The following is a 65016-nucleotide window of genomic DNA, read 5'->3' as shown; positions in this document are numbered from 1 at the left end:
TTCACCATGTCATAGTATCCAATCAAATTTCAGACAAGGCTTCCCCTAAAAAACCCATGCTGTGTCTGAACTATAACTGCAGTCTTGCCTAGATGATCCTGTATTGCTTCTTTGACCAGTGACTTATTTTCACTGGAACAGAATTAAAACTAAGAGATCTGTAATTACTCGTGTCGCTCTAATCCCCTTTGTGAATTGGGGACATATTTGTAGATATCGAGTCCATGGGGACCTCCCCTGAGTCTAAGGAAGCTTTCATAATTATGGTTAAGGGTTTTCTTACTTCCTCTGCTGTTTCCTTTCATATAACTGGATAGATCCCATCCACTCCAGGTGTCTTTCTTATGTTCAATTTCAACAATTTCTCCTCCTTTTTTGCTCTGTTATTACAAAATCATTTAATTCCTTGTCAGAGTTTGATAATCTTCTGGTCTCCAATTCCCTACAGTCTTCCTCATGTGTGAATGTAGATGAAAAATACTCATTCAGTTTGCAACTACCCCAGCAGGTTCGTTAATAATCGAACCGTCGATGTCAAGTGGGTCATCTGATTCATTCCCTTCCTTCTTGAGTTTACATAAGTAAAGAACTATTTATTGTTTTTGTTTGCATCTTTTGGCAAAGATTTCTCGTAATCTGCCTTTGCTTGCCTAACGTCCTTTGTGACTTGATTACAGACTATCTTATATTTACCATTTGCATCTGTGTCTCCTGATAATTTATATGCGTCTCATGCATTTTTCTTCTTTACCACCAGTCTCATTAGTTCATCTGGCATCAATTTAGGCCTAAACGTTGGAGAAATTTCTTGGTAAGAAAAGCCTCGTAGCTTCCAAGATTAATTTCTTGAATGCTTCCCATTTAGAATTTGCTTTTGGTAACATCGTCAGTTGGTCCCACTGTATAGAATTTAATAAATCTCTGAGACCATTATAGTCACCTTTACGAAAACAAAATCCCTTCCCCCTGATGGTAGTTACATCTTTAAGTAAATCCCACATCAGTACACTGTGATCACTGCCACCTAGTGGATCCTTTATCTGCAGATTCTTAATGCATGAAGAATCACTGCTTATAATCAGATCAAGAGTGTTACTCCCTCTGGTTTCCTCTCGCACATGCTTCTGTAGAAAACAATAACCCAATAAATCCACAAAATTCTTGCTAGTGTGTGAGTGACTAATATACAAGTTCAAGTCTATATCTGGGAAGTTAAAATCTCCCATTATAAGACAATCTGATTTACTGCCCTACTCTATTTCTCTGTACAGTAGTTCGTTGTACCCATCAGAGTAATTAGGCCTATAACACACTTCTACTCTCAACTTGGGTTTCCCAGTGCTTATGTCACACCACTCTGACTTAAGACGGCACTGTCCACCAATAATGTCAACCGGATGCACTTCTTTAGATTTTATGTGTTTCTTAACTAACAGCGTCACTCTCCTCCTTCTATCCTGGCTGTCCTTTCTGTACACAGTGTACTCCCCAAATTCCAATTCTGCATTCCTTATCTCTATGTGACACCATGTTTCTGATGTCCCAACATCATCAGCCTTTGATATCTTCACCATCACCTCAAATTCATCAAATTTATTTACTATACTCCTAGCATTGGTGTACATGCACGTGTTCTTACTCTTAGTTACCCTAACGCAACGTATGTATTTACTCGTTCCATGATGACTCCCAGCAGTCCTTGAAATCTCCAGTACCTCACTTTCCAGGCTGCTGCTCATTCCAATAGAAACAGTGCAAGTATCAGTTTTACCTCTGCCTGTGATCACGTAGTTGTGACTACATCACTGTTCTCTGAAGATAAAATTTAAAAATGTTTAATTTTATCTGTCTATTCTGCAGATTCAAATGTCTAGAATTAAACTATACAATTAATGTCCTTAGTATAACGAAGCAAATTCTTTTTCTATTGTGCTCATACAGTAGGATAAGGAAGATTAGAAATAACTGCTTCACTCCTATTGATCCCGATTCTAGCGGATCTTGAGATAATCACATTTTTAATTAAATTTTCTCACTTAGGAAGATGCCTTGTACCACTCAACTTAACATTCCCAAACCATTCCCTTATCAAAACCAGTTATCCAAGGATCAAGTACCATCTTTTACAAGAGAAGCCCTTTCATTTGATTTTTTTCCTTTTATTTTACATCGTGATCGAGTTAGTCGGTCTCGGTTTTTCATTCCGCAAAGACGACAAACTAACGATAGCATACATGCAGTCTAAAGACTTGACTTGAGTATAGAGGTGACTAGTTGTCGAGCTTTGTAGCTCACATAATCGGAATCTTTCCTCGTACGGTCACCCTTTACACTATACGAGTTGCTGTCTTTGGATCTTTTAAAGCTGTCTTTTTCAGATGAGGTCTCCATACTTGGACACAGTATTTCAAATGAGATCGTACAATTTCCTTATACAGTGGATTTATGACCTCTCTATCTCTATTTTCGATAACTCATCGATAGAACACCGTGCACTTTCCTGGCGGCCTGTTTACACTGTTCAGAAACTTCATATCTGCTAATATTGTAACTCCCAGATCCCTTTCTTCCTCACTCTATTGCTTATAATTTAACCCAACTAGTGCATAAGTTAATTTGGGGGTTGCTATTCCCCAAGTGTGAGCGCTTGCATTTTGCTGCCCGACAATCTCGTCTCGAATAAGATGAATATGTCTGTCTTGACTGGTGTTCATTAACTTTAAAACTTCTACTAAAAAACCGGTACGTTTCCCTTGTTTTTAACAGCCGACATTGGAAAAATGCAGGCCTCAAGTTTCTCATTACTGCTTTTTTTTTTTTTTTCAATTATTAATAGAGATTCTAAAGATAACAATAATAAATAACCATTTTGGAAAGGTATAACAAGCATAAACTTAAAGTTTGTCGTGTCAGAGTCACCTTAAGCTAAGGATTTTGGGCCTTATAGTGAATGATGATTTAACATGGTAATAAATGTTTTTGAAAGGTCGACAGCATTCAAAGATATTTGAGAATGCATGTTATAAATGTTAAGAGTTAGTACATACTATAATGATACATTTAGGCTACAATGAGTAGATAGAAATCATGCGATACCTACTTAGTAATGGGTAGGCCCACCTTTCGCCGGATAAGGGAAGTCACGCTGCGAGGTATTGTGTCTACTAGTTCACGAAAGCGTTTCACATGTATTTCCATCCATGCTTGCTGCACCGCTGTCTAGAATTCCATCACATTACTGGGTGGTGGATCCAAAGCTCGAACGGACCTTTCCACAACATCCAAAGATGCTCCACAGGGTTCGTGTCCAGTGAACAGGGAGGCCATTCCATAGTGGTAAAATCCGTGGAATGCTCTTCGAACCATGTTCTAGTCACCATGGCTGTGTGGGGAGGCACATTGTGCTGCTGGAAGAGTCCATTGCCCTGTGGGTGCACGATGACCATGAAGGAATGCATATGGCCTGCAAGGAGGGACATGTAACCTGGACCGTTCAGAGATGCGTCTAGACGTACCAGAGGTCCCAACGTATGCCAGTCGAACATACCCCAGACCATTACCGACCGTCCACCTGTCTGAACAATTCCTTGTTTACATGATGGGTGCATAGCTTCGTTTTGTTTCTGCCAGATACGCACCCTCCTCTTATCGAAATAACTGGAAACGGGACTCATCAGGACTTGGATGATTAGAGCAACAATGGGGGAAAATATATATCCTTAGTAAAGGGCGCCCAAAAATCTTTCAAAAATCTCAGGTCGCCGAAATACCTTGGGTTGGTCCTGCCGATTCATAATAGGTGCCGAAAGGATTTGAAAACATACTACTTAGAAAAACTGAACTTATACTTTATTTTAAACATATGAAAACTTTTATTATCTATATCAATTATTATAAGCACTTCTCTCTCTCTCTCTCTCTCTCTTTAAAAGTAGTGGCATCTCATGCCACTACTTTTAATACCTTAATAATTATTATTTTTATAATTTAATTTATATTATAATTAATTCAAAATATTAATTCATTAATTAATTAAACTCTCTCTAGGCCGAGAGTCAATAAATCTTGGTCCTATTAGGGTTTGCTACCACAGTTGTTAATTGTACTATATATTATAAGCCTATGGTCATAAAAATACGCTTAAATATTGTTAAGATTTTTAGAGGATAATATTTGATTAATGAACTGGAAGAATACCACTGCAAAATCACCGAATAGGGGTATGCTCAAACATTTATAATGTAATTTACAATTATTTTATTTCTATTAAAAAAAAGAAAGAAAAAAAAGCACGACTTTATATTAATGCCTTATATTAAATTCCCCCCCCCCCAATAAATAGAAGTTTTTCTCTTCTTCAGTAAAATTACTGTAAGCTATATTTGTCCTAATAATTATTACATTCGTAAAATATATACATTTTGTCAATTATGGTAATTTAAAAAAAAAAAGGTATATTTTCCTTACTTTGAATTTTCCTTTCGGCCGCTTCTTTTTCTTGCCAATCAGGATATAATGCTGATGCCACTTCTTCCCATGCCTTATTTTTAGCATTCTTATTGTTGAATGTTTCACCGGTCAGATCCCATAAACATGGACGAATTTTGATCTGAAGAATGAATCTTTCAATGTCTTTAGCGGGTATTGGCATTTCCTCTCAGAGTGAGTTCTACCCCCAATTCCAAACACCAGGTTAGACGTTTGCGCAGTTTCCAGACCTGCGGTAAAAACGCTGCCGTTTGCAGGCCTTCACGGTGTGTCACACCACACTAAAAAAAAAAAAAAAAAAAAAAAAAAGACTACTTTTATAGCTTTCAAATTTCGAACGAATATCCAGTTGAGGAAAAAAGGAATGTATGTTGTCAGCCATCTTGGACTTACTTCAGATTGACCAAGAGTAGTGAGCGATTAATTCAGCAAATTTGGCGTTTAGAGGGGTTTCGGAAGAACGATAATTTTCCGTGCGGAGGGTAGTCGCCGCCTCAAGGCCAATTACGCTTCTCTCTCGCGCTCTCTGTCTTGCTCTGGCAGTGGCAACGCGAGCGGAGCGTGAAAGTCTAGTGAATGACCTTCAGTCGCCGACTGCAGTTTATGGCCCGTTTCACAGGGACGCGTTGTTATTGCACGCTTTTCTACTGCATCGTGATAAAACCGCATGGCAATACGACGCCACCATATGTAATGGTAGTCGATTCCATAGCCGCACCAGGGAACAGGGAGATAAATCCTCAGGAGCATTTTGTTTTCTTTTATATAAGTGTACTGTTGACGCTTGTAAAAGCTACCAATGTGGAAAATACGAGCGATCCTTGCTGCCATTTTACATAGGTCTATACAGGGCCGAATTTCCCGTTAGGCACCGTACGCACAGTGCATAAGGCTTACGAAGGAAAGGAAAAATTAAATTCGTTCATAAATTCATTCCTCCATTCGTTCATAAATCTATTACTTTTTCCTGATTTTTATTACCCTTTTATTTCCCAAAATATATATATAAAAAAAAAACTTCTGCAAGGTTCACTTCTCTCGTGTGAAACGGGTCTTAATAGGAAAGGATTCAGAAACTGTCCCATTACGGTTTTATTAGCTGGAAATTAAAAAAAGTTGTAAAATTCGGGTCCTTCATTTTCCTCAATTAATGATGGAATATAATAAGTCGGAAAAAAAATCGAGTAAAATTAATAGATTTCGCTTTAGACTTTTCACATAAAACATAAAGACACTTAAACATAAAAAGCGTAAATACCTGTTTTTTTTTCTGTTAACTAAAAGAAATTCTCCAATCTTCTGGATTGTAGATATTTTAAGTGGAGCAAGAGTTGCACGATCTTCCGGAATTATTAACAGCAATAATCAAGGATTAAAAGGCTTTCAAAATGAATATTCAGTTGATTTTAAGTTTTTTTTTTGTTTTGCACAGTTTCAATTCAATTCTCTTTCAATTCACTGTATTTTATATTTTCACTACTATTGTCGTTTAATTACTTTTTTTCCCCTGAAAGTGGGTGATCAGTGGCAACATACAAAGAATGAAACGTGGATACCTGATATAGTGATTAACAATAGGAAAAATATAGAATTTTAGTGCCGTCTTTGTTTTGAAAACGTTCGATCAGAAATCCTGGGCGGTTCCAGGATTTTCTACGACGGGAGAGGGGCCGGGGTTAAAGCAGTATTTGCGAAAAACCAGAGTTCATGGGAAATAATCTATAGCCTCCATGATCAAAATCACATTATTTTAATCATAGAGGCTATAGCTCTTTTAGTTTATCTAGAATCACTCCTGTCTGCAATTATTTAGGACAAAGGCGCAGTATCTCTAGCTTTAAGGTCCTGATCAACGCAATTAATGAAACAGTTTTTTAGGTTTTAATTGAATTTCATTTCTATAATTATTGGTCTTTTTGTTTATTACGTTTTAAACCTATTTATTTCTATCCTCCATTCGTTCATAACTCAGCCATACTCTCTGGGCTTGTGCATATCACAAACATTAGAAAGGGACCTGTAAATATCTGCGCCAAGGTCCCCTTACTACATAAATCGGGAATTGATCACCAGACGACACATTTCCTCCGTTAAAAAAGCCATTTTTAGGTTATAACAGTTTTCCGTTAACTTACCATGTCACACACAGTAAGTTATTACATATACCCATGTGTGTTCTGTCTGTAAATTGCATGTGTTCTCTGGTCGATTTGCCTGTTTTGCTGGACGAAAAAACTTGTCTATGGGGGTAAAAACCTTGCTATCTACGCCTGAAACCGACTACTCAGCGACGGAGGAAAAAAATCTCATTAAACTACCTCGCGTCATAGTTGGGATTCGAACCCTGGCCTTTTCTACCCGATGTGGGAAGAACGGTACCACTGTGCTACAGCTCAGACACATAGCTGTTAAGATAATTACCATCACCGTCTTCCATTACCATTACCGTCTTCCACACCGAGTGGAAAATACCCGAGTTCGAATTCCGTCGTTGACGGGAAGAATTTTTATAGGTCTTTTTCACAAAGTGGCTGAGTTAGTCGGTCTCAGGCGTGGTAGTATGGTTTTTTTCTCCAGGAAACTAGGGTCTTTCGTCAAACAAACAGAAAATCGACATCAAAACACACATAATTTAGAGATATACAAGGAGCAACATGGCCTTATTCTCTTAAAAACCAAAAACAACCAATTCCCATCATCATCTTCAGAATCAAAATTACCTTCCAGAAAGTGTGCTTGGTGTGAAAGAAATTGGATTCCATCATAGAAGTACTGCTCTTTGGTGCATTTGATGTGATGTGCCTTGTATGGATTGCCACCTAGATATGGCTGAACTGTGATCAGCATTCGATGCTGTTCTTGCCTACTCCTTCATGTTCTCAGTTGACCACCAAACTTCAGCTGTCTCCAGTCTTTTTGAAGCAATTGCTGTCACTTTGAGTTGTCTGAATGGATGGCTGCAACATCAATAAGTTGTCTGAATTGACAACTTATTGATGTTGCAGCCATTTATATCCTAATCTCAACATCAACATTGATGCTGTGAATTGGTTTCTTAACAATTTGTACTTGTCTGCCATTCGAATTATTTACTGACTTCAATCCATCCCTTCACCTCAACACCAAGTTCATTGTCTCGCATGATTCTTCACTTCAATTTCCATATACTGTACTGCATCATGAACTGCTTTTCCAGGAAAAACAGTCATCTTGATCTGATGTTTGCTTCGATTCCCAGTGAGCTCCTAGGCAACTCGGTCAGGTTATTCAACTGGCCATGATCCTATTCTTTTCGTTTTCAGCATTTCGAAGAGCTAATTTAATATTCCAATGAAGTTAACTGCAAGAAGAATCATGACTCTGAGGCTCCTCTGCCTGAATCACTACATTACATGGCTCCTGTTATTCCATCGGGTGTTCTTTTTAATTGTAATTTATTATTGGCTGTATCTTTTCATCAGACGGCTTGTCTGAATTTCAGATTATGCTATTTCTAAAACCATCGGATCCATTTCCTAGTCTAAGAGCTGGTGGTCCCCTGCACTCAATGCTTCTTTCTAGGTGAAAGAAGAGCATTTTAAGAAGTGAAAACTCTGTAGATCTGGTGGATACTATTGCATTTTCTATTTCAAGAGCGACCTTCCATCGATTGAAAGGCATCTGGGAGACGATACGGAAAGATATCAACTTTTCTGAACAGTATAAACAACAAACCAGAAATGCCCATGGTGTCCTATGGATGATTTATTGAATGCTACCTTGTAGAGATAGGAGGATCATAATTTCACTGTATATGGCAATTGTAAGACCACATTTGGAATACTGTATTCAAGTACGGAGACCTCATCTGAAAAAAAGACTGAGCATCTTAAAAGGGTCAAAAGATGGGCTCGCATGGTGAGATCAGCAAAAGAATGACCGTATGAGGAAAAACTGATTATGTGGGCTACAGAACTTGGCAACCAGGCACCTCAGAAGTGACTTGATTTTGAGGTTTATAAAGCTCTGAGAGGGATTGGTAAAATAAATGAAGGAATTTTCATTGTAAAGAAGACTTCTAGAACCACCGGCCATAAATTCAAATTACAGGGGCTGAGGTTTAGATTAGACTGCAGGAAGTTTTCTTTTAGCCAACGAGTCACTGATTGTTGGAACATGTTGTCCTCGCAGGTAGCTGAGGCTTAGAGTTTGAGTAAATTCAAGGGTCAAATGATTAGCTACTTATATGAGGAGAGAAGCATATAATTTGTACAGCAATACTTTGCTTAGCACGGCTTCAAACAGCATGGGTTTCACTATAACATGATTTTCAATTCAGTTTAAGTACAGTGTACATAAACTGAAAGTTTAAGTACAGTGTACATTTCAATTCAGTCAAAAATTTACTGTACATATTAAAACTCATTCTATATTCTAGACACGTACTCTACATATATGCTGCATTGTCATAGCCCAGGTACACATACATATATGCTGCAGTGCCAACTATTGTCTCACATGCACAGGTGCCAATAGCTCTCCTTGCGAAGTCAGCAGCAATGTGCAAGTGTTCAGTATTCTTAATTCAGTATTCCATCCTGACGAGATGACATGATAGCTTTTCATTTCACAAATACAATCGAAAATATATTTGCATGTTGGCTAGAAATCACTGCCAACAACATGCGTTCTGTTTGGCACCATGTTTTGCCCATTTTGGCAAATGATTTCACTGGTTTTGAATCGCAAATTCAGACAATTGCAGAAGGCATTGTGAAGATCGGAAAATACTGGGATTCGAAACTTTGGACACTCCCAATGTACATGGCTGCACTGACTCACATGCAAATGACTTAGATGATACAACTCGCCTTTAACTTGATGAGCAAACTGCATATGAAGGAGGAAAACAATTCTGAAGCGGATAACACTGAAGTGGCACCAAAAGAATTTTCAACAGAAGAATTGGAGAAAGTTTTTCGGGGGGTTGACTTGGCCTGCATGGTGATTATGAATAGAGATCCAGATGTTGAACGTAGCATCAAGATATGGAAAATTTTACAAGATGGGATTCGATGCCACAGACTTGTACACCGAGAAAAAGAAGAGACGACTTCACCAGACTTCATTATTGAAATGCCTAATACCTATTTATTATTGAAATACCTAAATAAACAATAAAGCTTTTTTCTCATCTCATGATGTTACCTTTTCATTAATAAAATTTTTGCAATATTTTTTATTTCAAATCCTTTTAATTGGCTATCAAGCATAAATTGTTTATAGATTTATTATAATTTGTTTATATATTGTTTCTCTAGTAAACATTCAATTAAAACCCATTATAATTATACCTCAATCTGCACGGTTTCACATAACAGTTTCCGCACCAATTATCAGTGCTATGACAACCAGTGTGCATTTAGTCGATGATGATGAAGAATAAACATTCTTTAACATTTGTAAGTCGTAAATAATTTCTCTATTGTTATAATTTGCTTGATTTTACAGGCTACGTTTTCATTTGTTTCGATAAATCAATCGTTGTTTAAACATAACTAATTTCAGTTGAGAACGTAACCCCTATTTTAACCTTATATCTATAGGAAATAAATTCCCGCTTTACGAGCGCGCGCGCGCTAGGAACGAATTAACTCATAAAGGCGAGAACTACCTGTACTACAAATACAATTGACATTGATTTGTGGCTTGATCACATGGCTAGGTTCTCTTCTGATGATCGTTTGGTGTGGGCTGTGGTCAATTTGCTGGATGAATAACAAACTGAATGGGGCAAAAAAAAAAAAAATTAATTCTGGAAGAAAAACCCATATTACCCTCGCTTGAGACTGACTCAGTCATGTTGTGAAAAAGACCCATAAAAATTCCTTGTGTCATTTACTAGACTTGAACTGAGGTTAAAAGCCCTCAGTTCAAAAAGATCTGTACCACCTGGTGTGGGAAAACTAATTATACCAGCTGTGCTACACACAAAGGTGTGATTTCAGGAAGTGTCACACACAAAGCTTATAAGCAAGCTGTTCTGAGTGTTTCCCTTTTTTCCAGTCTGCCTGCCATGACTGATGTTCCTCTAGATGCAGATATCATTAGGAGTGCCTATTGAGACCATGGTGCTTGATTTCGTTGTCGGTTTCCAGTCGATGGGTCTTTTGTCAGTTAGCCTTGGCTAGTCATCCATGAACAGATTATCACCTCTTGACTTTGATTCCTGGTTATAAAGGAGATTATGCATACCTAAATATGCATAAAACATAGCTACGTATATTTTGTATATTTATAGATTTAATACAATTATCTTATACATATACCAGTCATACTTTGTTTCCAGTTGTGATGAAGATAATGTACCTTTTCATTTTTTACTCATAGATTAAGGCAGATTCCATAAAGATTTATTTATTGTGGAGTATTGTTCTACAACTTTAAATAAAAAGCTCTGTTTGGAGAAATACAGTAAAAGTCCAAAAAACCATATAATTTTACAGTTTGTCTATTTTCTTTTTCTCTTTGAATATTTCTGAGGTGGAAGTTTTACTTAGAATGCTTATACACTACTTAATGTTCCCTTTCAAATTTGATGTGCAATGTCTCATATTTATATCATGCAAGAAGTTTGTTAGTGGTCATGAGTGACCCTTCTCGTAAGTAAGGTATTATTAAAATTATTAATAATTGATATTATTATTAAAGATTTGTGTGTAAATTTTCCATATGTTTTTTTGGGGAGGGCCACATAAGGTCAGAGTTCTAAGTACAATATGCATTATGGAATTTGAAGTAATTTCTAACCTCCTCCTCATTCATACATTATGTTTAAGTTTTAGTTTCATGCAATCTGGAGTTTGAAATCAAAATTAGCAGGAACCTATGTACATCTGGAATTTTTCTGAACAAAGTGGTTGCACTCAAATTTTTCTACATTACAGTCAGATGCATTGAGAGAGAGGCAGGTAAGATACTTCCCTCCCCCAATTCTCGAACCACTAACATAAATTATAATAAACAAGAATTGGAGGGGTAAAGCAAGAGCAGAGTACTTGCTTTTCCCATTCTAGCTCCTCATTACAGTATACATGTAAACATCATCTTATTGAGTGACAAGTTGCCATTTAGTAATGAATCATACTATTTCTCTAATTTCTTATAACAATGTGAATGAAGCATAATCTTTTACAGTGTAATCAGAACACCAGCTATAATATCGCATATTCTAGTGCAGTATTGTTTACTTGCATTTCGGATTTTAATTGGTTAAGAGGAGCTCTATATACAACTTTTTTTAATGTGCAATTCAATTATGAAAATGGACAGGATGAAAGATTTAAGTGACTAAGAACGTGACATGGTAATCGGTTAAAGACTTGCCAGCATGAGTATCTTAGAAATTGCAACCCTGCCAGGACTGTTATGTACATTCAATGATTTGACATAATCCAAAATGAATAATGCAGTGACAACTGAATCTCGTGATCATTTGGAACAAGCTGTATATATTTTGAATAATAATGAGAAATATTTATTTTTTCTCACCATATTAATTTCGTAGCAGCCTGATAAGAATTTGTCTCATTTCTCATTGCAAATTTTAAACAAATGAAGACAACCACTTTTTGTTATAAATGAAGGTGAACTAAAAATTTGTATTTTACATTTTAATGTGGTCATTTCCTCTATCTTGTCTGTATTATTTTTCAATAAAAAGTAAAAATTGTCACAATTCAATTTTAAATGTCAGATGTTTTTCATATTTTGCTGGTTGAATTTTTTTGTGGATATGCAAGTTTAATCAAAAATATCGATTGTTTTGGTTTTTTTTAGGAGCATTAGCAACTAAGGCTATATTGCTCCGTGAATATGCGGTGGTCATTCCTGACCTTTCCGCATCCTCCGTATTTGGTGGTGACGGGCTCGAACCCCGGTCTAATCAAGAAGCGTGTGCTACGCACTGTTGCTGCTCCTTCCCACCTGGCTACGGAGGCGCCCAAAAATATTGAGAAATATTCATTATGCATTGAAAATTTTCATACTTCTTTGAGATTAATTATCACACGTTCAAACAGCCTATATTTTAGAAAAATTCAGGAACAGTATAATCTTAAGGATGTGCAATTTATTTACAAGTTGAGTGAATAATCAAATATACTTTAGTAATCAATTATCAAAAATACTCTCTCTCTCAAAAAATTATTCAGACACCCCTGTTTTCTTAGTCCATTGAACATTTCTTGTCATGATATGCAGACCAGAGCCAACTGATAAGAAGAGGGTTGTTACTGTCAGGTCTATTATTGCTGGCTTGTTCATTCATGAAATTGCTGGCAGTCTACACCATTCAAAATTGATCATCGATGATGTTATCATGAAGCTAAAGCATTTCAGTATCACCACCACTGGCAATGTACAGGAAAATCACAACTATCTGATTCCATGTAACCATAAGGTACTCGGAAGGCAGTACAAAGGATCTCTTTGGGCGTCCCTAAAAAACCAACTCATCTACCCATGTATATGTCCATAAATTGAATGTTTGGTTGATTTGCCTGTTTTTCTGGATGAAAAACTCGAATTTCCAGGAATCTTTGCCACCCACTCTTGAGACTTTGATTAATTCAGCCATGAAGTGAAAAAAGCTCCATGTTATTCATTGGATTTGAACCCTGCCCTTTTTTCCTCAGTATTCACCTCAATCCTTTCTCCAGGGGTAGCACAGTACCTGTGGAGAAAGGATTGAGTTCAGTACAAATACATTACCGAACACCTAGATCCACAGCCTTGGTTATCAGTAGTAGCTATGAAGCCAGCAGCCTCGCCTTACATAGTGCAACGAATGTAGTCAGTCAGCTGTAAAACAGTGAAAATAGATTCAATGGAATTATGAATCTTGTTACAATCTATTCGGATGGACAAATCTGAGTGTGCAGGATGGAGGGCTGGCTTAAGTGGGAGCCAATGTGGCACTGGCTCAGGTGACTGAAGTTTTGGGAAGCACCAAAAATCAAAAGCTACAGAAAAAAACTATTAAATTCAATCAGTAAGAAACAAGTGAACAGTAAAAAAGAAACTCTACATAGGCATTTAGGGTCCGAATTTTTTGCTGTTGAAAAAACTTTTTAAGCAAACTGATCTGATGCCTAATTGATTGGTACATTTTGAGCCAAATAAAAGCCACAAGAAAAACCCTCTAAGAAGTCTATATGAATATATCACAAGCTGTTATCCTGCTTTCAAAATTGATCACCATTCAAAATTGATCATCGATGATGTTATCATGAAGCTAAAGCATTGCAGTATCACCACCACTGGCAATGTACAGGAAAATCACAACTATCTGATTCCATGTAACCATAAGGTACTCGGAAGGCAGTACAAAGAATAGGTGAAAAATTTAAACGTAAAAATTTGACAATTCAAAGAAGTTGGCAACTGAATTGGAATCCAAAACTGAATTTGAGCAAACAAGAATTCACTATAAAAAAAAAAAAAAAAATTGATAATGAAGGTATAATGACAGAGAAGGCAAATTTTAGAATCCACTTTTTGACATTTTTATACAATGCAATCTAATCACTGAAAACCAAGTTTGAGTTGATTGCAAAGTGATAATTTCCAATATAGATTTAGAAATTTTGCATACAGATAGTGATCGGAGTCATCTCCCTCATTGATTTATATGAATACAATTTGACACGATCATTGGTAAATCTTCTTGTGGTGCAGAAAATTCTTGTAACGTTGCCAGTATCAGGAGCAAAGATGATTTTAATCAAATCTATCTCTGCTCAATGGTGATACAGGATCGTTTTGATGGGTTTGCAACCTTACCAATTGAACATGCCTTTGCCAAGAATTTAGGCCTGGATAAAGTTAGAAAAAGATCTGCAGCTGTTAAGGTCTAAAAGTTAATCTTTGAAGTAGAAAATTTAAGGAGTGTGTAATAATTAATGCTTCTTGTTTATTAAATTTAAATGAATGAATTACACTTTTATATTAGTTTTATTAAAATGTGCCAAATGAAGTAAACAATAAAAATTATCAAAATATTATTTTATTTTTCATTTTTTATCTCAATAACCTTTTTTGGTTTATGAATGGGATATGAGTGAGGGTGCCAAAGCACAGTTGGCTTAGGATGACATGACCATTTGAACCAGTTTCTAGGAGGATGCCCAGAGAGTGCATTGTTTCAATACTGAAGTTCTGTTTGGGGTTAGGTGTAGGGCTGTTTCTTCTGGTGTCTTAGAGTTTTTGGTAGTTGTGTAGAGAATTATGAATACCAATGCCTACTTTAACATTTTGGACAGTTTGATTACCCTATGATGGCATTCTTTGGTACAGGCCAATGCCGTACTGCAGATGCGGTTCAAGAATGGGGATGGACATAAATGTGCAAAAGTTTGAATAGCTGGTGCACAGTAATAATTGTCCATTTTATTCATTTGTCAAAAGTTGTGCAGATCCTTGCAAAATGGGACCACGGTGATTGAGAAAGAAACAGTTCACAGCCAATTGATTGTTCTGTAAAACAGCAGTCATCAGGCCACATTTCTTGCTAGTCACTGCTTACCAGATTTGAAGCTTGAACATTTATATCTGAAGGTGTGACTATCCCACACATTTGACCACCACCGATTGTTGCCTATTTGAAAAAGGTTTTGGGACTACTAGATGAATTAGAGATGAATTCATGCTAGATGAATTAGAATTGTGTGCCTTGCATTTTCATTAGTGATCTAAAATTGATGCCCACTATTGTGTGCATCATTAATACCATTACCAGAACAATTTAAGTGAAAAGACAACATCTTAATTTTTTTTTTACTGTTAAAAAATGTTGGTAAGTATATTTCATAAACTTGTGAATCAGGGTAAGAACCTATTTTTTTTTTTTTTTTTAATTTACTAAGAGAACCTATGGGAGAAGCACCAGGGCCGACGTAAACTTTTGCGGGGCCGGGTTCAAAATTTAATTTGAAAAATTTGCTGTGGAAATGGCATTTACAAATCCTTCGTTTCTATATTTTTCGAAAAATGCATTCAGTTCTTTTAAATGCTTTGTGGCCACATCTATATGCATTTTTTGGTTCTGCAAAACTTTACTAACAATATTGACCTTAGATAATATTTCGTACCAAATGATGAGACTAACTACAAATTCAAATTCGTTTATTTTTCGGACAATGGACAAAATTTCACTTTTTAATTTACAGTCGGATATGTTTGTAGCAACTTCGTTGAGAGCATTTCGAAATTGGGGAAGTTGAAAGCGAACAGCTCTTACACTATTAAAACAACATTCCCATCTATTATCTGATAATGGCTTAGGAGTAATTTCTTGAATATGTTTTTTTAAAACATCCCAACGTGATGTTGATGCTGCAAATGTCATATATATCTTTTGTAAAACACCAAAAAAGGTTAGAGCTTCGGGTGAAGATTTTGCTGTCTCCCAGTAACAAATTCAAATTATGACTTCCGCATGGTACATAAAACGCTTTTGAGTTTTCACGCAATATATTTGCTTGTACTCCCTGATATATTCCCCTCATGTTGGTGCCACTGTCATATCCTTGACCACGGCAGTCAAATAAATTTAATCCCGTATTGCCCAAAATAACCTTGATTGTTTTGGAAAGTCCTTTTCCTGTTGTATTGTGGACTACTTCAAATTTAATAAAACATTCTTTTATTTCAACATCATCTGTTATATAGATGTAACGAAGAACAACTGACAGTTGTTCTTGGTGGCTCACATCTGGAGTATAATCCAATAAAATTGAATAATATTTTGCTTTCTTTATTGCATCTATAATTACTGTATTATGATTATATCTATAATTACTGTACAAATAATGTACTTTTTTTGCTATTGCACTTATCAATTCATTTTGAATCGAATGGGATAAATAATGGTGTCCTTTTATGGCTGTTCTATTTAAATGATCATTTAAAACTGGGTCAAATTTCGCAATTCAATTAAAATTACCCAAAAAATTACCAGTGTGTGGTGAGTATAAAGTGTCGGAAGTTCCTCGGAAAGCTAAATTATATTGGGCCAAATATAAAATAGATGCAACTATTCTTCAAAGAACTTGTTTCCAACGTTCAGTTTCCAGTTTTAAACAATTTTCGAATTCTTTATCAATTAGGTTGTCAGTATGAAGATTTTGCTCTGTTTGAAGCCATTTGTTTATAGCTTGTAAATGTATTGAAGATCGTTCGTGCATTGTGATTTGCTGAGTTAAATGAGACCAATCACAAAATCCATCTGCCCCCAATGAAACATCACTTGTAGAAAATAATTTGCAAGTGAAACAGTATATCTTATCTTTAGACTTAGAATAAATTAGCCATCTACGTGTTTTTCTTTGTCCATTCACTAATTTTCTTGTAAAATATGTTGTAGTAAAACTTCTTTTGTGTTCATTTTTAGGGAAGTTAAATTGGCTGACTTGTACAGGACCATGTTTAACTATCAAACTTGCTATTTTTTTTTGTTCTTTCAGTCGGCCACGTACCAGGGTCTTCATTGTATCTTTTTCTTCCTCAGGACAGTTTCCAGTGTTTTCACAATTTTTGGTGGTAAATTCGATTGTTTCTCTATTATCGATGTTTTCCATTTCTTCTTCAGAATGGTTCCTGATTTCTCCATCCTTGGGACGGTTTTCAGTATTTTCACAACTATTGTTGGTGGAAAATTCGATTGTTTCTCTATTATTGATGTCTTCAATTTTTTCTTCGGGGTGGTTTACACAATCGTTCATAGGAAATTGTGTTGCGTTTCTGTTGTTTTCAAATTCATCTGTTTTGATCTGTATACGAGTGTTCTTCAACGTCATTTGGTCGTCTTGTTTCAATAACATTTCATAATACTGTTTGTTTGATGCTTAACATAATCTCGCTTCTTCTTTCTTTTCAATTTTTCAGTTCCACCCATGTATTTTCTTCCACGATCTTTACCTCTGCTAGCCATACTGGAACTGGATACTAAAAAAATTTTATAATTTACAATTTAATTAAAAAAATAAAAACGGAACTTACCATAAAAAATTTATAAGTAGCAGCTATCAGCAATAAATCTCTCACAACGTCACAACACAACTAATTAGCGAAATTAATAAATAATCATAAATGCAACATGTAATGCATAAAAGACCAAAAGACCAGTCGATCAGTTGTATATTTAACTGATCATCACGACGTCATTTAAAATACATGACGAACAAAATACAGTATTTTGTTCGTCTGGTCGTATGTAACGACATACTGTTGCGAAGTGATTTTCTAGTAGGTTGAATGGTGGGAGTTCACCTTGCCAGTCGTTAAGTGACACGGAAACATCGGGGAAGTACAGCAGCAGAAAAAGCAAATGTATTTGTAAGTTGTAGCGCGACGCCTTAGAAAGTGCGGGGCCGGGTTCTGGGGAAAGCGCTGAACCCCCCTTGCGCCGGCGTTTGAGAAGCACAGTTGAATTAAAAGAAAGGCTAACAGTAATAAACAGTAAGAGTGAAAGAAAATAACATTAATACAGAACTAAATAGGTTTTTATAATTTTTTTATTACAAAGTAAAGTAAATATATTGCAAAGTGGTAATTACAGTTATATACAAATCTGGAAAAATGTAACAAATTTTGTTAACTTCTTAATCTAGAGAAGTTGAACTTTCAGAATAAATAATACAGGATGAGCTTGATGAGTGTGGGGAGGTAGTATTATTTTCTAGGCTCTCAGGATTTTCAGTTACAAGTTGGGGTGGAATATTATAGTATGAACCTACAGAATACTGATTTGCTTGATTTGACTGTGAAGAGTGTGCATAAGATGGCATCACAGGATACACAGGTGGATTGGGAGGGCAGTGCTGCTGGTTTGGAAACTGAATATTTTGAAGAAGTTGCATCATTCGTATTTTAAATTCAATTTTTTGAAACGAAGACATTTCTCTCAAAGTCGGGATGAAGGACATTAAAAATAATTTGTCTTCATCAATATTATATTCCTTAGACCGTTTTTGTGCACTCTTTTGGTTGCTCAAAACAGTTAGAAATTCTTTCTTGAATGTATTAATTTTGGGCTTCTTAGAGGAGCCACTAACTGAGATAATTTCTGGGGACACATTTTCCAAGTGTGGCATGTTGTTTGAAGTCACATTACTGTTAATAGTTTGAGGAGCATCATTTAGTTCATTACCACCATGATCCTTATTAACTCCGTTCGAGTCGCCTGAGGTTCTGTTAAGACAAAAACAACAATCATATAAATTTATAGTAAGCCACTGCATGTACCAATAGTAGCAGTGCAAGAATCATTTTTGCCTCTGCCTGTGGCTCTAGTTAAGCTATTAAATAAATGTTAAGATTAACTAGAGCATTAAATAAATGCTCTAGTTAAGCTATTAAATAAATGTTAAATAAAAGTTAAGCTATTAAATTAAATATTAGTCTGTATATCCTCCCAAGCTTGTAGTTTTCCGATTCACCTATCACTGCTTCAATAGCATCAGCAAATATTCTTGCACCCCTTCTATTCTAGTGTATCCCATCCCTGTAAAAACAGATCTCTCCAATTAACAAGCACAGACCATGTTGAGAAAAAATCCTAACCTCATGAGCCTTGCACAATCTCTCCATGGTTGAACTGATTGACAAAGCTCTCATCATATACTCCCTCCTGTCATGTCCGGGTAGAATTGCAGACACTGGTTGGTTGGTTGGTGTGGGTCCTTTCCTTAGAGTGTTAACATAACCAATGCATACTTTGCTAGTTTTCTTTGTATTCTTAGCCAAAGTCATAATCTGCTTTTGCTTGACTAAGCCTTTTAGTGACTTGATTGCAGACTGGCTTGCATTTACTGTTGGTTTGCATTCCCACTCATAATTTATAATTATCTCATGCATTTGTTTCCTCTATCAATTCTCTCACCAGACATTCATTTAGGTCTAAATTTTGAATGATATTTATTAGTTGGTATTATAAAAAGCTTAGTAGCTTCTATTACTTCCCTTCAGAATTTGGAAATTTATTTCATGAATTTGAGACCATCATCTCATCACTTGACAGCAACGTGCTATCAGGGTTTATATTAATTACTGGTCCATTTATGAGTTACAATAATGGGATTATAAAATCAAAAGATAAAGAGTGTATAAACCAATAATAAAATAGGAAATTTTATATGGATTTACAAAATTTTGTGATTAAATTAAAAATAATGCAATAAAAGTAAATTAAGATAACTAGTATACTGAAAATAAACCAGCCAACAGACTGCCTATTCTGTCAACATCACAACTTCAGCAGGAAAAATTTTGTCAAGTAACGTTAAAACATATCCCAGGATATGTTAACAGCATCAATTAGTCTCGCTGAAAAGAACTGAAAAACTAACTTCTAATGAAAGAAATTCTCCTCTCTTTACTCTTGACAGTAGTTATATTGTTAAATCCCAGCTCAATACACTGATTGCTGTTTATTATTATTATTATTAGCCATACGGTGCAAGGAAGCCTGGGGCTTATGTTGCACCTGCCAAAAAAAAAAAAATTCCCGAGAGAGAGAGAAGTAAAAAGGAATCACCAAGAAGACAAGAATGATGACATCTAGCTCAGGACTCCGGGTTTGCCAAGCCCATACTCACCAGATGTGAGCCCCTGCTGTTGTCTAGCTTTTCCTTATCTGCAGATTCTTAATACATGAAGAGTCTCACTGCTGATAATCAAATCAAGAGTATTGCTCTTCTCGTTGCCTCTCTAATATGCTAGTGTAGAAAGTGTATAATCAAGTATGGGCAATCATCTCATAAATCTGGAAATGTGTGAGTCACTATCTGGAAAGTTATTATCCCTCATTATATGATATTCTGATTTACTGACTCTTTTAATTCATCAAGTTGTTTATTATGCTGTTCACAGTCATTTAGCTGTAACATACTTCTACTCTCATTTTTGTTTTCTTAGTGCTTATTGTCAAACCAAACTAACAAACACTGGTCACCCATGTCAACCAGGTGCAGTGCCATATATTCCGCAAGTGTTTCTTAATCAAAAGCATAATTCTTTCTTCCCCTTTCTGCACACATATATAATAAAATCATCAAATGTCTGCATTTGATGAATTTATCAATGTTTCAAATTCTTTACTATACTCCTATCAGTAATGTACAATCAATAATAAAGTATATATGGGCCTGTTTTTGCTTCTAATTACTCTAAACACACAGCCATACATTTGTTTATCCTTGAGGACTGCAAAACCTTGATAATCTCTTACACCATGCTTTTCAGTCTGCTGCAAGTCAGAATAGAAGCCATAAGAATTAATTTTACCTCTGCTTGCAATTGATTTAATTTGTTTCAATATTGATTCTATTTCCAAATGATTCTGTAAAATTTCTTTGCCATATTTTCATTCTAAATCAGGTGTTGAAATGGAAAATTTTACAAAATGGAATGCTTATTAATGAAATTTCATATCTTTATAATAATTTGCTTATGTACTTCTGTCCAGAACACTCTGAAATAACTCAAAGACTACAAAAGATTTTGACCTGCTTCCTTTTGCAATATATTTTATTTAGCAGTAAAATTAAGAAGAAAAAAATTCTACAAAATTTTCTGATCGATTTACAGATCCTGAGAATTGATTTAGTTCCCAGTGAAACTAACTTGCCATTTACTTTGACAAGAAGATAATTTCTTAGTTTTTGTCATCAAGATCAAGAAATCTCAGGGTCAGACTCAACAAAGTTGCTGTTTTTGCTCATGGACAACTTTACATAGCAGTTTCCAGGTTCAAATAATTTTTGTGCAATAATTTTTTACATGTATGATGTCATACATGTAAAACATTATCAAATTGCATTTTTACCCAAGTCTTGTCCCACTGACAACTCAGCTAGCAGCAAAGGGAGCCAAAGGAAAGCTTTTTGTAATTAATTCAATATTAATCTTTACTTCTTCTCTGAATCAGTTTTGGTAAAATATTTGCCATGGATATTCTTGTTTTTAATAATCAAGTATGTGCATGATTAAGTGAAACAGCATTCTGGTCTGTTTCAAGTGCTGTTTTAAATTGATCCTTTGACACATGTACTCAACTTAATGTTTTTTATTGAATGCTCTTTAGTCATTGAAAGTTGATCTCTTTTTCATTTCCAATCAGATGATTATTATAAAGTGCTTTAGTCTTTATGTATGAATTATCTCTATTAGCTTCTCTCATTTAGTTTTTGGCCAAAAAGTCTGCATTGCTACAGATTTATTCTGGAAAAAAATTCATTAATTGAATGTCCTGTTGTGCAAATTGCAGAAAAATATTATTAATGTTTTTCTTTCCATTTTATTTTTTTATCAGTAATCAGGATATATTGCAATACTGGGTGTTTGTGAAGCAAATAATTCATTGACTTTATTCCAAAGCCTTGAAAAGGTTGTCTCCTGTTCTGTCAAGGATTGCTGGGATGGTGATATCTTTATTGAATGCAGCTATTGTGATGATTAGATTTCAGATCAATTCTGTATTATGGTTTATATCTTGTATACCCTATAAATTTTTTAAAATGAATTGAACGTTTTGAACATTCTTCTTCATTGCATCAGCTGTATTATTTTAATGAATGTCTTCTGAAGTGTTAATGTGAAATTTTATTGTAATCTTTCTCTGGATTCATTTTTTCCAAAGAATGGCCTTAATTGTACTTTTTGTTTGTTTGTCAAACAAACAAAGATTTTATATATACAGTATATATATATATATATATATATATTTAATAGAAATAGCAATCAACAGAACTTACCTTCGTCGTTCTATTTTCTTGTCTAAAAAGCCAAGTATATCAAAATAAGTATATATCTTCTTGTTCTTTGCTGAAGGAGAGCTTTTGTTAGAATGCAGTTGGGTTTTTTCTCTTTTATACCAATAATTGATGTATTTCCACTTCTTTTCCAATTCACGAACTGTATATACATATATATAAAAAAAAGCTGTTTATTTTCTACATATCAAATATATACAATAAAAGTTTTAGATTTCTTTTGTAATTTTCCACTGTGCTGGGGCCTTTGCTGGAACATATATAACATTAATAAACCCTTAGCAAAGTGAATCAAATTATGTTTTCATTACAGCCATAGCAGTTCTATGGCTCTTATCAATGCTAACTCTTATAGATGTCAGGAAGGCAATCCCATTTATAAACAGCCTACTTTATGAAGATAGCATTCTAGCAATCAATGTAACTGCTCCAAGTAGACATTTTAATGATAATAAAGATCCAGATTTACTCTTTATTTTCATTATTTTCAATTAGCACAGTAGTTGTGATTGCTACCACTGCCTTTCCACAACTTAGTATTAGTCATATGGTGCAAGGAGGCCTGAAGCTTTTGCTACACCAACTGAATAATAGTGATTAATTTAATTAATTAATAAAAAAATAACTAAATAATACAATAAAGAGTAAATCTGGACTTTAATTATGTATTCCAGTAATTAAAAAACTTGCTAGCTAAAAGAATACTTCCCGCAAACCATTATAAACCTCATTCCCTGAAATTTGAATTTATGGCCCCCTAATTTTAATTATCATTAGCATTAGTTAGGGCATATGATGCAAGCAAGCAACTTATATAGCATCAGCCAAAAAAAAAAAAAAAAAAATACCCTTCCCATTTTACCCATCCATTCACTCCAAATGTTTGTCTAGTTCTGCCTTGAACTTATTTAAGTTACTGACCTCCAACAGATGGAAGTTTGTTCTAACCATAGCCGGCATGGGCGACCGAGGGAATTTCTCAGGGCTCAATGCTTGCTGGGGCCCAGTGCTCACACAATACACAATGGTTAAGGAAGTAATTATTATAAATTATATGGTTTTGCACAAAATCAACAAGAAATGAAAGAACTGTTCTTGTTTGATGTGACAGGCTGTCATTGGTCAATGTGTCGGCTGTGTGGTAATTGCTAATTGGTGCTTACTGACACGTGACCAATGCCCTGATTGGTCTATACTTTTCATGCATCAGCTCAGCTGATGGTATCTTTTGAAGAATATTTTGTGTCTTATTATTATTACTAGCCATACAGTGCAAGGAAGCCTGAGGCTTATGCTGCACCAGCTAAAAGAAATTAAATTTTCGAGTTACCCTGAGAGAGAGAGAGAGAGAGAGAGAGAGAGAGAGAGAGAGAGAGAGAGAGAGAGAGAGAGAGAGAGAGAGTCAGAAGTAGAAGGGAATCACCAAGAAAGAGAAGAATGAGGATATTATTATTATTATTATTATCTCAGGACCCTGGGTGTGCCAAGCCCATACTCACCAGATGTGATCCCCTGGGGTTAAGCGACTCCTCCAAAGTGGCTCAAGTTTTTGCACTTGGTTTACTAAATACCTGTCTTTCGTTATTAATTCATAGTGCTTATTTAAATTTTTTCTTGTATCAGTGTGGCTCCTTTTATGATGGTTGTCTCGTTCCACCTATATTCCATATATAGATTGTCATAATTTGGTAAGTTAAAGTGTTATTTTATGTTTATGTTTAATAAATTATTTAATCTGCGAATGACTATACCACGAGTGTGACGATCAAAAATGCATTTGATAATATTATTGCATATGTTATATGAAGAAAAGTTTTTTGCATTTAGAGTAAAATGGGCAAGCGAGATAGAGACCAGAATCATAAATATCCTAGTGGATTTGAAAATAGAAAAAAAATTGGCAAAGAAACAAGAAGAAGCATCTAAATTGCAAAATGCAATATTGAAATTTGTTACTGTATCAAATTTGGAAACACTGAGCAATGATGAAAAGCTCAGTGTCAAGACCATGCCAACAATGGCAATGGTAGCAGTTACTAGTGAAGAAGAAATAGGAGATCAAGAAATAAAAGAACACACGAGAGAAAAAGAAATAGGTCAAGAAATAAAAGAACACATGGAAGAAGAAGAAATAAAAGAACACGTGGATGAAGAAGAAATAGGAGATCAAGAAATAAAAGAACACATGGGAGGAGAAGAAATACGAAGTCAAGAAATAAAAGTACACAACGAAGCACAAGACAAAAATTAAGCTTCTGAATCCCATTCCAGTGTTGGTGTCGATGAAAATTTTGCTGTTGAAGATCCAGCAACTTGGCTAAAATATATAATATCTGACCAAATGAGAACATTAATAATTAAAAAAGGACCAGTTCAAATAAAATCTGATAATTTCCTATTCAGAAATTGCTTTTTGTAGCAAAGGATTTAATGATTGGTCTCACCTAAATCTAAAAATTCCATAACATGAAGAGTCACCAGTTCATCGCAAATGTATAAATAGTTTAATCGAAAGGGAACTAAATTTAATTAGTGAAGAACTTATAAAGGAAAAGATGGAAGAATTACATCAAGTATTTGCCAGGATTATTGGAGCAATTATCTACTTGGCAAAGCACAATTTAGCATTAAGAGGAACAAGTGACAAAATTTTCAACCCCAGTAATGGACATTTCCTTGGCCTTATGAAACTGATTTCCAAATTTGATCCAGTTTGAAAAACCACATAAATAATTACTTAGAAAGACAAAGCACTGGTTTCAAAAAAATATTACATATTTTTCCCTTAGAATACAAGATGAATTAATTAAGCTAATTGGTTCAAAAATAAAGCAAACTATTGTAGACATGATAAACTCATCTAAATACTATTTTGTTTTACTTGACTGTACTCCAGAGAACAAGCCAACAAGAACAGTTATCGGTTATGACAGTAGCTTCAAGTGAAAGATCATTTTCAAAATTAAAACTAATAAAGAACTACTTGAGATTGTCAATTTGTCAAGAAAGGCTTACTTCATTATCATTAATATCAATTGAGCCAGAATTGGCAGATAAAATAAATTACGATGATATAGTGAGTGATTTTGCAGCAAAAAAGGGCCAGGAAAATGTATATGTGATTTTATTTATTTACTTTTTTTTGTGCAATAATATGTGATAAATAAATGCAGGGTGATCATAAATGAATGATAGTCACATGACAACAAATTATCCACAATGTTATTAAAACTATATTCTGTTTTCCTGAAGGTGATTCAAACTACTTTCCGAAAATGACAGCATATATCAAAATAATGTCAAAAATTAATTTTATCATTCAACTTTGTCCATAAGTTACATCATTTACAATTTTGGTTACTAAGTATATTTAGAAGGTTTTTTTTAATTTATTTCTGTAACAATTATCAGTCATTTTTATGACTATAATTCTGAATTAATATTGGATTATATCAAGTTAGCGGCACATGTCATATTTCTATGAAGCGGCACACTTCAATAATTTTTGATAACCCTGTAGTTATTTATGCAACAAGAGTAAAAAGTAGTGTATTATTTCATGAATTTGTATGAGTTAATAAAACACTTTTTACTTGAGTTGCATATATTTTTTCTAGGCCTGTAATTAAAACAGTTTGAAAGAAATATTTGACATTTGTAATGGCAAGGCATAACCTAACGAAAACTGTATAATTTGAATTCTACCATTTGACATTACTATTTCCCAGAGTTGAAGATTATTGGTTAAAAGTGACTCATAACCATGGTAATCAGTGCATAAGAGTGAAATAATGACATACAATGGACTTTTATCACACTCTTCCTTACGTTTTTTTTAACTGTTAGAAAAGCTACTACTTTAAACACTCATATATATGAAATATAAGGCACCTCCGTAGCCAGGTGGGAAGGAGCAGCAGTGCGTAGCACACGCTTCTTGATTAGACCGGGGTTCAAGCCCGTCACCACCAAATACAGAGGATGCGGAAAGGTCAGAGAATAACCACCGCATATCCCGGAGCAATATGGCCTTAGTTGCTAATGCTCCTAAAAACCAAATAACAAACAAACAATATGAAATATAAGGTACTGTTTATCTCGGGTGTAGAAAAAACTAATTTATTGATATTTTTGGATAATTGTTTGTTTGGATCATTACTAATTGTTTTTCTTTAATTTTGTTTTTGTAATTTGTAATGAAAATGCATGTGATATTTCAAGTCAATTGTTTATTATTTATCAGCATATGAAATATTGATCATAACATCACATTATTTTCTTATATTCTTACTATATGAAATAAATATGTAATAAGTATGAAAATTTGAAACAGTGGTTAATCTCCCCCCCCTTTTAATCCGAACTTCCTAGACTGTTTGTCTCACCTTGCGCAGGGCCCCGCAAAGTTTGCGGCCAGCTCTGGTTCCAACTATCAACCACCTGCTGGCTTAAGGCAAATTTCTGCATATCTATTCTACAATTGTCTTTCCTCAATTTGAATTTATACCCCCTCACGTGAGTAATCTGAGCAAGAGGAAGAATCCCATTAGCATTGAGCTTGCTCAATCCATTCAAGGTGTTATACACCTCAATTAGATCACCTCGCAGGTGCCTAGTCTCCAGAAGCTGCAATTTGCAGAACTTAAGCCTTTCTTGGTAATACCAACCCTTTGTTACACTCACCAATCTTGTTGCCCTTCTCTGTACTCGTTCCAGCAGCTCTACATCTTTCCTAAAATGAGGCCTCCAAACCTGTATACAGTACTCAAGGTGTGGCCTGACTATTGCCTTATACAAGGGGACAATCACCCCCTTATCCCTGCTAGCAAAATTCCTGTATATCATTGACAAGATACCATGAGCTACTTTTGCATGGTGTCTCATGCAAGAGTTTTTGCATGAGACACCATGCAAAAACTCTTGCAGCCTCTTTGCTGTGCAAAGAGGCTGCAAGAGTTTTTTATTAATGGTATTATAACTCCTAAATCTCTTTATTCTTGCAATGGTATCATAACTCCCAAATCCCTTTCTTCTTCTATTTTCTGTTCATCCCCAGTAAAACATAGCTGCCACTTTTCTGACCATCCCTAAAGTCTAAGTTTCTGAAGATCACTGTTGGTGCCAATCATTTAATTACTCTGTCAATCATAACATTATCTGCAAATTTTGACATCATGCCCTACATCCGTTTTTTGATGGGATACAGAGTGTGAAAGTGATCCCAGTACCAATTCATGGAAAATCCCTACTTTTTATATTAGCCCAATCTGAAGAGTAACCATTAATCGCAACTATCTGCTTCTTACCCTAGAGCCACCCTGTGCCCATCAATCTAAGGATTTTTCCATATGATTCCAACATGTAGCAGCTTATATGGTAAGCTCTTATTTGGAACTGGTCGTATGCCTTGTCAAATTCCAGGAAATTGAGGAAAAAAGGTGCAGATTCAGTCCCATGTAAATATGAGAAATCTTTTGGAGGATTTAGTTGGTACCATAATCAGGATAGTGGAGAACAAAAATGACCTAGGGATTATTGTAAAGTTCAACATGAATATTTTAAAATAAAAAATAACATTTTTTTTTTATGAAGCATTAACTATTTATGCTATTGTAATTACTAAGTTATTATAAGGGAGCATAAACTGAAATTGAGAAAAGACAGTTGTCGAATAGATGTGTGGAAATTTGCCTTTAGCCAGTGGGCAGTTGATTGCTGGAACAAATATTTCAAATGCAATGTCTTACTTTTAAGTTTCTTTTCGGCGATATTTTTTTCTTTCCAATCAGAACATAAGGCTGAAGCCACTTCTTTCCATGCTTTCCTTTTAACATCCTCATTGTGAAATGATTCCTCATTCAGATCCCATAAACATGGTCGAGTTTTGACCTGGAGAATCAAACTTTTAATATCTGTCTTCTCTTTAATAGCCTGAGAATCATCACTTATTTGATCACCATCTTGTTCCCTATCAGCTTCACTAAAGTTGCTTTCAGTACTGTTCAGAAAAAAAAAATTATTATTATTATTATTATTATTATATAAATTTATATAAATTCAGGTTAATATTTGAGACACTGTGTATGATTTAAGCTATTAGAATTACTATCACCTATTAGATTAACATGCTGACTCAACATAAATAATCTGTAATATATGAACTCAATTTCTTATTCGGTAAAATTTATCGTCAATAATTTTTATTACAAATCAGAGGTCAGCACTGAAAATTTTATGAAACATACACTAACTAATCTTATTTTAATATTCAGGTACAGTAGAACTTCATAAATTAGGCATTCAGAAGTCTTTAATCATGAAAAATCTGTTAATTTTTTGATTAATTCTCTTAGGGTAATGGACCTTATAAAAGCAGAGGGGAAATTTGCTTACCAGACATATAAAAAGGACCATGGATGCCAGCTCTGTGCATTGTTTTCCAAGCACCAATTCCTGTTTTACATATTTCCAAGGTTGCATATCATAGTTGCTAAGTATTTTCAATTCAGCAAAATATGCTCCCCTTGCCTGAAACCAATCAACTCGGCCATATTGTGCAATAGAACTCTAGAAATTTCTCTTGTTATTGATGGGATTCGAACTCAGATCTTTTCCATCCAGTGTGGGGAGAAGGACAATTATACAAACTGTTCTACACACAAGGGCTTTGAATATGATGTTATTTTTGTTATATCATATGGCTTCTGATTATGAAATTTGCACTTTGTGCTTCAGAATTAGAAATTGAATTGACAATAAAAATTAAATATTTCAGTACAAAAATGAGTGAAAACCTCATTAAAAGTTACCAAAAAATTGCAGATATAATGAATACTAACTTAGGATTGTATTCATCATGGTAAATTCAAAATTACTGTATAATTTAAGTAACTTATCATCACATAAAAAATTTGTCTGTATTTTCATTTTTTATTTTATGGATTTAATTCTTGCCATCCCTGCCAACAGTGGCAGTGCAGTAAGCAAAAGAGTTTTTTTGCATCTGGATTTTCTCATTTTTTTTTCTGGTTTTTTTCCACACAGCAACTTACTAAAAATTTAAAATTATATTATGAATGTTTTTTTAATTCATATATTTTTTGTTATGCATTATATATAATACAATAAAATATTAATATTATTAATTTATTTAGTTTCATTTAAAGCTATGTATTATTATTGAAGTGTGAAAAATTTAATCGAAATTTTCTTAATAATGTTTTTTTTTTTATTTTATGTTTGTGCATCGGCTTGCAGGTACAAATAATGTGGTTTGGGTTCTAGTTAATGCAGGTGTGTCAGGTGCAGGTCTAATGCAGTGGACCCATGTAAGACTAGAATGTGAGGTATGAATATTTCATTATTTTTTTTAAATTCATATATTATTTCTTATTTTTATGTATATATACAATATAAGAAAATATTAATAGTAGTGGTTGATATATTTTAATTTAAATATAACTGTTGTATTATCATTGTGTATGAAATTTGTATGGTCACTGTTCTTCTTAAATTAAAATTTTTTATTTATATATTTAATTTTTGTGGGTGCAAACAATGCGGATCAGGTTTAGGTACTGTTACTGGCAGTGCAGGTCTAATGCAGTAAACAAGCACAGAACTCTAATCAAAGATACTGTATTATCTAATAAATATTTTTTAGATTATTTACTTAGCAAAAAAGCATACTTCTTTTGTTACCAAGTTGAAGCTCATGCATTCATATTTTGCATCTAATCAATACATAGCATTATGCTATTTGCTAGTCTGAAGCATGCCGATTATAGAATACATACATAATACAAATGACCCATAAATACTTAGGCTACATGCACAACTTTCAAAAAACTGGAATTTTCAAAAATCTGGCATGTCCTACGCTCAGATGATGCTGAATTTGTCATGTTCTCCTGTATATAGATGACTTTAAGTGATAAATATCAATGTATATAGATGACTGTATGATGACGAATTGGAATAGCATTACGGATTACTGTTCCAACCCCACTGTTAATTAATCTTTCGACGAAATTTTGATGAAGTTAGATTTTTGTATTTCAGTGCTCTTTGGCTATTAAAAGTTGGTATGTGTCTCATTTCTGATGCAATGTTATTATAAAGAACTTTAATATTTACATATGAACAATCTGGAACTTGAAATAGTAGAGGTAAAAGAGGTGTGGTAGAAAAAAGTTCCTGGACTGCTGCAACAAAAAAAGAATGCAAATTGAAGGAGTTAAAAAATGGATTTATTTTTATTCAAAGTAATCACCACCTGATCGAATTCAGGGCCAATGCTAGAGGTGCACAAGTGAGGCACTTGCCACAGGTGCCACGCCATTAATAAAATATGCTTTACATTTAACATTCAATATTGAATTTCTACTTTCTCTCTACCCCAAATACAAAATATCTTTTCTTATTAATTGTACTGTTAGATTTTCACTATCAATAATTATACAAATATACCAGAGCAATAGGAACAGTAATCCATAATCCCTTAATGACGTTGAGTGCAGAAATACATGCTGGTATACTTTTAATCAGACCATAAAACTCTGATAATCACCCTTGTAATGCTGAGTGTAGGTGCTGATTATTCAATAAAAGATGTAGGTATGAAGACTTACAATTTAATTACAGTAAACATTCACACCTCACCCTCTTGCATTTAAGGACAATTATTTAAGAAAAAAATATAGTTAGGGTTGTTTTCCATTAACATTATTACTATAATTAATACCAGTCACCAGTCACATACTTTGTGAAATTAATAATATTGTTTATTAAGCTAATTACCTAAACCACTATACGTTTAAGGTGAAGTTTCAAGCATCTTACCAATACTCATGATCAGACCATGCTGTTGAGTGGCAGAAAACAGTCCAGTCCAGATATCTGGAGGAGTGGCCCACATATGACCCTCTCCAGATCCCCAGAACCAGCCTACACACCAATGCTGATATTTGGAGTATGAGAGCAAAGGTCACCCCAGGCTTCCACTACTCAATAAACAGCACTGTCGTGCAACAGCAATGTCCTGCTGACGAGGCTACTAGTGACGGTCGTGTTCCAAGCCGCTAAGTGGATTTTTCTTATTTATTGATTTGAAATTATTGTTTTTCTAAAACTTTTGATTTAAATTTAGTAGTATAACATTATTTTGTGATTTTTTGATTAATTTGGTGTATTTATTCTTTACTCGGCCTTGTAAAAGTATCGGTAAGGGTTTCCACGTGTTCGTAACTACCGCTACCGTTATTAACTTTCCCGCCATTGTGATACCATACTAGATATACCGTACTAGATAGAGTTAGTTGAACTTCGTTAGCAGTTAAATTGTACGTTTAAATAAATACATATAACGACTTAGATTACAAACGTAATATAATTAATAACATAACATAATTAATTAATAAATTAATAGAATCATGACTCAGACCAGAGCAGCAAAGCAAAAGGCTCAAGCTAATGGAAGTGCTGTGGCTCAGAGCAGAACTGAGGGGGGCAGTTGTCCTCTGACTCACAGCCTTATAAAATGCACTGTTTGCTTGATGTTTGCAGAGCAATCTGGTACGGGACATGATACTGCCAAGGGGGATGTCTTTGTGTGTGCGCGATGCAAGGAGTGTATCGATATCAGGCAACAACTCGGCGTTCTTATGGGCCTATATGAGAGCTTGAGTAGTTTCTTCGAGGGTGGATGCCCTCGAAGAAACTAAATTGAGGGGCCCATCAAGCTCTCAGCTGCCCACATCAACGCCAGAGCTTGCACTTGGGCATCGCGTGACACAGAGACAACCCCCAAGGCAGAATGCGCTGGTCTCGAAGGAACTAGTAGTTGTTGGTGACTCTATTGTCAGGGAAACGGGGAACATGCTTTGTAAAAAAGATAGGTGGAACAGGACCAGGGTATGTCTGCCAGGGGCAAAGGTTGATGACGTTGTAGAGCGAATATCATCTTTTAAGGGCACAAAAGGTGATATAGTTGTACACGTTGGCACTAATAATATTAAGAGTAGGAGACCGGCAGAATTACTTAACAAGTACAGGTCACTGTTGAACAAAAGCCGAGAATTAGGGTTGAATTTGAAAGTGTCTGCAATTCTGCCCAGACACGATAGGAGGGAGTATATGATGAGAGCCTTGTCGATCAATTCGGCCCTGGAAAGATTGTGCAAGGCTCAAGGGGTAGAATTTTTTTCAGCCTGGACTGTACTTGTTAACAGGAGAGATTGCTTCTACAGGGATGGGATACACTTAAATAGAAAGGGTGCAAGAATATTTGCTGATGCTATCGAGGCAGTGTTAGGTGGGTCGGAAAACTGCTAGCTTGGGGGGAGACAAAGACCAATAGATTGACAGTAGCCACTGGCAGAGGTGAAAGAGATTCTTGCACTGCTTCTATTAGAATGAGCAGAAGCCTGAAAAACAAGATGCATGGTATTTCAGAGACTGCTGGGAGCCATTGCGGTACAAGTAAACACATGGGTTGTGTTAGGGTAGCTAAGAATAGAAACAGGTGCAGGTATACTTGCGTGTACACCAATGCTAGGAGTTTAGTAAATAAATTTGATGAATTTGAGGCATTGCTCAAAACATCAAAGGCAGATATTGTTGGGATATCAGAGACGTGGTGTCACACAGATATAAGGGATGCAGAACTGCATCCCTTATATCTGTGATGAGGAAAGACAGATGTAGGATAGACGTGCGGAAATTTGCCATTAGCCAGCGGGTGGTTGGTTGGTGGAACAGACTGCCATCCCTTGTGGTGGAGGTTGATAGCCTAAATAAGTTTAAGGCTCAGCTGGACAGGTATTTTGAACGAACAGAGGGGTGAAGTGGAAGTGGGTTTTTTTTTTTTTTTTTTTGGCTGATGTTGCATAAGCTTGCTTTCTTGCATCAAATGCCTCTACTAATGCTAATGCTAACGCTAACTTAGGCCATATTACTCTACCTTTTGTATATATAATATAACTATAAATTGTGTGTGTTCTGCAATCGACTTGTTGTGAGTGGAACAAAAAAACATTAGTTTCCCGGAGAAATAACCAAGCTACCCACACCTGAGACCACCTGAAAAACCATGCTACCCATGCCTGAAACTGCCTCTAAAAACGATTCTATCCCCCACCCTTGCAGCAGCAGCACACCCAACAGTTTCATAATTTTGCCAATTTATTTAACGGAAATAGTAGTCAAGGGAACTTACCTTTGTTCCATTTTGTCTAAAAACACAAGTTTATCAGAATAGATATACTTCTTCTTTTTGGAATTAGGCTGCTTTTTATCTCTTTTATAATTATCTCTGATGTGTTTCCACTTCTTTTGTAACTGACGAACTATAAACAAAAAGAAAAAATAAATCTGTCTATTATCTACACATCAAATATATACAATAAAAGTTTCATGTGTTTCTACATTTATTTAACTTTTTTTTTTTCAACTCTGATGATATTGAAGCATTGTATGATGTGTTAAAGGCTCTCCTCACTGAAAAAAAATGAAAAAAAGATAGCAAATTGTGAACACTTTCTGTGCCAGAACTAATTTTCAAAACTCTGTTGGAGCCATTGCTGGAACACTCACCAAATTCAGTTGTTTAGTGGGTTTGTTTCTCATTGGAAAGAGACTCCCACTAAAGGAGAAGAAGAAAAAAAAAAAAAAAAAAATTAGGGGAACCACGGTAAATCATGTCACCTGCAATGTGGAAATTCACAAAATAATGCAGTATTCACTCTGGTACAATAACGAACCCTTTCCAGCCTGAATAGCAAAAATAAGCCGACATAAAAAAAAATAGTAATTTTCCAAATGAAAATAACTAATAGTAAATAGCCTTTATTGATGTCATAAAAAGTGAAAATTCCAAGTGAGAACTCCTTTGTAGTATAATTACTATTGAGTATGATTTTCAGTGCTGGATGTGCCTGATATACCACAAAACAAATTTGTCTTAAAATTAAAAAATAACCATTTTTTATGAGGTATAAAATACAGGGTGTCCACAAACCTCATTTGCAAACCTAAAATGTTATTGGGTACATGATACATAACTGAAACCACTTCGAGGTGATACAGCATTTTCAAGTTTTTATTCACCAATTGGAAAAATGTGTGCACTATAGTAAATACCAACATAATCACAAAGCTGTAATCATTAGCATTAGCATTAGTAGAGGCATATGATGCAAGAAAGCAAGCTTATGCAGCATCAGCCAAAAAAAAAAAAAAAAAACTTCCACTTCACCCCTACGTTCGTTCGAAATACTTGTCCGGCTGAGCCTTAAATTTATTTAGGCTATCAACTTCCACAACAAGGGATGGAAGTCTGTTCCACCAACCAACTACCTGCTGGCTAAAGGCAAATTTCCCCACACCTATCCTACATCTGTCTTTCCCCAATTTGAATTATGCCCTCTCAGGTGATTATTCTAAGCAAAAGGAAGAATCCCATCAGCACTGAGCATGCTCAAACCATTCAAGGCTTTATACACCTCTATCAGATCACCTCACAAGTGCCTAGTCTCCAGACACTGTAATTTGCAAAACTTAAGCCTTTCTTTCAAAGAGCAACCCTTTGTTCCATTCACTAATCTTGTTGCCTTTCTCTGTACTCGTTCCAGCAGCTCTACATCCTTCTTAAAATGAGGCCTCCAGACCTGTATACAGTACTCAAGGTGTGGCCTGACCATTGCCTTATACAAGGGAATAATCACCTCCTTATCCCTGCTAGAAAAATTCCTGTATATCATTGACAAAACACCATGAGCTACTCTTGCAGCCCGTCTGCACTGCTCAGAGAACTTCATATCTGCCTGCACAATTACCCCCAGGTCCTTTTCATTCTCTACCACTGTCAGTGTAGTACCACAGACTTGATACGTTGCTCTGGGGTTGCTGTTTCCTATATGTAGTACTTTACATTTGTCAATGTCAAACTTCATTTGCCACCTCTCAGCCCATCTGCTCAACCTTTCCAGATCCTGTTGCAGCTCATAGCATCAGTAGTGTCCTTAACAACTGTGCCAACCTTTGTATCATCTGCAAACTTGGACATTAAGCTAGATATACCATCACCAATATTATTTATAAATACAGAAACAATAATAGACCCAACACTGAAACCTGAGGGACTCCACTAATAATATGTAGTCCACAATGAGCAGTGTCCATTGATTACCACTCTCTGTCTTTTCCCCCTCAACCACCCCTTTATCCATAGCAGCAATTTGCCTCCAATGCCACACTGCTCCAATTTGTGCAGCAGTCTTCCATGTGCAACAGTATCAAAAGCCTTTCTAAGATCCAAGTATATAATATCAAAGTTATTCCCTGAATCCAGCTCTTTTGTGACTGCATCATAGTATCCAATCAAATTGGTCAGGCAAGGCTTCCCCTTAACAAAACCATGCTGTGTCCAAACTATAACTGAAGTCTTGTCTAGATAATCCTGCAGTGCTTCTTTAACCAGTGCCTCCATTAATTTTCCTGGAACAGAAGTTAAACTCACAGGTCTATAATTACTTGTGTCAGCCTTTGATCCTCCTTTGTGAATTGGAGTCACATTTGCACTACTCCAGTCTATGGGTATCTGCCCTGAGTCCAAGGAAGCTCTCATAATTATGGCTAAGGGTTTGCTTACTTCCTTTGCTGCCTCCTTTAATATAACTGGATAGATCCAATCCACCCCAGCTGCCTTTCTTGTGTTTATCTTCAATAATTTCTCCTCTGCTTTACTCTCAGTTATTACAAGATTATCTAGCTTACTGCCAGAGTTGAATACACCTCTGGCATTCCCCTTGCCGAACAACTCCTCATGTGTGAATGTCGATGCAAAATATTCATTTATTTTGTTAGCTACCTGAGCAGGATCATCAACAGTTGAACCATCGATATCAAGTGGACCAATCTGATTCATTCCCTTTCTTCTTGAGTTTACATAAGTAAAGAACTCTTTGCTGTTTTTCTTTGCATCCTTTGCCAAAGATTTCTCATAATCTGCATTTGCCTGCCTAACCTCCTTTGTGACTTGATTACAGACCAGCTTATATCTATCATAGGCTTCTGTGTCACGTGTTAAGTTGTATGTATCCCATGCATTTTTCTTCTCTGCCATGTGTCTCATTAGTTCATCTGACATCCATTTAGGCCTAAATCTTGAACAATATTTCTTAGTTGGTATGTAAAGCCTAGTAGCTTCCAGGATTAATTCTTTGAATGCTTCCCATTTTGAATTTGCTGTTGGTAACATCATCAGTTGGTCCCACTGTATAGAATTTAAATACTGTCTCAGACCATCGTAGTCGCCTTTATGAAAGCAATAACCCTTCCCTTTACCCCTGATGGTAGTTACCTCTTTGAGTAAATCCCACTTCAGCACACTGTGATCACTGCCACCCAGTGGTTCCTTTATCTGCAGATTCTTAATGCATGAAGAATCACTACTGATAATCAAATCAAGAGTATTACTTCCTCTAGTTGCCTCCCGAACATGCTGATGTAGAAAACAATCATCCAATAAATCCACAAAAGCATTGCTAGTGTGTGACCTACCCACAAATTCCAGTCAATATCTGGGAAATTAAAATCCCCCATTATAAGACTCTGTGATTTACTGGCCAACTCTATTTCCCTATACAGTTTCTTATTATACTCATCAGAGTCATTAGGCCTATAGCACAATCCTACTCTCAATTTTGATCTCCCAATGCTTATGTCACACCAAACTGACTCTACACTGCACTGTCCAGCGATGTCGACTGGCTTCACTTCCTTGGATTTTGTGTGTTTCTTAACTAATAGCATAACCCCTCCTCCCTTCCTATCCTATCTATCCTTTCTGTAGACGTTGTACTCCCCAAATTCCAGTTCTGCATTCCTTATATCTGTGTGACATCATGCATGGACTTTTCTTCTTTGGGGAAGCTGCTGTCACAAGCATCGTCTATGAGGACATGTTGGTTTGGTTTCCAAAAAGATGGAGCTCTGTCATCTCACCACAAAGAATTTCGTGCAAACCCAAATACACTGTTTCCTGGGAAATGGATTGGAACAGGAGCACTGATTTTGTGGCTCCTACAATCTACTTTAGATTAGATTTTGACTACTTTAGATTTTACTCTTTGGGATTATTGAAAAGCCTTGAGTATATTTCATCTATGCTAGGGAATTTATGGAACCTTCATGTTGACAGGGATATGTTGTGCCAAATATGTGAGAAAATCGATTATGCAGGGGATCTACTGAGTAACTAAAAGTGCCCACATCAAACACCTCTAATTAAAATTTGAAGGTATTCTCTATCACCTGGATTGCTTTCATGTTTGTATCATGTACCCTATTCACACAAAAACGTTTTTGTTTTAAGGTTTGGGGCATCCTGTATTTATGAATAGCCACCTGACAGTATATTTTCTTATGTGACCTACCCACAAATTCCAGTCAATGCTGCATAGGGCATATGCAGCATTGGTTTATATCGTTGCTCTCTCCCCCCCCTTTTTTTCTATACGTGTGTGTGTGTGTGTGTGTGTGTGTGTGTGTGTGTGTGTGTGTGTGTGTGTGTGTGTGTGTGTGTGTGTGTGTGTAAAAATGTATTAAAGAGAGATTGTAAGAAATAGTTACAATGAATTGCTATTTATAGCAGAAAGAACCCAACGACCATAATGGAATATAGTTTGGTAGAAAAAGCGGAATAGAGGATAATGGGAATGGGCTAACAAAACCAGAAGTCGAAAGTATGGAGAACATGGAAGGTACATAAAAAATAAGTAAAAAACAATAATAAAAAGTACTTAATGCCGTATGATTTCAGCGGTCAACTTTAAGGGTCAAACATCAAAAACACAGCAAATATGGCAAGATGTAAGGCCCCTGTTTCTGACATGACATATCCTTAGCAAATATACATATTTGTGGGTGCCTGCAAATGAAGGCACCCACAATAATTATTTCTGCTGACATCAAATAATTAGGTGCCTCCATAGCCAGGTGGGCAGGAGCAGCAGTATGTAGCACACGCTTCTTGATTAGACCAGGGTTCGAGCCTGTGACCACCAAATACGGAAAGGTCAGGGAATGACCACCACATATCCCCATAGCAATATGGCCTTAGTTGCTAATGCTCCTAAAAACCAAATAACAAACATAACAACAAACAAAAAAAAAACACAAAATCAAATAATTATTTCTGCTGATATTAGATCATACATATTTGCATTACCTATATTTGACTATTTTTTAAATATGTTTCCCCCCATATCTGATGAGAGCTATAACATTTTCATTTTATTTCTATTTCCATTTTATTATTATTCTGATCTACTAATTTTCCTTTATAGTTCCCCCACTTTATATTGGCTTGGTAATTCAGCTCATAATTTTCTTAATTTATCATAACCTCTAGGATTTTAACATTCTTTCATCTTTCACAAATCTACTACACTTCTTTTTCTATTTTCCTCACCCTACTAGTTGCTGGCACTTTGTATAACTTTCACATCCATTTATGCACATTTAATTCAATATTTAATACAACTCTTTAATATATATATACACACAGGGTGATTCACTACCAGTACAACAAACTTGCAGGAGGTGTAGAGGGCACAAAGACAAATCGGAATCACATAGCATTGCAGGGTCTGAAATGCCTTCATCATGCGGTAGAGGACGTTGAACGGGAAGTTGCGTGAACAGCGATCCTGCTGGAAGTCAGTATTTGCGAACCGGTTCCCGAGGCAGTAGGATGGACGAGTATTCAAACGTTGAACTGGCCGGCATGCACCTTGCGTATGGAGCTGTGGACTGTAATGGGCGTGCCGCTCTGCGCCGTTTCCCGCACAGGCGTGCTCCTCATCATACGATTTTCACACGTGTGCACAGAAGGCTACGTGAGACTGGTTGTTTCGCAAGAGGTACCGTGAATCGAGAGCGAACGACACGTCTTGCAGAAGGCAATCTGAGTACGAGTACTCGAGCGATAGGCCAACGATTGGGTCTCAATCCACTGTATGGAGGATACTGTCAACAAACCAAATGAGTTCATACCATCTGCAATGCGTCCAATCATTGGAGCCTGCGGATTATCCACTCCGGAGGACTTTTGCTACTTGGTTTCTTCAACAGAAACGGTTTGCAAATGCCGACTTCCAGAGGGATCGCTGTTCACGTGACCTCCCGTTCAACGTCCTCTACTACATGATGAAGGCATTTCGGACCTGCAATGCTATGTGATATTCCGATTCGTATTTGTTCCCCCTACACCTGCAAGTTTGTTGCGCTGGTAGTGAATCACCCAGTATATACAAGGTGTTTCAAAAGTGATGGTCAATAATTTAAAGGTGAACCGTACAGACTACAATATGCAAAAAAACCTAGTAAACATGGGCCCTAAAGTGAATCGTTTTTGAGATAATGCACATTTCTAGTTGGGATCCACCACTGACAAGGTGAACTGTACAGAGTTAGGATCCATCACTGACTTGTTTGTTTAGGTTAGGTTATGCTCATTCTCTCCATTTTCCCTTTCTCAATGCTCTGAGAAGTAGCCGGCATACTAGTAATCATCAAAAGATAGTCAACATGGAAAGAGGTTACAGCAACGAAGAGTATGTGGACATGCACTTCATGTATGGTAAAGCCAACGGCAGTGCACTCGAGGCTGCGGCCCTGGGTGCCAAGCATTATTGTGATTGAGCGATTCTCTGAGCTATTTACAAAGTGTTTTCTTACTGCGACAGTTCTTGTTAATTTGGAAAGTTTTTCTTACGTTTAAAGCTATTTATTGTTAACTTACTCTTACGAATTGTAAGTAAGTTACAGAAAGGAAAACCACCTTTCTTTTTTCTTTCCTTAAACTAACAAACTAACTTACACCGGTTGGTCACTCTAGCGGCACTGCTCCTGCCTCCCCGTGGCGGGGCCGGTAACCTTGGCAGAAAAGCCTCTCTGCCCGGAGCTAAAAGGAGCTGACATGGATCTCAAAGATAGTTATCCATCTGTTGTGCCTTGTGCCTCAACCTGTTCAAGGACAGACCAAACTGATTTTTTGACACCTCCCATCCTAAAAGACAAAGAACAGAAGTTTCCAAAAAGGAACCACCTCTGTTTCTTATAATACATTCCCAAACAAGTCAACCAATAGGTGCACTTTCTCCATTTCTTATCCAGAAATGCCTCGAGAATGCTGCCGGACCACCTAAAATGGTGAAAAGACTCCGTTCCGGAGATCTACTTATAGAGACTATGAATAGTAGACACTCTGAAGCCCTACTAAGAATCCCAAAATTTGCAAATATTCCTGTCACAGTAACTCCACATGCCACCCTAAATTCATCCAAAGGAGTGCTCTCTGAGTGGGACTTATTAAATGTTACTGAAGAGGAATTAGTCCAAGAGCTACAAGACCAAAAAGTTATACAGGCAAAGCGAATTAAAATCAAGAAAGATGGTGAACTGGTTCCGACACGCAGTGTTTTACTGACCTTTTCAACACCAATTCTTCCAGCTACAGTTAAGGCTGGATATCTGAACTGTCATATCCGTCCTTATATCCCTAATCCGCTCAGGTGCTTCAAGTGCCAAAAATTTGGCCATGCCCAAACAGTGTGTAGAGGGGTTTCAGTGTGCCCCAACTGTGGATCCAAGGAACACACTCAGACAGACTGCCCAGCACAAACACCAGTATGTCCAAACTGTAACGGTAGTCATCCAGCTTACTCAAAAGTTTGTGAAACCTGGAAAACAGGAAAGAAGATACAGAAATACAAAATAGAAAACAAAGTGACTTATCAAGAAGCAAGGAAACAAGTTTTACTCACAGTACCGAAACTCTCATATGCAGCTGCAACACAAAAATACAAATCAGAAGGAACCCAAACTGAAGTGTCCATACCACCAGCTACATCCATCTCCGGCTGGGCTTGGGCTGTTCTAGCGAATCCGCAGGAGTCTCCTAAAGAACAAGTAAAAGACCAAGCAAATAATACCCCAGTCACCGTACCACCAACTATTACTCCATTTCGTTCAGATACTGAAAGTCTGAGAAATCTTAAACTGCAAAATACTTTAACCGCAGATATGGAAACCGATAACACCACCAACAATGATGAAACCATCTTAGAAATACATGCTGAGGAAGACATGGATACTGCACGACCTACTTTCCCGAGAAAAGATAAAATAAAACTGGAACGTCATAAAGAGATTGGCTCTAAAAAACAGTCAGAAATACTTCCTACTTCAAAAGCTAAATAATGGATCAGTTGATTCAATGGAATTGTAGAGGCCTCCGTAGCAACATAGACGATATTCACGACTTGATAAATCAGCATCATCCAGTAGGCATCTGTCTACAAGAAACGAATCTCTCTCCACGAGTGACACTCTCAATTAAAAACTACACCTTGTTCAGGCAAGACAGGATCTCTGCCCGTGGGTCACATGGTGGTGTAGTAGCGATATTGATTGACAGTAAAATCCCGTCCAGACGCATTCCTATACAAACCACTTTAGAAGTAGTTGCAGTATGCCTCACTCTTGGCAAAACGATATATATGGATACTCTTGTATCCATATATATCTCACCAAATCAGAACTGCTCGATAGCTGATCTAGATGATCTTATCTTACAACTACCTTCTCCTTTCTGTATATTGGGTGATTTTAATGCGCATCACCAATTATGGGGATCTTTACATACAGACAACCGGGGATGCACGATAGAGGATTTTCTTGTAAAGCATAACATCACACTGCTGAACACAGGCTCCGACACCTATGTCCATTTTCCAACAGGCTCACACTTCTGCTATAGATCTGTCATTATGCTCACCAATGTTATTTCCAGACTTCGATTGGAGAGTTTCAGAAAATCCATTAAACAGTGACCATTTTCCTATAATCTGTAAGCTCTGCACAAGAAGAAACTTACCAGTAAGGTCGAACTAAGTGGAAATTCTCAAAAGCTGACTGGAATAAATATGCATCAAGCGTTACACTAGATGATGATATTATCCATCATCACTCTATAGATGACGCCGTTAAACACATCACAGAACAAATTTTGGCGGCATCTGCTACTACCATTCCTAAAACTACAATTAAAGGATCCAAACACAAAAATTACTGGTGGAATTCGGCATGTAACACTGCTAAGAGGGAAAAGAACAAGGCATGGAATCAGTTCCGAAAAAATCCAACCACTGCCAATCTGATTATCTACAAGAAACTTAAAGCCCAGACCCGATACATCCGGCGAAAAGCTAAAAAAGAGTCTTGGATTCGTTTTGCTTCATCTGTCACTAAAGACTCAAGTGCAGGACTGATCTGGCAGAAAATAAGATGCCTTACCGGAAAGTCTCCATCAATTCCTTCCTCAATCATCGTCTATAAAGGACAAGAGGTAACCCTTCCCAAGAATATTGCAAACATCCTCGCGGAATCTTTTGCTCACCATTCTGCATCAACTTTCATCAACATATGATCCAACTTTCCTAAAAGCCAAATCAGTAGCTGGAAAATATAAAATAAAATTCAGAACGAAGTCAGCCCTCTCTTATAATGAACCATTTACCATATATGAATTAGAAGAATCTTTAAAAAAATCAGCCAATAGTGCACCTGGTCCAGACGGCATATACTACTTAATGTTAAAAAATCTAAATGAGAGAACTCGTTACTCTCTCCTAAAACTTTTCAACCGAATATTTGTCGCAATTTACTTTCCCCTATCCTGGCGCCATTCTGTAGTTCTACCCATTCCCAAAACCAGGAAAAGACCAATCAGACCCGCACAATTATAGACCAATTTCACTTACTAGTTGCTTAGGTAAGACTCTGGAAAAAATGGTACATTGTCGCCTTACCTGGTATCTGGAAACTCAAACTACCGTGAACAATGATCAGTTTGGTTTTCGTAAAAAGAGATCTACCTTAGACCTTATGATAAAGGCTGAGGCAAATGTGCGAAATACATTCATAAAAAACGAACATTTGGTTATGGTGAGCTTAGATATAGAGAAAGCCTTTGAAACTACGTGGTGTCATGGCATCCTTCGTGACCTGCATGCCCTAGGATTAAAAGGACATTTACCAGCATTAATTCAGAGCTTTCTCGAATATTGAACTCTCCAGGTCTGTTATCGAGGTACTCTCTCCAAAATCTACAAACAGGAGGAAGGAGTTCCACAAGGGTCAGTCCTTAGTGCCACACTCTTCGCAGTTAGAATACACACTCTAACAATAACCATACCGAATTCAGTAGAAACTTATCTTTATGCCGATGACCTCGCTATATCCAGTCACTCACAAAATATGTACTCTATCGAAAGGAAACTCCAACTATCAATAAATAAAATACAAACGTGGATGTCACAAAATGGTTACAGACTGTCAGCAGAGAAAACTGTCGCTATACACTTCTGCAAGAAGCGAAAACTGCATCCTGATCCTGAATTGCGACTGGAAAATCATGCTATTCCAGTCAATGACAATATTAAATTCCTAGGTTTAATATTGGACAAGAAATTAAACTTCCTGAAACACATACAGCATGTACAAACTATTTGTTTGAAGAAAATGAATATTCTTAGAGTTCTTTCTGCGATGTCATGGGGAGCTGATCGACTCTCTCTTCTTCACCTGTATAAAACTATAATCCGATCCAGACTAGACTATGGTGCACCCGTATATGACTCAGCTAGAAAATCAGCATTACAGTCCCTAAATACCATTCAACATAATGCACTTAGAATAGCTCTAGGTGCCTTCCAAACGTCGCCAGTCCAGAGTCTTTATATTGATGCACATGAACCTCCATTATCGTTTCGGAGGCAGATGCTGCTGCTTACGTATGCGCCAAACTTCGGAGTATGCCCTCACATCCCATCTGGCCTTCCGTGTTTACTCCATCTTTCCAAAATTTATACAGAAATAAACCTGCTGGAATCAGATTGAAGGATGTTACACAAAATTGGAGTGTCCCACTAGACAATATCCACCCAGACACCGGAGAAACTGAGCCTCCATGGTCCACTTTCAAACCTTTATTCGATGAATACTTTCAAAAGTGGGGAAAACAGGCATTGGACCATCAAAATATACAGCAGCTACATTCAACTCATGCATCAGCAAACACTCACTGTCTTCAAATATATACTGATGGATCCAAATCTGATACAGATGTAGGTGTGCTGCAGTAGTCCTTCCCACTTGTGTAATCTCCGAAAAACTTTTCCCAAGTTGCAGTATTTACACCGCTGAACTCTATGCAATACAAATGGCTATCAAACATGTCAACAACAGGTCTAATGAAGAAATTATAATCTATACCGATTCCTTGAGTGCAGTAACTTCTATACAACGTAAATGTCTGAACTCTCATCCTATTCTGAAAGAAATCAGAGCTCAGCTAATCAATCTCGCAAAATATAACATAGAGGTAAGGTTCTGCTGGATTCCTGGGCATGCTGGAATCCAGGGAAATGAGAAAGCAGATCAAGCAGCAAAAAATCCAGTCAACCCCGTATCTTCACTTGCCTCGATTCCTTATATGGACTGTAAACTTATCATAAAACAGTTATGTATTGACCAATGGACATCAGTATGGCAGCAAACAGACCCAAAATAAACTTTTCCAAATAAAGAAAAAGCCACAGTACTGGAAATCTAGTTCACGATTAAACAGACGAGAAGAGGTTGACCAATGGAACGGAATGACCAATGCGTGTCCTTGCAAGGACACGCATTGGTCATTCCGTTCTCACCCACCTCCATTTGTTGACAGGGGATGAACCTCCTCACTGTCCTCATTGTTCCGCCCTACTTACAGTGAAGCACATTCTCCTCGAGTGTCCTTACAATCATGCTGCCTGATTAACAAATTTTAAATCGGTTTTAACCCAAAACAATTCATTAGAGATGAACCATATTCTTAGTGATGACGCAAATCTATCCGATTTATTTAGTTTTTTAAAACAAATTCATTTATATGAACTTATCTGACATATGACTGGAAAAAAAAAAAAAAATCATTTGCACGATTACTGTGACAGGCACAATTTGGCCTCAGTTGCCCTTGTGCCAATAAACTTCCATTTAAACCAACCAACTCGAGGCTGCACATTTGTACCAAGAAGCATTTCCCTGCTGAAGGCAGCCCAACAGATGCACATTCATCAGGGTACATCAATGCCTTAGAGGACATGGGTGCTTTGCACACAGAGTATGAACAGGTAGTCCCAGAAGCATAACACCTGATGTTTAGGAAAGGGTGTTAGAAAGAACATCCTGTAACATGTAACATCTGTAAAATCCTGTGGTGTTGAAACCAAAAATTAAAAATGTATTATCTTATGTTCAATAAAACCACCCTTAGTAAATGATTCACAGCTTTTTGCTAAACTAGTGCTCCCATAGTCAGTGGCAGATCTTAATAGAAAATGTGCATTATATCTAAAACAGTTCATTTGCGGCCCAATGTTCACTGGGACTTTTTTGCTTATTTTATTTCGTACTTTTCACCTTTAAATTATTGACCTTCATTTTTGAAACACTAGTAAATAGATTTTTATTGAATTTTTCAAATGTATGAATTCATCAATGGTAATACAGATATTTCAAAATACATTTTTTCTCTTACTTCCAAGTTTCTTTTCTGTTGTTTTTTTTGTTTCCCAACCAGGACGTAATGCAAGTGCCACTTCTTCCCAAGCCTTCATTTTAGCATCCTTATTGCGGAATGTGCCACTTTTCACATTCCATAAACACGGATGAGTTTTGATCTGGAGAATCAAACTTTCGCTGTCTATTATGTCGCCAGTAGTTTCAGAAGGATCATTGAGTTGATCTTCCTCCATAGTAACTTCACTGAAATTGCCTTCAGTGCTGTTGAGGGAAAATAATAATGATATAATAATCATATAAATTTATAGAAATCCAGCTTAATACTTGAGGTGCTGTATATAATATAATCTATTAAAGTAACTGTAACCTATTGGATTAAGCCTAATTTACTACATATAAGTAATTCATTTAATGTGCCTCCGTAGCCAGGTGGGAAGGAGCAGCAGTGCGCAGCACATGCTTCTTGATTAGACCGGGGTTCGAGCCCGTCACCACCAAATACGGAGGATGCGGAGAGGTCAAGGAATGACCACCACACATCCCGGAGCAATATGGCCTTAGTTGCTAATGCTCCTAAAAACCAACCAAACAAACAAACAAACAAACAATTCATTTAATATAGATATTTCTAATACAGAAATATCTACATCATATTAATAGGGAAAAATATGTATTAGATTCACTCCAACAGGTTAATCCAGCAGTTCTCAAGCTTCAGTGATGTAAAAATCCCTTTTAGCTTGAACAGTTTTTCGCCTGTCCCACGTTTTTTATATGTACCACATTTTTTTAGTTTTTATATATTGATAACATATATTTTATATTATTCGTGGACCCGTGAAGCATCTCTATGGACCCCCAAGGAACTGCGGACTGCAGTTTGAGAAATGGGTTAATCTAACATAAATATGCTATTAAATTTGGAAATGATGGTTTCATATGATTAAGCTATTTGCTTAAATTATCTTATACAGTGTTGTCTGGTTTTCTTCAGCAGTACAAAAGCCATTTTTACAATTGGAAATTATAAACTTAGTGAAAGTAAAAGGCAATGAAAGTTTAATTTTTCAGTACACTGAAAAATTAAAGCAAGTAACGTAATGTTATTATTATCATTAGAGAAAAGCAACATTTAATTATCATATGATATGAAGATTTACATTCTCTTCTCCTTAGTAATTTTATTTGAATGGACCTGAAATTTTAGTGAAGTTAAGGTCAGTTGAAGCTTGAGAAAATCTGCACGAGAGGACATACCTTAAATTACCAAAACTTTAAATTATGCATAACTGTATGATATACAAAAAACACTTTATTAACAACATTGAATCGGTAGGCTATCTAATATATCAGGCTACAGTCAGTCTTCGTATAACATGATAGTTGTATTCCTAGAAACCCTCGTGCAATATAAATAACAGGTCTTATGGGCAAAATAGGGTTAGTTGCTGACTACCCAAGATTGAACACGTAACCAAAACATTACCACACACAATAAATAATTGTAAAAAAATACTTACAAAGTTAAAAATGTTAAATTCATAATTTTTCATTTAAATTTAGATTCTTACCTTAAAAATAAATGAAGACACCTTGACGAAGGGTTGAATTAGTGGAATTATGGGGACAGTGGCAGCAGGTTGTCATCATCTCAGAACTGATAGGTGGAGGAGATGCAGATGATTGGACAAAATGTGGTCACACCAGAACTACAGGGCTGTGGCTCATTTTCTGTCCTTCTTCACAAAGTTCCTTCTTTCACAAAGCAGCTACTTATATGGCTCCAAAGTAGATCGAATTGTATGAAGTGCTTTTCTGCTTCTTTTTGCATCGTAATTGTTATCTTCTGGCCACTGTACACCTTTCTCAAATGAATGCAAAACTGAAGATAACTGTGAAGTAGAAAGCTGTTTTATGGCAGCTTGCAGGCATTCATCTTCGTTGTCTTCCCCCACCTTCCAACTGTCCTTCAGCAACAAGTTGTTACAGTTCTTCAGTTGAAAGTTCTTCATGAGACTGAATCAACTCTTCTAAGTCTTCTTCCTCCAACTCCTTGCAGCCATCCTTTGTGAGGGAAACACAATGTCCTTTTGATTTAGGAAGCTCCTTTACAGGATCAAAGCCTTTAAAATCACGAATAAAATCTGATAAAACAAGGCCACCATGCAAGTAGTCTTTTGTCGCCCCGTTCCAAGCTTCCACAATTATGTAACTTGCTTTCTTAATGTTGAATCGCTTCCAGAAGCCCATAACTTTTCGATGCATTTTCACCCTCTGTTGCTGCTATCAACATCTTAAATGTGCGTCTTGTATAATAGTGCTTAAAAGCAGCAATTACTCCTTGGTCAAGTGGCTGGATAATAGATGTTGTGTTAGGAGATAAAAACAGGACTTTGATGTTTGGTGACAGTTCAGCAAGGGTTGGAGGATGACTTGGTGCATTGTCCGAAACAATTAAAATCTAAAAATCCAATTTTTTCTTTTTGCAGTAGCTTCAAAACACATCCTCAATCACATCAAGTAAAAGATCAGTGAAGATCTGCTCTGTCATCCATCTTCTGCTACTCCTAAAGCAGTGTTTCTCAACCGTTTTTTAATTATCACCCCCTAAAGGACTTTTTTTAGACAATTTTTTTTCCTAATCATCCCCCATGAAATTTTAAACAAGAAAATACTTTATAGTTACTCTTATTTTATTCAGTGGGATTTCTGAGCCTGGTGCTTCTTAGCTAAAAGTTCAATGTTTGGTATGGTATTAGTAAGTTTAATTCTAAATTCTCTTGAACTTACATCAGTCCTGTTTCTTTCCTTTGTTAATATTTTATTTACTGAACTAAAACCACTTTCAACCATATAAGATATTTGAAAACAAAGAAGTACTTTGGCCATTTCAGACCACATTGTTGGATAAAGAAGTTCAGTTGTTTCTGATCCCCACAACTCATCCATTCCACCTTTTTGGAATTTATGTTTGTGTTCTTTGTTACATTTTAATTCAATGAGTTCTTCATGAATTTTTTCACTTGCAGACCAGGCATCGCATGCAATTGGATCTAACATCCATGACCTCACTTCAAAAGAAAATAAATCTGAAAATCTATTTTTAATTTCACCTTTTAAAGAACACAAATGATCTAAACAATTCTTAAGACCATTCTCGGTGAGAGATTCATTGATTTCAGCTAACCATACCATGAAATTGTTTTCAAATATTTCCAATATTTCAGCGAAGGCTTTTAATATGCATTTGCAATCTATCACCATAATTAATTTCCCTTGAATCTGAAGTGATACTTCATTAAGTTTTTGAAAAATTCAAGTTTTATAGTATACGTTGTTTTTGTGTTTGCCGATCTCCTTTGCTAAATCTGTGTCTCTTTCACTTTCTAAAAAACTAATTATTGTATGAAAAAAGATTTTACAATTCTTGTTAGACAGTTTCCTTTAGAAAGTCATCTCACTTCTGTATGTAAAACAAGCCTCACATGCTGTCCTTCATTATAAACACAAAATTTTCTGAAAAGGCAATCATATTTGCTATGTGACTTTATTTTATTGATGGTTTTAATAACTATACTGAGAGATTGATAAAGAACTGGACTAATATTTTTTGCAACCAGATAATGTCAGTGCACATTGCAGTACACTTCAAGAACTTCGAGACATATTTCCTTTAGGTGGGCTATATAAAACCTTTGTCTTCCAACCATGGAGGTAGCACAGGATACCAAATTTTCCAATGGTACTTGTTTTTCACAAACCATGTTTTTAAAAGAGCAAAAATGGATGTGCCAGTACAATCAGTTTCTATACATTTTATAAACAACATATCTTTTAGCAATTTACAATCACCATCAAAATAACGGCTTGCCATTAGAAGGGCATTTTTGTCAGTAACTGTGGATTCATCAATCTGAATAGAAAATTTTCTCGTTTTTAATTTGCCAATTGGCTGCTCTTCAATGTTAACTGACATCTCCTCAATTTGTCTTCGAATTGAATCGTTGCCCAATGGCAATACTTTTAAAATAAAGGAAGGATTTTGATGCATCACTGTTGAAATTAGTCTCTAATGCAGGTCGTATAACAGTCTCAGCAACTGTATGAGCACTACCAGTTTTTGCAATGATTTCTGCAATTTTATAAGAAGCAATCATTCCATTGTCATTTGTTTCTGTGTTCTTCCTAAATAAGGAAGTAATAGTGTTACGTTGCTCAATTTTTAAATTTAAAATATTCGATTTAAATTTAAGTTTTAATTTTTTTAAATATTCGATATGTTTACCAACTTTATCAGGATGTTTCCTTTTTAAGTTATCTAAAAGTCTTGATGGTTTCGTAGCTTCATTTTAAAAAGAACTATTACACATAAGACACATGGACTCTCTTGAGTTGAATGGGCTTTCAATAAAACCATGAACTAGATATTCATCCAGATACTGTTGACACTTTTCTTTTCAGCACTTGACATGATTGATAATGGGTTGAATAACTACAAAGAATTAAATAATAAAATATAAACTATTTTTATTTAACTCTCATAGCCCATGTCACTCACATAAGCACCGTGGATCAAAAATAAACAACTTCCACATATAAACAATAAATCAATACTAATTGTCACTTAGAAAGTAGAAACAATAGACTGAAACATTTCCTCATACCATCCATGCCTTATATATTGACCAATGAAACAAAAGAATAAATAAATAAACCATGCCCACCATGCCACAGCCAAGGTCGCAGCTGTCGGAAAGGCACAAACGCCAACAACTGCAGAGACATTGCAAACACCTCTGAAAGCACTTAGGCATTTAATGCCTATGAAAAGCAAAGGTGGGTGAATTAAATCACACCCACCATCTCCTTTTATTAAAATTTCTCACTCAATCCTAATATAATATACATATATGTTAAAAATCAGTTGTCTCTGGGGAAAAGAAAACTCAATGAAAGGTTTTATTTTCCTAAATTAAATATTATGGAATAAGATGTCATCAGTTAGGATTGAACGTTGGAGGGCCACAAAACCATTGTAATACCCATGATTTTTTCATCCCCAAAAACCAATTTTTTCCACCTTGGGGACGATATCACCCCATTGAGAACACCCTGTATTAAAGTAAAAACCCAGGGTAAACCTTACAATCCATTTTAATGCATGCGGATTGGCTGCATGATAAACAGCAGACTTCAAGTCACTTCAAGTTTCAAGTCACCATTTGCATTTGCTCCTAACATAACAGTCAATTTATCCTTAGCAGCCTTGAAGCTGGAGCTCATGCTTCCTCCCTTGAAATATATGTTCGTGATAGCATTTTTTTCCAATATCCTGTCTCATCAAAGTTGAAAATTTGGTCCCCTGTGTAGCCCTCTTCCTCAACTAGTGTCTTCAGTATTGGCAGAAATGCCTTTGCTATTTCATCTGCACTTGCAGCTTCACCTGATAATTTCACACTATGGTAAATGTGATGTTTCCTGAAATTATTAAACCAGCCACTATTGGCAGTATAGGGAGGCTCTTCTTGAGAGTTTCAGCTTTATTTTGCCATTAGCAATATCTGAGGTCTTCAAATATTGCTAATGCTTTTACTTTTATTGTAAGCAAACTTGCTCCTGATCTCTTCTTTTGTTTGATCTTCTATTCAAACAGGTAACAGACATTCCATCTCTTCCCATTCTTTGTCTTGATCTAATGGATTTTATTATGCATTGAGTTGTTCCTGCTATGAAAGTTGCTTTTATTTTCCCTGCATTCTTTCTAATTGTGCTCAGCATTGCCTGTAGCATGCACAATATCACATGTTCTTTCATTCCGCTCAAAGCGTTTCTCAATTTTGTTTTTTCCTCTATCAATATTGGTTTTCTTTTTTATCTCTGAACCTGTAGTACCTTCACCAGTGGGCGACTCCGTAGCCAGGTGGGAAGGAGCAGCAGTGCATAGCACACGCTTCTTGATTAGACCGGGGTTCAAGCCCGTCACCACCAAATACGGAGGATGCGGAAAGGTCAGGGAAATGACCACCGCATATCCCGGAGCAATATGGCCTTAGTTGCTAATGCTCCTAAAAACCAAATAACATATAACAAACCTTCACCAGCACGCTTCCTTTGCACACTTTTTTCAAGTATTTTACTCATTTTTAGGGAATAAAGCATAATTACAGTATAAAAAGAACAAAAATGAGGAGGCACATTTGAAACACAAACAAAGCAATGTGCGAGTGCCATTTCTTGTAATGACAAAGGTGAATTGTGCATAAGTGAATTCAGTTCATGTTATATACGGATCGCCACCCCTATTTATAAATCATATATGAACGAATTTGTGTAGAGTAAATGCGTGTTATACGAGGACTGACTATATTTAATTGTAGAATTAATTAAATTCGAACTCCTCTTCCACCACTTTCGTTTTGTCCGTGCTGGTTATTACCTGGTGGTTTAAATTATTTTCTATTTTAGCATTTAGCATTAGCATTAGTAGAGGCATATGATGCAAGAAAGCAAGCTTATTCAGCATCAGCCAAAAAAAAAAAACAACCACTACTCCCATTTCACTCCTCCGTTCGTTCGAAATACCTGTCCAGCTGAGCCTTAAATTTGTTTAGGCTATCAACTTCAACAACAAGCGATGGGAGTCTATTCCACAAACCAACTGCCCGCTGGCTAAAGGCAAATTTCCGCACATCTATCCGACATCCGTCCTTCCTCAATTTGAATTTATGCCCTCTCAGGTGATTATTCTGAGCAAGAAGAAGAATCCTATCGGCATTGAGCATGCTCAAGCCATTCAAAGCCTTATACACCTCTATCAGATTACCTCGCCGATGCCTAGTCTCCACGCTCTGTAATTTGCAAAACTTAAGCCTTTCTTCGTAAGAGCAACCCTTTGTTCCATTCACTAATCTTGTTGCCCTTCTCTGTACTCGTTCCAGCAGCTCTACATCCTTCTTGAAATGAGGCCTCCAGACCTGTATACAGTACTCAAGGTGTGGCCTGACCAATGCCTTATACAAGGGAATAATCACATCCCTGTCCCTGCTAGAAAAATTCCTGTATATCATTGACAAGACACCATAAGCTACTCTTGCAGCTCGTCTGCACTGCTCAGAGAACTTCACATCTGCCTGCACAATTACCCCCAGGTCCTTTTCATTCTCTACCACTGTCAGCGTAGTACCACAGAGTTGATACGTTGATCTGGGGTTACTGTTTCCCATATGTAGTACTTTACATTTGTCAATGTTAAACGTCATTTGCCACCTCTCAGCCCATCTGCCCAACCTTTCCAGATCCTGTTGCAGCAGCATAGTATCAGTAGTGTCCTTAACAACCCTGCCAACCTTGGTATTGTCTGCAAACTTGGACATTAAGCCTGATACACCATCATCAATATCATTTATAAATACAGAAAACAACAATGGACCCAACACTGAACCCTGAGGAACTCCACTAATAACATTAGTCCACGTTGAGCAGTGTCCATTGATTACCACTCTCTGTCCATTGATTACCACTCTCTGCCACTCAACCATCCCTTTATCCATAGCAGCAATTTGCCTCCAATGCCACACTTCTCCAATTTGTGCAGCAGTCTTCCATGCGCAACAGTATCAAAAGCCTTTCTAAGATCCAAATATATAATATCAAAGTTATTCCCTGCATCCAGTTCTTTTGTGACTACATCATAGTATCCAATCAAATTGGTCAGACAAGACCTGCCCTTAACAAAACCATGCTGTGTCTGAGCTATAACAGAATTCTTGTCCAGATGATCCTGCAGTGCTTCTTTAATCAGTGCCTCCATTAATTTTCCTGGAACCGAAGTTAAACGAACAGGTCTATAATTACTTGTGTCAGCCTTTGATCCTCCTTTGTGAATTGGGGTTACATTTGCACATCTCCAGTCCATGGGTACCTCCCCTGAGTCCAAAGAAGCTCTCATAATTATGGCTAGGGGTTTGCTTACTTCCTTTGCTGCTTCCTTTAATATAACTGGATAGATCCCATCCACCCCGGGTGCATTTTTTATGTTTATCCTCAACAATTTCTCCTCCACTTTCCTCTCAGTTATTAGAAAATCATCTAGCTCACTGCCAATGTTTACTTCACCTACGACATTCCCCTTCCTGAATAACTCCTCATGTGTGAATGTAGATGCAAAATACTTGTTTAGATTGTTAGCCACCTGAGCTGGATCCTCAACTGTTGAACCATCAACATCCAGTGGACCAATCTGATTCATCCCTTTCCTTCTTGAGTTTAAATAGGTAAAGAACTCTTTTCTGTTTTTCTTTGCATCCTTTGCCAAGGATTTCTCATAATCTGCCTTTGCCTGCCTAATCTCCTTTGTGACTTGGTTACAGACCAACTTATATCTATCATAGGCTTCCATGTCACCCATTAATTTGTATGTATCCCATGCATTTTTCTTCTCTGCCATATGTCTCATTAGTTCATCTGACAACCATTTAGGCCTGAACCTTGAACAATATTTCTTGGTTGGTATGTAAAGCCTGGTAGCTTCCAAGATTAGTTCCTTGAATGCTTCCCATTTTGAATTTGCTGTTGGTAACATCATCAGTTGGTCCCACTGTATAGAATTTAAATACTGTCTCAGACCATCATAGTCGCCTTTACGAAAGCAAAAACCCTTCCCTTTACCTCTGATGGTAGTTACCTCCTTGAGTAAATCCCACTTCAGCACACTGTGATCACTGCCACCCAGTGGTTCCTTTATCTGCAGATTCCTAATGCATGAAGAATCACTACTGATAATCAGATCAAGAGTATTACTCCCTCTAGTTGCCTCCCGAACATGCTGGTGTAGAAAACAATCATCCAATAAATCCACAAAAGCCTTGCTAGTGTGTGAGTGACCAACCCACAAATTCCAGTCAATATCTGGGAAATTAAAATCCCCCATTATAAGACTCACTGATTTACTGGCCCATTCTATTTCCCTGTACAGTATCTTATTATACTCATCAGAGTCATTAGGCCTATAGCACACTCCTACTCTCAATTTTGATTTACCTGTGCTTATGTCACACCAAACTGACTCGACACTGCCCTGTCCATCAATGTCGACTGGCTTCACTTCCTTGGATTTTATGTGTTTTTTAACTAATAGCATAACCCCTCCTCCCCTCCTGTCCTGTCTATCCTTTCTATACACATTGTACTCCCCAAATTCCAGTTCTGCATTCCTTATATCTGTGTGACACCACGTCTCTGATATCCCAACAATATCTGCCTTTGATGTTTTGAGCAATACCTCAAATTCATCAAATTTATTTACTAAACTCCTAGCATTGGTGTACACGCAAGTATACATGCACCTGTTTCTATTCTTAGCTACCCTAACACAACCCATGTGTTTACTTGTACCGCAATGACTTCCAGCAGTCTCTGAAATATCCTGCATCTTGTTTTTCAGGCTTCTGCTCATTCCAATTGAAGCAGTGCAAGAATCTCTTTCACCTCTGCCAGTGGCTACTGTTAATCCATTAGTCTTTGTCTCCCCCCAAGCTAGCAGTTTTCCGACCCACCTAACACTGCCTCGATAGCATCAGCAAATATTCTTGCACCCTTTCTATTTAAGTGTATCCCATCCCTGTAAAAGCAATCTCTCCTGTTAACAAGTACATTCCAGGCTGAAAAAAATTCTACCCCTTGAGCCTTGCACAATCTTTCCAGGGCCGAATTGATCGACAAGGCTCTCATCATATACTTCCTCCTATCGTGTCTGGGCAGAATTGCAGACACTTTCAAATTCAACCCTAATTTTGTGATTAAGAAGATCACCCAAGTTATGTATAATATTTTCAGCACCAAAGGCAAATACTACACAGCCAAAATTTTTGACAAACATGTTTGGGATTGAACAACAAGTTCTTTGCCAAATTATTTTTAACAGTAACCCTTCGCCCAGTTTGTGCGAAGGGTTACCGTTAAAAATAATTTGTTACCAAATTTGAGAACGCCAAGTTTCCCATTAACTTAACTAATTCTTTCTACTTGATTCTTTAAATTGCTTAGCTTTGTGAAATTTTTGATTATAAATTAATATCGTTCTATTACGTTTTGCTAAAGTAAAATTTTTTTTTAATTGAGGGCACTTTGGAAATCATTGGAAGTTCATGTTTCTCATTTCTGATCCCACAATTATTGTAAAGGGGCCTTTTCAAATGTCCCTTTATAGGAGAGGCATTGGAAAAGTTTGTGGCCTGAGAATGAAAGAGCAGTGGTACAGCATTAAAAAATTTTGTACTTAATGTATAGCACTTCAAATAGTAACTCACCATGTTTATGGTTTCAGTAAAGTCTGTTTTTTTTTTAAATTATTTTGTGTGAATGAGGAAAGATCAACAAGATCAGTCACCGTGCAATCATCCAATATTTGGGAGGGGACAAAGGAACTAACAGCAAAGGCAATTCATGTAGATATGGTTAGAGCATTGGGGAAGGAATTGTGTGTTCTGTGATCAACTTGTTGTGTGTGGGACAAAAGACTTATTTCCCTGAGGAAAAACCATGCTACCCCCTACCCTTTCTGTGGCAGACCCAATTTAAACACAGGGCTCACATCTGGTGAGTATGGGCCTGGCACACCCAGGATTCTGAGTTGGATATCATCATTCTTCTCTTTCTTAGTGATTCCCTTCTACTTTTGTTTCTCTCTCTCTCTCTCTCTCTCTCAGGGTAACTCGGGAATTTTTTTTTGGCTGCTGCAGCATAAGCCTCAGACTTCCTTACACCATATATAGCTAATAGTAATAACAGTTTGATATTCTGCCACTTTATTTAATGGAAGTAGTAGTCAATGGAACTTACCTTTGTTCCATTTTGTCTAAAAACACCAGTTTATCAGAATAGATATACTTCTTCTTTTTGGAATTAGGCTGCTTTTTATCTCTTTTATAATTATCTCTGATGTGTTTCCACTTCTTTTGTAACTCACGAACTATAAACAAAAAGAAAAAAAGAAATCTGTCTATTATCTACACATCAAATATATACAATACAAGTTTTCATGTGCTTTCTGCTTTTATTTAACTTTTTTTTTTTTTTCGACTCTGATACTGAAGTGCTGTATGATATATTAAAAGTCTTTTCCATTTGAAAAAATAATAAAAATATTGTGTACCAGGTACATAATGTGTCCTGCCGCTAGCATATTTAACGTGCTTTACATTTAAGAGTCATTGGCAGGCATTAAAAACGTTTAAATTTTCAGATATTAATAAAATTCATGGATAATAATATAACAATGTTTTTATTTTATTAATAATAATTACATATCGGTTACTGAAAGTATTGGTCTGTGATGACTAAAGTAGGATATACAATTTTTTACATTGAAGCGATTTTAGTTCACCACTAAAAACACCATCTACAGTTGTTCTATTATGTGTAGTATTTATCGAAAGATCTGATGATATGTCCAAGTTGAAGAATGTTTTCATAAATGTGCAGAGCTCTTTTCCAGCTTCAGAGTTTAATTGTAAAGAAAAAAATTACATTCAATCTGAAAACACCAGGTGACTTGAAACCAGATGTGTTTTCAAATGAATGCATTTCCCAGTTTCCAAAAGGTTTTTTTTTTTTTTTTTTTTTTTTTTTTGTATCTTAAAACCATGTATCTTAACTATTTCAGTTTCTAAATTCCTTAGCTTTCCAACATTTCCTTGATCACATGTTCATATTTTCCACTATCCTGGAAAAACTACTGCAATTTTCAGAGTTTTGATGCAAAATTTCATTAAACTTTAAACTAAATTTAAGCATAAACTTAAAATATTGTTGCCATCATACAGTATGATTCCAACAATAAGAATTACAATAATTCGTTCTGGCGGATGCTGAAGATGTCGTCATTTCCGTTACGCTTTTCGCACGACGTTTTTTCATTACAAAGTTTTTGGAATAACACCAGTAAAACTGTTTTTAACGTCAAAAAAAAAAAAAAAAAAATGAATATTTCTACTAACGTGGCAGCTATATGCATCGACCTGTGCTACCAGGGGCTCACATCTGGTGAGTATATGCTTGGCACACCCAGGGTCCCGAGCTGGATATCATCATTCTTCTCTTTCTTGGTGATTCCTCTCTCTCTCTCTCTCTCGGTAACTCGGGAATTTTTTTTTTTTTTTTTTTTTGGCTGGTGCAGCATAAGCTTCAGGCTTCCTTGCACCATATGGCCAATAATAATAGTAATAATAACTTTCTGTTTCTCGGGCGTTGAAAACGTTCTCTAATAGCAACCAAGAATCATTCAACTGATTCAGCGGCAGAAAGGTGTAACAAGCATAATGTGACCGGACGTCGCGGATTATGCGGGACAGTCCCGGATTCCAGCCGTTTGCCCCGCATTGCAAAACTGTCCCGGATTGGACATGTAGCCTCCATTCTTAATGGCAAATATTAAGTAATGGAGGCAACATTGTTTGCAGGGAACCACTGGTACAACGGAAAGAGTTTTTTTTCGGTAGTTTTTTTTTTTTTTTGATAGTTGTTGGCGCATCGGCTTCTGTGGCCATAATGCACCTCCCAAGGTTTTTGCAGTACTTTGATCCAAGCCCGAGGCGTGATTCGAACCCGCGACCTTTGGGTTGCCAGGCAGGCACTTTACCCACCCGGCTAGCCCGGTCGGCTTTTCGGTAGTAAATAAGCTGTGTAGTCAACAAAAACACAATTGACCGTAGAAACGCCAAATGCGGTACTACAAGTTAAGTGCAATTTTGCTCATTTTTGTGAAGAATTTTACGAAGAAACAGCAAATAAGGAAGAATTATTAAGACAAATTCACTCAGCGGAAAAATATTTAATTATATTATTTAATTTCTCTTGTTTTTAGTGTAAAATGATTTATTATTTCGCAGAAAAAAAAAACTAACATTTTTTTACTAAACAAAAATGAAAATCGATTAAAAACAAGTGTTTTTCATTTTTAATCGATTTTCATTTTTTTTTTTTTTTAGTTCATTTTTTCCAACCCTCTAATAAGTGTTTTTTTTTTCCTTCTAATTACAATTATTTTTCTCAGTTCACATCCTTCACACAACCTTCTGATCGTTACGTAGTGTAACACGGGTGTATCGTATACTTAAAGTGACCAGTCGTCCCGGATTTCAGTCGTTTGCCCCGCATTCAAAATTTCTTAATCATATACATTATATTTATTATCTTATTTTTATTTGGTCTAAATTAAAAACATCGTTTTAAATGCAAAGTGAAGACAGATTCTCTACAAGAGAAAATCACAATAAGTTAGCATTTGTCCCATTTTACGAATATTATTATTATTATTATTAGCTATATGGTGCAAGGAAGCCTGAGGCTTATGCTGTACCAGCCAAAAAAAAATTCCCAAGTTACCCTAAGAGAGAGAGAGAGAGAGAGAGAGAGAGAGAGAGAGAGAGAAGTAGACGGGAATCACCAAGAAAGAGAAGAATGATGATGTTTCGATCACACAAGTTGTCTGTCCAACATGAGGGATACCTATACTGAATTTTAGCCTTTCTGTGGAAAAAGAAATAAAAATAAAAAATAGACTATTTTTTTTTTGGCTAGAATCCAGAGAGCGGTACCCCCTTCAAAATGGCGACGAGAAGCGGGGGAAAGCAGTGATTGACAGGTTGTGACTCCGCCCACCCACTACATCCCCCTCTTCGTTTCAGGCGGTCGTCACGTGACACGACGTCATTGCAATTTCGTCGCATTTGCTTGCTGTTGTTACAGTACTGTTATGTCATGTGACATCCGCCACGTGCAGTCGTCGAGAAGAGGGGAAAAGCAGTGAGTGGGCGGAGTTACGAACCGTACGTCACTGCTTTCCCCCTCTTCTTCTCGACGCCATTTTCTAGGGGCACCTTTATATTTTGTAAGTGAATTTTTTTTTATAAATAAATTTAAAAATATAATGTGCATATTGTTTCTAGGAGGGTTGTAAAATTCTTCCCCTCTCCAGATGTCCCTCATTGGAATACTAAAGATCTGGTCACTTTAAATAAGCATAAACTTAAAAGTTTATGCGACTTACGGTGAATGATGATCACCATGGTAATAAAAGTTTTTGAAAAGTCGGCTGCATTCAAAACCCACGACTTATTATTATTATTAGCCAATATGGTGCAAGGAAACCTGAGGCTCATGCTGCACCAGCCAAAAAGAAAAAAATTATGAATTACTCCGAGGAGGGGGGGATTCACCAAGAAAAAGAAGAATGATGATATCCAGCTCAGGACCCTGGGTGTGCCAAGCCCATACTCACCAGATGCGAGCCCCTGGGGTTAGAATAATTGAATTTATACTTTATTTTAAAAATATGAAAACTGTTATTATCTATATCAATTATTATAAGCGGCCCTCTCTCTCTTAAAGTAGTACAATTTAACCCTAAGGGCTCACATCTGGTGAAGTATGGACTTAGCACACCCACGGTCCTGAGCTGGATGTCATTATCCTTCTTCTTGGTGATTTCCTTCTACTTTTTTTTTTTTTTTCTCTCTCTCTCTCTCTCTCTCTCTCTCTCTCTCTCTCTGCGCCTCCGTAGCCAGGTGGGAAGGAGCAGCAGTGCGTAGCACACGCTTCTTGATTGGACCGGGGTTCGAGCCCGTGACCACTAAATACGGAGGATGCGGAAAGGTCAGGGAGTGACCACCGCATATTCCCGGAGCAATATGGCCTTAGTTGCTAATGTTCCTAAATAACAACAACAACTTCTCTCTCTCTCTCTCTCTCAGGGTAACCCATTTTTTTTTTTTTTTTGGCTGGTGCAGCGAAAGCCTCAGGCTTCCTTGCACCATATGGCTAATAAAAATAACCTCATGGAGAATACTTTAATAATTATTCTTTTTATAATTTAATCAATTTTATATTTTTTGGATGAATATTGTTAATATTCATTCAAAAATATAATATTCATTAAACTCTTTCTGGGCCTACATTAAATAAATCTCGGTCCAGATAGAGTTTGCTACACAGTTGTTTAATTGGACTACATATGGTCCAATTAACTTGTGGTCATAAAACTATTGAATTCTTAAATATTGTTAATATTTTTAAAGGATAATATTTGATCAATCAACTGGAAGAATACGACTGCAAAATCAGTGAACAGAGGTATGCGCAAAAATTTAGAATTTATTTGTAATATAAATTTTATGATAACCATATTTCCGTTCGAAAAAAAAAAAAAAAAAGAATAACTTCTTTTTGAAGTTAATACGTATTCTGTTTACATCATTTTCTGTTTACACTTCGGAACAGTCACCAGAGGTCACTCGAGCTTCTACTTTAATTATTATATTGTTATTTCGACACTATAACGGAGAATAGCCGACCGGGCTAGCCGAGTGGGTAAAGTACTTGCCCGGCAACCCAAAGGTCGCGGGTTCGATTCTCGCCTCGGGCTTGGATCAAAGTACTGCAAAAAAAAACCTTGGGAGGTGCAATATGGCCACAGAAGCCGATGCGCCAACAACTACCAAATCAAAAAAACATAAAATAAATAAATAAATAACTGAGAATTAACGAAGGTTTTCTCTTCTTCAGTAACTTTACTGTTTTCTCTTCTTCAGTAACTTTACTGAAGAAGAGAAAACCTGTAAGCTATATTTGTTCTAATATAAAAAGATTTATTATATTTTAAAAATAGGCCCCCGTAGCCTAGTGGTTAGGCGCGCGGGTGCATAAGTACACGTGCCTTGAGTTACCGGGGTTCAAGCCAGTGATTGCTAAATACGGTGCTGTTTCTTGTATTCGGTCTATCTTGTGAACTCCTCTGACCGTTTGGTCATCCCGGAGTATAAACAGAAAATTTATTTTATTTATGTGTTTTGTCAATTACGATGACTAGCTTTCGAAACTTTAGCCAGTTCTGTGGACATGTGTGTGGCAGGCACGCAGCCGGTGGAAAAAATGCATTCATTTTAGCGCTACTTCGCATGTGTACAAGTGGGCGCTCGCATTCTCTCAGACTGCTGACTTATTAAACATGAGTTTAGTATGTACTGACTTACTAAACTAATGACGTATTTGGTCATCACATGACCAAATACGTAGTGGCGCCATAAACATCACGTGACCTGTTCGGAGAAGCAACGCCTGTCAAACACGGCGTCAGGCCACGCCCTCGGAACACTCAAGGCATCCGTACCCTTTTGTAAACTTAACCAAAAATTTGAAAATTATTTGAAAGCATATTTTCCTTACTTTGAATTTTTCTTTCGGCTGCTTCTTTTTCTTGCCAATCAGGATATAATGCTGATGCCATTTCTTCCCATGCCTTATTTTTAGCATTCTTATTGTTGAATGTTTCACCGGTCAGATCCCATAAACATGGACGAATTTTCACCTGAAGGATGAATTTTTCAATGTCTTTAGCGGGTATTGGCATTTCCTCACAAATTGTGTTCAAACAACCGGTTTCGACGTTCGCGAAGTTTCCAGACCTGCGTTTAAAACGCTGCCGATGGCAGATTCTTCACGGTGTGTCAAATCCCACTGAAGAAAAGAGTACCTTTGTAGCTGTCATATTTCGAACGAATATCCAGTTGAGATGAAAAGGAATGGATCTTGTCAGGCATCTTGGCCTTACATCAGATCGACCATGAGTAGTGAGCGATTAATTGAAATTCAAATTTGGCGTTTGGAGGGGTTTCAGAAGAACGATAATTTTCCGTGCTGAGGGTTGTCGCCACTCAAGGCGAATCACTACGCCTCTCTCTTGTAACTGGTGGTGGTAATGTGAGTGGAGCATGAAAGTCTAGTGCAGGCGAACCTTTTTAAGTGTCGGTGCCAAAATTGGCTAAATCTTTTTTAAAAAATACTACCCTCGCAAGCCAATATTCAAGACATTTAATCACACAATTTTGTCAGTACGTCTCACCGCTCCGACTTCAAAGTAACCACTGCATGAATAAGGCTGTTTACTGAACGGTGTGACGTCACTAGATGCCTGGCAGAGAGAACGAGCGTGCGCAGGTCACGATTTAAGGTGGATTCCTAGAGTGATGTTGTTTCGAAGTTCAATTTTTTTTTTTTTTTTCTGGTGCTTTGAATTCCGCGTGCCCAAAAAAAATTGTACGCCTGCCATGGGTCGCCAACCCCTAGAAACCTTCAGTCGCTGACTGCAACTTATGGCCCGTTTCACTGGGACGCCTTGTTATTGCACGCTTTTCTACTGCATCGTTATAAAACCGCACGGCAATGCGATACCACCATATGTAAGTGGCAGTCGATTCCATAGCTGCACCCACAGGGGGAACACGAATATAAATCCTCAGGAGCTTGCTTTCTTTTATATGGTACTGTGAAAAATCCGAGCGATCCCTAGTGCCATTTTCCTTAGGCCTATATAGAACATGCAACTGACATTACCAAACATGCCCGAGTGATGAAGAGCGAGAGTGCAGTAGCAGGCGCTCGTTGAGTCATCCAGGGTTTAAGCCCGTGACTGCTAAATACGATTAATGTTTGTATTGATAATTTATTGTGAACTCCACTGACCTGGTGGTTGTGCCGGAGTATAAACAAGAACAAAGCCTGTGGCGTTCCTCATAATTATGTTCACGACAAATAAGGATACAGTTTTGGTCTGACCCATAAAGATTTAGAAGATAGAGAAATAACAGATAACGCATGTGTGTGTCTGAGGGAGAGGGGGAAATATAGTTAAAACTATTAAGCCAATATACTGGAACATTGTCATGACAGCATGAAAAGTTTAAAAAATATAGAACCCACGAATATAATAATTATGCTTTGACTTAACTTTTTAAATAAATGAGTTACTTGTAGTAAGAATACTAATAGTTACCATATAAGCCATGGCGTAGCTACCATGTAGGCAGGCAAGGCAATTGCCACCGGGCCCGGCGTCTTTGGCTGTCTCCTGTTTTTGCAATTTTCATTAATTAAGTAGGGGCCCCGAACATGTTCTTTGCCTCCGGGCCAGAAAAAGGGTAGCTACGCTACTGATATTAGGGCTATACTAGAGGAGCGCTTGAAGCGCGAGCGTCAGCTGGCGCCGTGAACGCCTCCAAAACAGCAAATTACCAGACATGGCCGAGTGATGAAGAGCGAGAGTGCAGTAGCAGGCGCTCTTTGAGTCGGCCAGGTAGCGCCCCTAACGTCAGATCGTTTCAAACTAGCGGAGCTCTCCTAACATTATTATTAGCCATATAGTGCAAGGAAGCCTGAGACTTAAGATGCACAAGCCAAAAAAAAAATTGAGTACCCTGAGAGAGAGAAGTAGGAGAGAATCACCAAAAGAAAGAGAATGATGATACCAGCTCAGGGCCCTGGGTGTGCCAAGCCCATACTCACCAAATGTGAGCCCTTCTTTTTTTTTTTTTTTTTTTTTTTTGATTTGGTAGTTGTTGGCGCATCGGCTTCTGTGGCCATATTGCACCTCCCAAGGTTTTTGCAGTACTTTGATCCAAGCCCGAGGCGAGAATCGAACCCGCGACCTTTGGGTTGCCGGGCAGGTACTTTACCCACTCGGCTAGCCCGGTCGGCTGTGAGCCCTTCGGATTGATTCCCAGTTTCAAGATGGATGTTGTTCAAGTTGGATGTTTTGGGCATTTATATACTGTATAGTATTGATTGCGAGTAGAAAGAGAAAACGACGATGGTGGCCTCATCCAGAAAATTCAAATAGGTTAAAATCAGGACAGTTTTATATTATGTTTGAAACACACAGGAAGTCTCCCGAGAAGTTATTTTTTTATTTTACAGAATGTCGATAGAGTTTTGATGAACTTCTAATGTTAATTAGTGGGGAAAAAAAAACTAAAAATTTGATACCGTGGTGCGGAAATCGATACCAATGTTTATATCTATGTTTTATGTGCTGTACCGACAAACCAACTCCTACTAATTGAAATATTTCTGAAATGTTGTTTTCTTTGTTTGTAAAATTATTTTATTTCTACCCGCTATTCAGGTATTGGTAGGACTTGGTGTCTTGCAGAATTACTTTCGGTAACATAAAGGGTAACTGCCTGTTTGATTTTACCGCACGGGACTTCTCAGAATAAAACACTTCTCTTTACTGTCTTCCACCCACTTGACATTA

General features: G+C 36.7%; 1 protein-coding gene across 1 annotated transcript; it reads right to left on the bottom strand.

The window, feature by feature from the left end:
• Window positions 1-18128: 18128 nt before the first annotated feature.
• On the bottom strand, window positions 18129-62891 carry LOC150084109 (uncharacterized). The gene is made up of 7 exons (XM_090376120.1): window positions 62151-62891; window positions 56769-56898; window positions 45946-46190; window positions 33514-33643; window positions 28046-28296; window positions 22281-22440; window positions 18129-18717 (listed from the first exon to the last, which is right to left on the bottom strand). The coding sequence occupies exons 1-7, from the start codon at window positions 62332-62334 to the stop codon at window positions 18129-18131; spliced, it is 1689 nt and encodes a 562-aa protein (XP_090232246.1). The 5' UTR covers window positions 62335-62891.
• Between the last annotated feature and the right edge of the window lie 2125 nt (window positions 62892-65016).

This window comes from Mastigoproctus giganteus, chromosome 6, assembly GCF_048544385.1.
Source record: "Mastigoproctus giganteus isolate SK-2022 chromosome 6, ASM4854438v1, whole genome shotgun sequence".
Classification (NCBI taxonomy): Eukaryota; Metazoa; Arthropoda; class Arachnida; order Uropygi; family Thelyphonidae; genus Mastigoproctus; species Mastigoproctus giganteus.
This window is presented reverse-complemented; position numbering and strand designations above follow the sequence as displayed.

Excerpts from the sequence above, each read along its gene's own strand:
- LOC150084109 (XM_090376120.1), bottom strand. The coding sequence starts at position 62,334 with ATGCCAATACCCGCTAAAGACATTGAAAAATTCATCCTTCAGGTGAAA. Across the intron at positions 22,441-28,045 it reads CGCCGAAAAGAAACTTAAAA|TTCGTGAATTGGAAAAGAAG; the intron begins GTAAGACATTGC and ends ATGTATATACAG. Across the intron at positions 18,718-22,280 it reads AAGAAAATAGAACGACGAAG|AACCTCAGGCGACTCGAACG; the intron begins GTAAGTTCTGTT and ends TTGTCTTAACAG.